This window comes from Suncus etruscus, chromosome 9, assembly GCF_024139225.1.
Source record: "Suncus etruscus isolate mSunEtr1 chromosome 9, mSunEtr1.pri.cur, whole genome shotgun sequence".
In the NCBI taxonomy this organism is placed as follows: domain Eukaryota; kingdom Metazoa; phylum Chordata; class Mammalia; order Eulipotyphla; family Soricidae; genus Suncus; species Suncus etruscus.
This window is the reverse complement of record NC_064856.1, coordinates 11,728,147-11,795,853: the sequence shown is the minus strand read 5'-3', so window position 1 is coordinate 11,795,853 and position 67,707 is coordinate 11,728,147. Positions and strand designations below refer to the sequence as shown.

Sequence of the window (67,707 nt, the reverse complement as noted above, 5' to 3'; positions counted from 1 at the left end):
GTTCTGAAAGGCTATATCTGGCAGTGCTCAGGGCTACTTTAAATTTGTACTCAGGGGGTTTCTCCCATTGGTGGTCAGAGGAACAGGCGATGTCGGAATCAAACCAGGACTTCTGCATGCAAAGCTGAACCTCCGGTCCATTGAGACATCTTCCCCCAGCCTAGGTCCTCTCTTCTATGTTTTTATTTGATTGATTGGGTTTTGGGCACACCAGCAATGCTCAGGGGTTACTCCTGGCTCTGCACTGAGAAATCACCCTGGCAGGCTGGGTGATCATATGGGATGCTGGGAATCGAACCACCGTCCATCCTGGTATGGCTGCATGCAAGGCAAATGCCCTACCGCTATGCTATCTCTCCAGCCCCCAGGTTCTCTCTTCTAAAAATAATGACCCTTTGGGAAAAGGAAGCCTTAGTCAAGTTCTCTTCTCTTCCCAGGTCTCAGTTCCCTACTCTATAAAGTGGAACAGAATGTCAAGCCAACAGGATTTTTGTTTTTGCTTTTGTTTTTGGGTCACACATAGCATGGTTAATCCTGGCTCTGCCCTCACAAATCATTCCAGGTGGTGCTCAGGGACCATATGGGATGCAGGAGATCAAAACCAGGTTGGCTACATGCAAGGCAAACATCCTACCCACTGTGCTTTCACTCAACCCCCCAACAGGATTTTTGTAATGGAAGTAGAGAAACACCAGTGAATTGGGATTTATTGCAGGACATTGTCAGGAAATAGTAGTGGCTGTTGTGTAGTAGCTGAAGACATTCAAGTGCAATTCTTGCAAGTCTTGGAAACATCTCCCCAGGGACGAATTGAGGTGACATAGCTTGAGACATAAGCTGCTCTGAAATTGAGCACAATGCCCCCATGTGATGCTTAGTTTCCTGCAAAGCATCGGTCTCCCTGGAGTGTCTCTCCTATGACCTCATAAGCATTCCAGGTTTCTTTGCCTCAACCATGATTCTGGGATGAGTTCCATAGACAGACAGGCAGGAATAGGCAGGTAACTGAGCCTTTGATGAACTAAAAAGCTGCCAAGGTGGAAGCACCATGGTCTCTCTCTCTCTCTCTCTCTCTCTCTCTCTCTCTCTCTCTCTCTCTCTCTCTCTCTCTCTCTCTCTCTCTCTCTCTCTCTCATATGTTTGTTTGCTTGGTTGGTTGACTGGTTGCATGCTTACTTGCTTGCTTTGGGTTCACATCCAGCATTACTCAAGGCTTTTTCTTGACTGTGCTCAGGGACCATTCCTGGTGGTGATAGGGTGGCCATATGTGTGTGGTGATGGGGATTTGAATTGGGATCACCACATGACCTTCTGTATATCTTAGCCTCTTAGTACTCTGATGTCCAGAGGGAATCAAGTTGGGTCATACTTAACAACACACACTCTCTAGACAGACATCCACAGACTCCCTCAAAAACACACTTTGGGGGCCCGAAGAGATAGCACAGGGGCGTTTGCCTTGCAAGCAGCCGATCCAGGACCAAAGGTGGTTGGTTCGAATCCCGGTGTCCCATAGGGTCCCCCGTGCCTGCCAGGAGCTATTTCTGAGCAGACAGCCAGGAGTAACCCCTGAGCAACGCCGGGTGTGGCCCAAAAACCAAAAACAAAAAAACAAAAAAACAAAAAAAACACACACTTTGGAGAGATAGTAAAGGGGTTAAGGCACTTGATTTGATTGTGGCTGACCCCAGTAGTTGATCCCTGGCACCATATATGGTCCCCCAAAACAAAGCTGGGGATAAATCTCCTGAGCACTGCCAGTTGTGGCCCCAAAACAAAATAATCAAAAGGCAACCAAAGAGAGTACAGCAATAGGGCACTTGCTTTGCACAAGGCTGACCCAGATTGGATCCCCAGTGTTAACCTTCCCCCAATACCATATGCTAATCTCACCTGGACAGTGTGACCCACCCATAGCTAGGAGGGGTCTTTGGTTGATAATTAAGGGCTTGCCTGGGGGAGGGGAGAGAGAGCAGATAGAGGAAGGGTGCTTACAGGGCAGCTGATGGAGGCTGCTAAAAAAGCAGCCATGTGAGAAATATGAACATGGTGATTAGGGCCTTGTAATAAAGCTGGAAGTCTCCAGAAACTTTATCTGACTGCTTTGTGAACTCCTTCTTCGTTCCCTGCTACTTACAGGCCCCAGCCTCTCCTTCCAGAACACTAAGCCTTGATATTTAATAAATAACACAACACCCCAGCATCCCATGTGGTCCCCCAGTACCACAAGAAGTGATTTCTGAGTGCAGAGCTAGGACTAATCCCTGAGTTTTGCTAGGTGTGGCCTCAAAAACAAAAACAAAGCAAAAACAAGAAACAAATACTGGGGACCAGGGAAACAGCTCAAAGGGCTGAAGCCTGCCTTGCGTGTGCCCATTCCTGCATTCCCTCCTAGCACTGTGGGTATAGTCTTGGTGGTCCCAAGTACCACTATATCTGCAGAGCCATGAGTATCACTTGCCGTGTGCCCCTCCCATCCCAGCACAGCTTGGGGAGGGAGGGAAGAAAGGAGGGAGGGAGGGAGGAAGGAAGGAAGGAAGGAAGGAAGGAAGGAAGGAAGGAAGGAAGGAAGGAAGGAAGGAAGGAAGGAAGGAAGGAAGGAAGGAAGGAAGGAAGGAAGGAAGGAAGGAGGGAAGGAGGGAAGGAGGGAAGGAGGGAGGGAGGGAGGGAGGAAAGAAGGAAGGAAGGAGGGAGGGTGGTGTTGTGGTGGTCTGGGAGAGAACTCAAGTATGCCTAGATGTGCCAGGCTTTGAGTTGAGTCAGGACCCCCCCCCCCCCAGACTGGGTATGGTCCCTATTTAAAAACACTGGAAGCCAAGCATGGAGACAGAACCGGCACCTAGTGATGCACCCACCTTCTATCACAAGCCCCAGCTCCCTAGTATACACAGAGCTATCCTGGCATATGTGCCCCAAATGAAACAGAGCAGCAAGGCAAGCACACCTCACAGTGGGTCTCAGGTTCCCCACCTGAAGGGTCAGCACAAAAGAGAGCCCCGGAGAAGTTAAGGGAAAGGGAAGGAGTCTGAGCCCCAGAAAGGGAGCATCTCAGCCTTGGTGTCCGATGGCTCAACAATTCTCTGCAGGAGTGAAACACGTGTATCCTGCTTTAAGCAAGCTTGTACCACTGTGCCCCATCCATCCCACACCCTGCACTCCAGATACCCCAACCCCCGGAGACGCTTCCACATTTACACAGCCCTGAGACTCCGACGGCTTACACACACTTACCCACCACCCCTCTCCTGGGCAAGAACCCTCACAGGTCCCTGTGCTCTCTGGCCTGGGCACAGCTGCCATGCCCTGAGGGTGCACACTGCTCCCCAGCCTTGCTAGGGCTGCCCCTAGGGCTGCAGAGTAGCGTCCCCTACACTCAGCAGAAATACTTGGCCCAAGATGCCCCCGTGCCTGAAACTTTGTGCATATGTCTCAGTGTGTGAATGAGCGAGAGTGTGTGTGTGTGTGTGTGTGTGTGTGTGTGAGAGAGAGAGAGAGAGAGAGAGAGAGAGAGAGAGAGAGAGAGAGAGAGAGAGAGAGAGAGAGAGAGAGAGAGAGAGAGAGAGAGAGAGAGAAGGGAAGAGAAATAGGAGAGGGGAGAGGAGAAAAGAGAAGAGAGGGGGAGAGAGGAGAGAGGAGAGGGGGAGAGATAAAGAGGGGAGAGGGAGAGGGGAGAGAAAGAGGAGAGAGAAGGGGAGAGAGAAAGAGAGTGTCAGGTCAGTTTATATATTCAAGTTAAGAGAGAAAGGAGAGAAAGAGAGAGGAGAGAGAAAGGGGAGAGGAGACAGAAGGAAAGAAAAAGACAAAGGAAAGAGAAAGGGAGAGAGAAAAAGAAAGAGGGGAGAGAGAGAGAGGAGAGAGAGAGAAGAGAGAGAGAGAGAGAAGAGAGAGAGAGAGAGAGAGAGAGAGAGAGAGAGAGAGAGAGAGAGAGAGAGAGAGAGAGAGAGAGAGAGAGAGCCGAAACCAACGGCTCCGTCCCCCCATCCGCGTCCACTCCGGGGGTCCCAGCGCCCTACCTTGCCCGAGAGGTCCCGACTCCGCACCGCAAGTGCTCCGGCCGACGGGACGCGGGACGTAGCTCCAGCCGGGCGCCCCAAAGCCTGGCGTCCGCGTGCCCTCGGAGCGTCTGGTGGGGCCGGGCCGGGCCGGGTGATGCAAACCTGAGCTAATCTGCGGCGCCCGCTGCCCCGGGCCGGGGATTGCACCAGCCGCGCCCCGCCCTGCGCCCCGCCCTCGCCGGCCCTCCCGGGGGAGCCCGCCGGCCCCGGCCCCGCTCCCCGCGCCTCGGGAAACGCCGGCGGCTGCTCTGCACCTGCGAACTCGCAATCCCGGCCTTCCCTTCCTTTTCCCGGCTGGACAGAGGGGCCAGGACAAGAGGGGGCCCCGCGAACCGCCCTGGGTTCCCATCCAGCCCAAACACGAAGTGGTGGACAGGCTCGGCTCTCCCCACGCCAGGCTGGGGGTGTCTTAAGCCCAGGAGCCTCTGAGCACGGAAAACCCCAGATCCAAGCACTATCTGGGACTCAAGGTGCCAGAGGGAGGAATCCCAAATGGGGAGCCCAAGGCTTTGCCTACTAGCTGGTCAGGGGCGGGAGAGACAGCACAAAAGGGAGGGGGTTTGCCTTACTAGGCCCACCCGGGTTCAAGTCTCCACCAAAGCATATGGGGCCGAGTGATCCCTAAGTGCAGAGTCCGGGGTAACCCCTGAGCACCGCTGGCTTTGGCCACTCCCCATAACAAAGCAAAGCAAAGCAAAACAAAACAAATAATGCCGACAACAAGTCCTACTTGAAGCTTGCCCATGCCATTCTGCCTCAGCTTCCTGGAGCCTCTGGAGGAAAACACTAAAATTCTTTAGGGCAGAAGTAGAACAGAAGTTTGTGCTTGCCTTGCAGGAAGCCAACCTTCCCTTTGATCCCAGGCACTGCATACGTATGTTCCCCCCCCCCCCCCAACAACTCCAGGCCTAATCCCTAAACACAGAGCCGTGAGCACCACTGGATTGGGGCCCCAACCCCTAAGAAACAAAACCCACACAAACAGAAAAACTCTGCTTTGCCAGGAGGGCTCAAGAAGGCTTGCAAGAAAGAGGCCAAGATTCCATTCTGGGCACTGCTTGGTCTCCCTGGGCACCACCACGAGAGACCTGCCCCACCAACGAGGCAGTAGCCCCTGAGCACTGCTGAGTGTGAGCCCCAAACCGGGAAGAATAAAGAAAAACCCAAACCGCCTAACATTCGTTGCTTCCCAAATGCTTTAAGCCAGGGGTCTCAAACTCGCGGCCCTCCGTACAACATTTGTGGCCCTTGGCTGGCCTTCAAATATCGCAGTATTCGCGATTATTCGCTTACCGAATAATCGCAATAAAAATCGCATTAGTAAGAAAAATATTTTATTAAATATTCGCATACCCCAAGCAGTTCCATTTGGGGTATGCAAATGTTTAATGCGATTTTTTTCTTACTAATGCGATTTTTTTTTTGTTTTGTTTTTGGGCCACACCCAGTGACGCTCAGGGGTTACTCCTGGCTATGCGCTCAGAAGTCGCTCCTGGCTTGGGGGACCATATGGGACGCCGGGGGAATCGAACCGCGGTCTGTCCAAGGCTAGCGCAGGCAAGGCAGGCACCTTACCTCTAGCGCCACCGCCCGGCCCCCACTAATGCGATTTTTTATTGCGAATATTCGGTAAGCTAAATCCCTTATGCAGCCCTGCCTCACCCCGACTTTGCCTCCTGCGGCCCCCAGGTAAATTGAGTTTGAGATCCCTGCTTTAAGCAATGTGTGATGCATCCTGGAGGTACAGGAACAGTGACAACAGTGCTGGCTGGAAGAGAGGCAGAAGCCTGCCACAAGGAGGCCCTGGACCCTGACTGTCTGTTGAAATTTCCCAAGGTAGCCCCAAGGGAGTTCCACACCTTCCTCAGGAAGCCCTATTGGGTCTGTGTGTCTGCATTTACCAGTGTCCAAAAATAACGCCTTGAGGCAGAGGCTGGATGGATGTAGCTAGAGAAGCCTTTGTTTTTCCTGGTTCCAGCACCCTGGGGACTGGATCACCTGTGTCTCAGAGCCTGCTGAGCACACTGGGGACTTCTGGGATCTCATTTAACCCCACAGTCAACAATCTAGGAGCTTTCTTTTTTTCTCATTGAGACCCTAGACTCAGGTGCAACTCTAGATTCAGTTGTAGAAGGCAAAGGCAGCACAGGTTGGTTGTCTTCTGAGCCCTTCAAGAAAGCTGGTCCTATGCTAGGTTGTTGGCTCATACTATTCCTGACCTTTTTTCTTTTTTGGATTTTTTGGGCCACATCAGTGACACTCAGGGGTTACTCCTGGCTATGTGCTCAGAAATCACTCCTGGCTTGGGGGACCATATGGAACGTCAGGGATCGAACCACGGTCCGTCCTGGGTCAGCCGTGTGCAAGGCAAACGACCTACTGCTGCACCATTGCTCCTGCTCTGTATTCCTGACCATTTCATGCTGTGTCCCACCCTGTTCTAAATGCTGAGGATTCAATGGTGATAAGACTCTCTTATTTCTAGCCTTCTAAGCTATTATAAATCATTATCAAGAAAACAAAATCGGGCCCGGAGAGATAGCACAGCGGCGTTTGCCTTGCAAGCAGCCGATCCAGGACCAAAGGTGGTTGGTTCGAATCCCGGTGTCCCATATGGTCCCCCGTGCCTGCCAGGAGCTATTTCTGAGCAGACAGCCAGGAGTAACCCCTGAGCACCGCTGGGTGTGGCCCAAAAACCAAAAAAAAAAAAAAAAAAAAAAAAAAAAAAAAAAAAAAGAAAACAAAATCAAGATATTCTGGGAATTCCTACCAAACATAGTTTAGGAAGACAAGGCCAATACACTCATGTCCAGTTATCTGATGCCAATAGGATCCGATAGTGCTGGGAATGACCAGAACTACATCCCAAGATGACTGGGAGAGGGAATAATGTCTCAAGGATTGAACTCAGGGTCTCCTGCATGCAAGGCATATATTCCAGCTCTTTGAGCTGTCACACCCTCATGATCATTTACACTAAAATTCAGAACAATAGTACATCAATAGTACATCAGGTTGTTTGCATTGTATGTGGCCAGCCTGGGTTCAAATGTAGCACCCTATTTGCTCCCCAATACCCACCAGGAGTGATTCCTGAGCATAGAGCCAGGAGTAAACCCTGAGCACTTCTGACTGTGTCCCCCCAAATAGACAAACAAATAAATAAAATAGAATTTAAAGTGGATTGAAGACTTCAAGATTTGGGACTGGACAGACAATATAAAAGGTAGGGCATGCAGACAACCTGGATTTGATTCCTGGGACTACACATGGTTCCCAAGAGCCATCCCAGAAGTAATCTTTGAGGAGAGTAGTACTGAGCATAGCCAGCTGTGGAAAAATAAAACAAACACAGATGAGATTAGACCAGAATCTATAAAATACATAAAAGAAAAAATAAGCAGAACTCTCTAGGATATGGACCTGAGAGGTATCTTCAATTATCAGGCTCCATTGGCAAATATAATAAAAACAAAAATAAATAAATAAGACAACAACAAAAAATTTGGGTGGGGGTTTTGGGTCACACCCGGCAGTGCTCAGGGATTCCTCCTGGCTCTCCGCTCAGAAATCTCTCCTGGGGGGCTCAGGGGACCATATGGGATGCTGGGATTTGAACCAACATCCTTCTGCATGCAAGGCAAATGCCTTAACTCCATGCTATCTCTCTGGCCCCGAGACAACAAACATTTTTACATGGCAAAAGAAACTTAGGCGGGGCCGGGCAGTGGCGCTGGAGGTAAGGTGCCTGCCTTGCCTGCGCTAGCCTAGGACGGACCGCGGTTCGATCCCCCGGCATCCCATATGGTCCCCCAAGAAGCCAGGAGCAACTTCTGAGTGCATAGCCAGGAGTAACCCCTGAGCGTCACAGGGTGTGGCCCAAAAAACCCAAAAAAAAAAAAAAAGAAACTTAGGCTATAACAAGAAAGCATCCTATTGATTGAGAGGTTTGCATACCATGTGTCAGACAAAAGGGTTAATCTATAAACACTCACAAAACAACAGCAGTGAGGAGTAAACAACAGCATCATCATTAAATAGAGAGAGAATAAAAAGACAGATACATGAAAAAGTGTTCATTGTCACATATTATCAGGGAAATGCAAATCGAGACAACAGTAAGACATCTTTCACCAGTGAGGATGAAATATATTTAAAAGATTGGAATTGACCACTGTGGGTAAGAATGTAAAAAAGAAAATTTTTGGTGCGAATGTTCCATTTCTGTGGAAAACAAAAATGTCTCCAAAAAAATTAAATATCACTCCAAGCCAAAAGAATGAGCAGGACACTTGCTTTGTGTACAGCTGATTTAGGTTCAGTCCCAGCACCATAGGGTCCCCTAAATTCCATGAGGAGTGATCCCTAAGGGCATAACCAGGATTAAGACCTAAATATCACTGGGAGTAGTACAAAACAAAAAGACCACAAAGCAATAATGCTTCCAAGGAATTGCTTCCAAGCAATTACAAATCTGGGGCATATATCCCCCAAACACACAAACATTAAATAAAACAAAAATATATGCATATATATATATATGTTCATTGTGATGCTTTCATAGCCAGATATGAAAACAACCCAAATGTTTAATGACAGATGAATGGATCAATAACTTTGTTGTATACAACAGAAATGATGCAGCTATAAGAAAGATAAAATCTTACAATTCACTACAACTTGAATGGAACTTGATAGTATCATATTAAGAAAAATTAGTCAGTCATACTTACCTGACAGGGGAGATACCATGATCACGAGGGTGGTTTTCCCAGGGCGAGGCTCACCCATTGCACTCCAGGTGTGCTGACTCCTGCGATTTCCCCAAATGTGGGAAACTCAACTGCATAATTTGTGGTAGTGGGGGACTGCATTCACGCTCTCCCCTGAAAAAAAAGAAAAAAAAATTAGTCAGGGATCAGAGTGATAGTATAGCAATAGGACATTTGCCTTGCATGCAGCAGACCCAGGGCAGGCCTGGTTTGATCCTCAGCATCCCCTAATGTCCCTCAAGCCTACCAGGAGCAATTTCTGAGCCAGGAGTAACCCCTGAGAGCTGATGGGTGTGGCCCAAAAAAGAACAAACATACAAAAAAAGAAAAAAGAAGTCATTGGGCCTCAAAAGATGGACATCAACTGTCCAACCCTGAACTCTGGATCCCAACCTTAGAACTGGTACAGCTTTCTGCTCCAGCACCTGGAATCAAACTCCCTCTGGGGAGACCCTGATGCCCCTCTGGCTCCAACTTACACTGAGTCAGGTTCATTTGACACCCTGACGATGAGGAAACAGCAACAACTTGATCTAAGGGCAGATTTCTCTACCTTGCCACCTAATGGTGAAATGAAATCAGAAGACTCTCCATGACACCCTGACTTAGTCCTAGGATCTATGCAAAAACCAAGATCTCTAATTACAGAAGACTAAGTATGACAACTGCAACTGAGTAGAACTTTTCCTAGGACCATAAAGAAAACCCTTGGGGTTGGACAACTAATATGCCCAGAGCCTGTAGTCAGTCTTATGACAGTATGTTTCATGGGTAGAGACACCTTGTATCTCTTAGGCCAAGAGAATTTCCCCCAACATTTACTGCACCTATGCAAAAACAAACAAAAAAGAACATTTGCCACATCTGCCCCCATTTTATAAAATTTCATTTATATCTCCTATATAGGGGCTTCCAACTTTTTCATAGAATCTTAGAATATGGGGCTGGAAAGATAGCACAGTGGTAGGGCATTTGCCTTAGATGCAGAAGGACTGTGGTTCAAATCCCGCATCCCATATGGCCCCCTGAGCTTTCCAGGAGCGATTTTTGAGCATAGAGCTAGGAGTAACCCCTGAGCGCTGCCAGGTGTGACCCCCCCCCTAAAAAAAAAAAAAAGAATCTTAAAATATATTTTGCCACATATTTCCATGTCTTGCTACAAATTGAGAAAAAAAAAAAAAAGTGGATGGGACCCAGGAGCCAAGTGGTTTCAGATGCTTTCAGTGGGGAAAATGGTCATAACTAAATACCCAAGCCAAAGTCAATGACAATAGAATCAAGAGACCTAAACTATAAAAACTAAATACAAAATGGACCTATTACACTGGTAGACCAGGGGGCTAAGAGTGGTGGTATTCTAGGAATTCTTGTGGAAGGAGATAAACACTGATGGTGGGAATGGGCCTAATTCATTGTCACTATATGCCTGAAATACAACTGTGAAAGACTTGTAATTCACAATGGTCTCAATAAAAATTAAAAAAAAAAAAGTCAAAGTCAGAAAGACAAATACCATATTATCTCACTCATCTGTGGTGTACAGAATAACAATACAAGGGAATAGACAGTATGAAATGATGACAAACCCTTAACTTGGATTACAAAGCTGAGTTGATAAAGCAGTAGGGCAAGGAGGGAAAGGAGGAAGAAGAGAAATAAAAATAACACAAGGATAGTCATGGAGGGTCTTGGACAATGGTGGTCATGACAGTGCAATAAGTGTACATCAAAAACATAAATGTCACGTTTTGTCTTGCCTTAAACTTATTCTAGATCAATCTCAGACACTACATATGATCCCTAGAGTACTACCAGGAGTGATTTCAGAGCCTAAAGCCAAGTGTAAGCCCTAAGCACCATTAGGTGTGGCCCTAAAACTAAAACAATAAACGAAACGAACTCATAAATATTAACACTAGGGGCCGGGTAGGTGGCGCTGGAGGTAAGGTGTCTGCCTTGCAAGCGCTAGCCAAGGAAGGACCGCGGTTCAATCCCCCGGCGTCCCATATGGTCCCCCCATGCCAGGGGTGATTTCTGAGCACATAGCCAGGAGTAACCCCTGAGCGTCAAACGGGTGTGGCCCAAAAACCAAAAAAAAAAAAAAAAAAAATATTAACACTATTGCAATCATGTTACCTAAATTACCCTAAAATAAAATAAACTATGTACTATGTATTTTCTTGAATAAACTGGGATAGAGTTGTTCGCTATTAGATATGACTGGAGGTAGATATTTTCAGAATGGTGCTGTCTAAATTTAGCTCTTTTGATACAGCAGGTAGGGCATTTGCATTACACACAGCCAACCCGAATTTTATCTCAGTCATCCCATATAATCCCACCAGAAGTAATTCCTGAGAGCAGAGCCAGGAGTAACCCCTGACCACTGCAGAGTGTGGCTTAAAAACAAAAAGAAAGTGAGTGAGTGTGGAGAAAGATGGGGGGGGGGGGGAGAGAGAGTGAGAGAGAGAGAGAGAGAGAGAGAGAGAGAGAGAGAGAGAGAGAGAGAGAGAGAGCAGAAGACATTGATGCAAAGGCCCTGAGTCACGCAAGATTTCCTGGGAGGAGCTACTCTTTCCATTCTATAAACAGCCATGTGAGAGGCTTATCCAAGGCCACCCAACTTGCTGTAATGAAGCATGAAGCAGATTTGAGATTTGAACCTGGGCCAGTTGACTCTAGCACTCACTCACAGTCACATGGGCATAATCACCAGAAGTGCATTCTGGACACAGGCTTAGGTCTGGGAGCCCTTTTGACAGCTAGAATGATGGCAAATCTCGATTCTCTAGCCCCTTGCCTCCTCAACTGAGGGTCATAACCTCATACAGGATAGCATAACATTTTAGAAATTGTTTTACTATTGATTTATTTATGTTGTATTATCAGTAAATGGTTGGTATACCTATTTTATTTATGTACCTATGTACTTAGGGTTGAAAATGTTTTCTTTTGCAGTGTTTTTTCTCTTTTTGGGGGGCCATAGTCAACAGTACTTGGTTCTGCACTCACTCCTGACAGTGCTCAGGAACTATATGATGATGGGGATTAAACCCAGGTTTACTGTGTACATGGTAAGTGCTCTACCCATTACATTATCTCTATGGCCAGTTTTAAGGATTTAATATATTGAACTGTCTTGTATGATAGTCAAACCACATGTCTTAGACTCAATTCTGTTTCCCAATGGTGGAATTTTAGATAAAATTGGAGTGGGGGTTGGAGCCATACCCAGTAGCACTCAGGGTTTACTCTTGGCTCTGTGTTCAGAAATTGTTCCTGGGGGCCGGAGAGATAGCACAGCGGTAGAGCATTTGCCTTGCATGCAGAAGAACGGTGGTTTGAATCCCGCCATCCCATATGGTCCCCCATGCCTGCCAGGAGCAATTTCTGAACGCAGAACCAGGAGTAGCCCCTGAGCGCTGCTGAATGTGACCCCCCCAAACAAAAACAAAACAAAACAAAACAAACAAATTGCTCCTGGTAGGCTCAAGGGACTGTACTGGATACTGGGGATCAAACCTGGGTTGTCCCGGGCTCGTCCCGGGTTAGCTCCATGCAAGGCAAACTCCATTCCTGCTGTGTGAGCTCCAGCCCAGAATTTTGGATGTTATTTAAATTCTCTGTGTGCCTTAGTTATCTCACCTAGTACATGAGAATAATAATAATAATAATAATATTACCTACTGCACTGATTTATTATGAGAATAAAATTGCTTAATAATTGTGAATAAATTCCATATAGGGACTAGAGAGATAATACAGTATTAAGACACTCATCTTGAACAAGGCTGACTGGGACTACATCACTAGAACCCTAAAAAGCCCCCTGTCAGGTGTGACCCTTGAGCAAAGCTAGATGTGGCATACACACACCCTAAATAAGTTACATATACTTTTGTTTAAAAGTGAGAAAATAGAAAACTGAAATTTTTGGAGCACCTGTTTTTCATACAGTGGATCTGGGTTTAATCGCAGGCACTAGCTGGTACCTAGAGCACCATCTGAACACCACCATGTGCTAGCAGAAGTCAAGGGACTCTACTCCAAGCAGGGTGGGTCCTGGATTGCTAAAACAGAAGTCACAGCTCCTCCTCTCCATCACCTTGTATCTTAATATCCACAATAAAGCCTTGCCAACCTTCCCCTTTATTAGTTCTGTCCACTGCCTTTAAATGATGCCTGAAGAGGTGTTTTGTGGCAAAAGCCCTGGCCTGTAAGATCGTGATCAAGGGACTAGAGTGATAGCACAACAGATAGGGCATTTGCCTTCTATGCTGCCAACCTGGGACAGACCCAGATTTGATTCCCAGCATCCCATAAGGCCCCTTGAGCCTGCCAGGGGCGATTTCTGAGCATAGAAGCAGGAATAACCCATGAGCACTGCTGGGTGTGACCCAGAAACCCAAAAAATAAAAATAGTCATCAAGCTACCTCCCTTTTCAGGCCCTTAGTTTTTCCTATCTGTAAAGTAAGAAGAAAGGGTTGGATGAACTCAGTGTTTGCAAAAGAGAATACGTACAGCAATGATGGGTTTCCAGATGGTCTTAGGGTCTTGACCATTCATTAACTTTAAATCATGTTGTGAGACATGTATTCCTCTTGACTGCTTTCCTGTTCTTCCAACTCATTTAACTACCATGAACATCTCACTTGTTCAGGAAGGGAGAGACTCAGAGGTTCAGAGCCTTCAACAACATGAATTTTAGCTGGAATTTAAGACCTTTTTTGCTTTTCCTTCCTTTATATTGGTTTCCCATTTGAAATCAATGATTTAACATTTCCACTTAGAGGCCGGAGCAATATAACACAACAGGTAGGGTAGTTGCCTTGCACACAGCCAACCTGGGTTTGTTCCCAGCATCCCATATGGTCCCCTGAGCCTTCCAGGAGTAATTTCTGAGTATAAAGCCAGGACTAACCCCTGAGACTCACCAAGTGTGGCCTCAAAACTAAATAAATAGATAGATAGATTAAATAGTTAATTAAGTAATTTAATTAAGTTGTCCTAAGTTTTGAAGAAAAAAAAAAAGAGAGTTGATTGGGTCCAGAGAGATTGTACAATGGATAGGGTGCTTGCTTTATATGTGTGGTACCCCATGTGCTACTGAAACATCACCAGGAGTGCTCCCTTGAGTACAAAGCCAGCAGTAAGCCTTGAAAACTGCCACATGGGACCCCAAAAACAAATAAAACAAAACAAAAAGGGTTGATTGTCAGGAAAACATAATTGATAACCCGGGCAGGCATGAGTGAATGGTTATGGGTTAATAGATTTTGGTGACGCAAGAGCTGCAGATCTTAGCTCTGGCCTCTGAGGGAGCCAGGAAGAACATAAATACTTTCCTTTCACTGGGGCCTCCCAGGAGCTTTGTAAAAATCCTTCATCATTCGAATCTGATTTGCATTGGGTCTGGGGGAAGGCAAGGAGACCTGTGCCTGGGCACAACACCTGCCTGGTTCCTGGTGATCCCCTGGCAGTCATGGCTCTGATGGCCAAGGAGGGTCAGCTCAGAGGGCCGGGGTTTTCCCTCCAAAGAATGTGCTGTTTGTGCCTGGGATGGAGCCTGCACACATGATGCTTCCTTTACATTATATCTCCCCTCCTCAAGCCTCCACCGCAGTCACTTGTTTTCTTAGTCGCTAGAGAGGGTTGAGGAAACCAAGTCTCATCCCTGGCCTTAGGCATGAATAGCTGGGGTAGGGGAACGGCTCCTAGTGTAGATGGTCTTTCCTTGGCTGGTCTGTCACTTAGCTACTCTGAGTCTCGGGCCCTAGGCTGCAAAGTGAAATCCATCCTGCTGGTGAGGTAACGCTTCTTGTTACCAGGAAACAAACTATGTGATCAAAGGGAGACTCAAATGAGTTAGTACGTAGTGTGCAACATCATATTTTATTTCCAGGGACTAAAGCTGCTGCTTGGCGCGCGCGCACACACATACACACACACACACACACACACACACACACACACACACACACACACACACACACACATTCCCCCTGAGAGTTGAGGTAAGTGGAGAAGCAAGACACTCCTACATCATCCTGCGACATCTGGGCTGTCTCCCACCTGCTTTCTCAGGTAACCTCTAACTTTAATTTGACAGGTGAGAAAATAAGCTGTCAGAGAGGGGTGGACACTGTGCAGAGACCACCCTGAGACTCACAGTCTGTGGGCTACCTAAGCCCATGCAATACCCATTCTGTGGAGGAACTTCAAGGAGATGGGTTGAAGATCCCCAGGGAAGTCCCAGCCTCCCTCAGCATGAAGTTCTCTCCCCAGCTGTGGTGGGGCAGTGTTAGCTGGTGTCTGCCTCAGAGGCCTCCTCACCCAGGGAAGGCCACCTGTCCTGCCAGGTCTCAAACTCACATCCATGGGGTGTCTGGGAGGAGCTTGATTCACTCCTGAACTTCCAGCTAAGGGGAAGAACCACCCCAGATCCTGCCTTCTACCTACAGCTGCTGAGTTGCTGAGCCTTTGCTCGCCCAGGAAAAAAGAAAGTGATTCTGTGTTCCTGTTGGATCCTTTCCTTGTGAGGCAGGCTGGTGGGAGCAGTAAGGAGGGGAGGGCACAGGGTTTCACCTGCAGCTGGTTGCATCAGCAAGTCTTGCGCAAGGCGCCCTGTCCTCTGCAGAACCCATCCCCTTCTGGTGCTCTGGGTGCCAGGTGGATTGTCCCTCCTCTGAGGGACACAGATGATCTACCCCTTGGGATCGAAGTGGGAAGGATGAAGAGATGAGAGGTGGTTTGGGACGGGTGATGGAACTTGAGTCGGGAAGGTGCAAGCCCAGATTCCTGGTCTGGAGGGAGGCACTAAGAGCCAGACCCTGGACTTGGACTGACTGATCTTTACTCTTAGCCATAGACTGAGCCCTAATTCTGCCTTCAGACTCTACCTGAGCTCTGGTTTGAAACCTTGGCTCTATCCTGAACCCTGATTACTGCCCACAGTCCTAACCCAAGCCTTTCAGGCTCACCTGGCCACAAACTGGGAACCTACATTTTCTCATCTGCTTTCTGGCCCCAGTTCCAATTCTTGCTCCTCACTGATTTACAATCCTACAGACAAATATAGTTTGTTGGTTTGTTTGCTTTGATTTTGGGCCACACCAGGCAGTGCAGTGTCCGGATTCAACCCACATCCAAGACAAGAACCCTATTCACTGTACTATCTCCCCAACTCCCCTACAGACAAATTTAACTTGAATATATTAGCCATCAGTCCTGTTGCCAGAAGGATGCACACACACACACACACACACACACACACACACACACACACACACACACACACCAGCACTGCCTGCCCAGCCTGTTCTCTAGAAGCCGAGTTCACTGGGCTAAGGCACAGACTGACCATCTACTGGCCTCTGTGGTCAACTTCCCTGCTGCCAAATTGAAGATGAGCATCAGACAGTACTGAACTGGGGATCCCTCATGCTATCCTGGTCCCTCACTGACCCAAGACTGACTCAAGGAGGAATTAGGCAGGACCATGGGGATGGATCCAGCAGAGGTACAAGCAGAGACAGCACAAAGTCTTTGAAGTCGAGGATGGCAGGGTGGGAGTGATGTGAGGAGTCCCTGGTGGGAAATGGACTGAAAAGGAAACAGCTTGTGGTCACTTCAACAGCACATATACTAAAATTGGAATGATACAGAGAACATTAGCATGGCCCCTGCGCAAGGCTGACATGCAAATTCATGAAAAGGAAGCAGCCTGTCCCTTGAGGTAAGGTGACTGGTCTGAGTCCTCTCCATTCCCATCTTTCTACTTATTGCCCACTTTCTGTTCACTCAACCCTCAACCATAATTTCTTTTTCTATCTTTCTTTCTTTCTTTCTTTCTTTCTTTCTTTCTTTCTTTCTTTCTTTCTTTCTTTCTTTCTTTCTTTCTTTCTTTCTTTCTTTCTTTCTTTCTTTCTTTCTTTCTTTCTCTCTTTCTTTCTTCTTCCTTCCTTCCTTCCTTTCTCTTCTTTCTCTTCTTTTTCTTTTTCTTCTTTCTTCTTTCTCTTTTTCTTTTTTCTTCCTTTCATTCATTCTTTCTTTCTTCTTTTTCTTTTTTCTTTCTTCTTTCTCTTTTTCTTTTTCTCTTTCTTTCCTTTTTTCTTTCTTTCTGTCTTTCTTTGAGCATGAATTATGTTTCTGCACGACATATTAAAATTTGTAATATATATGGAATGTATCCTACATATGTACACCATATATAACATATATAGATATATGTGTATATGTATATACATATAACATACCATATATAATATATATACCATATATGTTAACTGTATCTAAAGCATTTGGAATACATATGTGTGTGTATTTCATATCTGTCTTTCCCAGTATTCTGTAAGATCTCGTGAGCAGGTTCCTGCTCATTTGACTCATAGTTGTGTCTCTAGCAATTCGAATACCACTTGGCACACAGAGAGTCTCAATAGGGATGAAATCTTTGAACTCAATAAAAACAACAGTTCTTGGCCTGAGCTATAGCACAGCAGTAGGGCATTTGTCCTACCCCAAAGTAAAAACAAAACAAAGCAAAACAAAGAAACAGCAGTTCCGGCAGGCACGCTTGATGAGGCAAAAAGCTACCTGATCACATGTGTTTACCATCAGCCTGGTTTGGATTTGTTTGTTTGTTTGGGTCACACCCAGCAGTGCTCAGGGACCACTCCTGGCTCCATACTCAGAAATTGCTCCTGGCAGGCTCAGGAGACCATGTGGGATGTCGGACTTTGAACCACTGTCCTTCTGCATGCAAGGCAAATGCCCTACCTCCGTGCTATCTCTCCGGCCCCTGGTTTGGATTATTTCATGCTTTGGCCTGTTACTCTAAACCTGTTTTCCTCTGGATGAAAATATGGCATTTGGTGCCTCACAAGTAAACATCTACTGAGGTGATCAACATGTCTTAGGGAAAACCAGAACTTGACTCTTTCTTTTTCTTTTGGTTTTTGGTTTTTGGGTCATACCCAGCAGCGCTCAGGGGTTCCTCCTGGCTCTAAACTCAGAAATCGCTCCTGGCAGGCTCTGGGGACCATATGGGATGCCGGGATTCGAACCACCGACCTTCTGCATGAAAGGCAAATGCTTTACCTCCATGCTATCTCTCCGCCCCCCCCCCCTTTCTTTTTTGGGTCACACCCAGTGATGCTCAGGGGTTACTCCTGGCTATAAGCTCATAAATCACTCCTGGCTTGGGGGACCAAATAGGACACCAAGGGATCTAACTGAGGTCCATCCTAGGCTAGCGCAGGCAAGGCAGAAGCGTTACCCCTTGCACCACCGCTCTGGTCCCTGACTCTAGTTTTATTGTATCTTAGATGTCTTTTAGACATCCAAGAGGAGATATCAAGTAGTAATTGGATGTTGAGGGGCTAGAGCAATAGAGGATGCTTGCCTGGCACAAGGCCCTCCCAGATTCAATCCTTGGCATTCCGTATGGATCCCTAAACCCTGTCATGAGTGATTCCTGAGTTCAGGGCCAGGAGGAAGCCCCTGAGCACAGCTGGGTGTGGCCCCAAAACAAAATGAGTTATTGGCTGTTGATGCTGAAGTTCAGTTGAGAGGTCTGGGCTGAAGAGACAGATCTAGACATGAAATGGTTAAGGGACTAAGTGCTGAATCATCCAACAGGAAGGATTGAGGCAGAAGCAAAGCAGTGGTCCAAGATCAGGAAGGGGGAGAGTATGGAGGTGGATGTCCCAACTGTGGTCCTAGATGTTGAGGGGTCTAGAAGATGAAAATGGACTTTGTATTAGGAAACATAATGATATTGATAAGAACAGCGTTAAAGATGCTAGCAGGTCAAAGCATGATTGGACTGGATTTAAGAGAGAACAGGTTCTGTGCTGAGAAATCACACTTGGAAGGACTCAGGGGACCCAAAGTGATGCTGGGCATTGAACCTTGGTTAGCCATGCAAGGCTCAAACCCCAGTGCTGGGCACTCCCACTTTTAATGGAAATTTCTGGGTGGTTCCCCCATGGAAACTGTGCCTATATACCTCTACCTGATGGCAAAGTATGCTCTTGTTCCCCCCAAAATTCCATTATAGTGTGATCATGAAGTCTTTGATCTTTACCAATCTGGTTGTGAAATAAACCTATGTGTCTTTGCACAGTTTATGTGTATTCCTAGTTCCAATGGGTGCAACCTTTCACAGCCACATTAGCGAAAAGGGAGGAGGAAATGCCCAATCAGTCTTGTAGGCAGTGAGTACATGTCTTCCAGAGCTGAGTTAGCAGAGTAGAGGCAAGCAGGACCAGCTACTAAGAATGCTGCTCCCCTCTGCTTCTCCCTCTGCTCCCCTGTGCTCCTCCCTCTGCTCCTCTAGGTCCTTCCTTAGTTCCTTCTTGTTCCTCCATCTACTCCTCTTAACTCCTGCCTTTGTTCCCCTGTGCCCCTCTCTGCTCCTCTGTGCTCTGCTTCTAGCCCACATGTCTCTAGCATCTCCTCCATCCCTGCATCCCCACAGGTATCTCACAGTTTTCATCCCTTCCTTGGGAAACCCTTTGCCTCCTCCTCCTATTTAATCTTTCCTTGGTGAGAGTTTCTGGAATGCTGCACTCAGGTGATATCCAACGCTCCTATGTGACCCCACAAGACTCTGAGGAAAATGTAAGACTTTTTATTTGGGGGATTGGTTCATACCAGACAATGCTGAGGGCTTACTCCTGACTCTGAGCTTAGAACTCTCCCCTAAAAGGTTTTCTGGAAAATGTAAGATTCTAGCTCTCTCAGCTGGTCTGGTACTGGGTACACTCAGGGTGTGGGAGGGAATGATTGGATATTGCCTGTGCACATGCAAACAGGTGCTTACGTGGAGTGGATAGATAGGTGTGAGTCTGGGCAGATAAGGAAACAATACCTAGACAGTCCCAGGCTTGAGCACAGCCCCTTACTGGAATGTGATGTTGTCCATTGGGAACACGAACTTTCTTGTCTATAAAGCTGGAATGATAGAGGAATGGGTGTTGCCAGCCTTGCTGGGACTGTTCTTCCTCTGCCTTCTTCACCCTACCCTTCCTTCCTTCACCCCACTTCCTTCACCTCCTTCACGCTGTCCTCCACACCAGCCCCTTCCTAATAGTCATGGACCAACCAAACCTTCCTGCCCAGGGGGCTGGAGTGACAGTACAGCAGGTAGGGCTCTTGCCTTGCATATGGTCAACCTGGGTTTGATCTCCCCATATAGTCCCATAGCCCTCCAGGAGTGACCCCTGAGGAATAAGCCCTGAGTACATCCAGGAGTACCTTCCCCCACCCCAACCCCCAAAAAAAGATCCTGGTGCTGCCTAGGACCTTTGTCTTTGCCAAACCATATGCTGAGCTTGTCCTTGTGCTATGCCTTCCAGGCTCCTCTTCCTTAGTTCTCTGGTTGAACATCGCCTGTGCAGAGAGGTTCCCTGGAGACCCCTGTAAAGTGGTGTGCTATGCCCAGGTCCCACCTCTGTCATGCATCACACATAACTGGATCTTGTGTTTAATTAACAGGGTTTAAAATCATCTCATCTATGGATAAAAATTGCTCATTTTCTGCCTCTCTGGCTGCCACTCGTAAGCAAGATTCTAGAGTCTCTCACCTAAAGTAAGTTCAACTGATCATTGTTGAAGTTTTTCTCATTGTGATAAGACTTTCCACTCTTTCAACAACTTTGTAATATACCATAGAATACTTTTTATTGTTTTTGTTTTGGGGTCACACCCAGCAGCACTCAGGGGTTACTCCTGACTCTGCACTCAGAAATCGCTCCTGGCAGGCCTGGGTCCACCACATGCAAGGCAACTGGCCTTCTACTATGCTATTGCTCTGGCCCCAGAATACATATATTCGTGTGTGTGTGTGTGTGTGTGTGTGCGCGCGCGCGCGCGTTTGTTTTTGGTTGAGGGAGGCCACATTCAACAGAGCCAAATTACACTCTACTCGGTGTTTTGGATAGCACCCCGTGGTGCTCAGGGGATCAAACCCAGAACTCCTGAACATAAATCTTGCACTCCCTCACAACATAGTGTATTATAATTTTTTTTTGCTTGTTTTGTTCTTGGACCACACCCAGAGATGCTCAAGGGTTACTCCTGGCTCTGCAGTCATGAATCATTCCTGGTGGTGCTCAGAGGACTAGAAGGGATCCTGGAGATTGATCCTGGGCTGGCTGTGTGCAAGGCAAACATCTTACCCACTGTACTAGCTTACATTCTTTTCCCAGGACTAACTTATTCTGTTTTATCCTCTACCCCACTTATTACTTCCCCTTACGTCCTTCTCAAGTAACTTTCTGTTCATTTTTTTGTTTGGGAGCCACACCCAGCATTGTTCAAGTGCTACTCCTGGCTCTGCATTCAGGAGTCATTCCTAGTGGTGCTGGAGAACCATATGGGATGCAGAGGGTCGAACCCAGGTCGGCCGATGCCCTATCGCTGTGCTATCACTCCAGCTCCATTCTCAAGAAACTTTCATTCAACCAGCAGTGTTTATAGGTTTGCGTCTTTATTTTGTTTTGTTCATCAGTCTTTATATCCTTATACTATACACAATGATAGAATAATCCAATACTTATCTGACTAATTTAGTTTTGCATCATTTTCCTCAAGCTTCTTCCTTTTTGTTGCAAATAGAGACATTTCATCTTCTCAATAGCTGAAGAGTATTCCATGGGATAATGCCACCACCTCATTTTGGGGGGTTATTTTTGAGCCACACCAAGTGACTCTCAGGGATTACTCCTGGCTATGTGCTCAGAAATCGCTCCTGGCTTGGGGGACCATATGGGATACCGGGGGATAGAACCGTGGTCCCTCCTGGGTCAGCTGCGTGCAAGGCAGATGCCCTACCACTGTGCCATCACTCTGGCCCCATCCCTCACCTCTTTATTAATCATCCACCCACAGGCACTTTCGTTGCTCCATATATTTGTCATTTATTTTGGGGCCACACCTGGTAGTACTCAGTGGCTACTCCAGCTTGGTGTTCAGGACTCACTCTCAACAATATTGGGGATCAAACCAAGCCTTCCTTATGTAAAACATGTGCTCCAATCCATTGAGCCCTTTCTTCAGCCTTGGTTGTTCTATAGTCTAGCTCTTGTAAATAACATTGAAGTAAACCTTGGGGTGGATATAACTTTTTCTGGATGGAAGGGGCTACACCTTTCTGTGCTCAGGACTTAAAATTAGTGCTGTACCCACAAATCACTTCTAGTAGATCTTGAGTAACCATAGACAGCTAGAAATCAAACCCAGTTTGGCTGCAAATGGTTCTGAAAGATCAGATCATAGACAGCTAGAGATCAAATCCAGATTGGCTGCATGGCCCCCACTATCTCTTACCTCCTTACCCCTCCCCTCTCTCTCTCTTTCTCTCTCTCTTTCTGGTGCTCAGGGATTACTTCTGGATTTGCATGCAGGAGTCACTCCTGGTGGGCTTGAGGAACCATAAATGGGTGTGGGGATCAAACCCGTGTCATTTATGTGCAAGGCAAAGCAAAATAGAACTATATGCAAGGCAAGACCAAACTACATGCAAGCCACTTGTGTGCAACCCACACACTGGCCCTACCCCTACACGCTATCTCTTTAGCCCTAGACACCAACTCTGAGTAGCTCTTCTTCTGCCAAGCCTAGCCGTGGACTCTGCCCAGTGCACATCCCGGAGCACATCCTGTTTTCCTCTCTCCTCCTTCCTGCCCTGCCCACATGTGCTGGGCCAGTTGCTTATGAAATCCTGTACGTTCTTCCATCACCAGGCTCCTGTTGGCTTAAAGCCCAGGATATGACTTTGAATCATGTGCACAGAGGTTGTTGATTAAAGCAGGACAGGAAGCTCACAGTCTTCAGGGATAACAAACCAAGCTGCCACACAGGGTAATGCCAGAGTCACTGTTCCATCACTACTCATGTCCACAGAGCACACCTGCGAAGACTTCTGAAGATCTGACTGTGGCCAGAGGGCATGTCAGTGTGGGAACAGCTGTGGCATTTATGCCTACTCTGGAAAACACAGCAGAGCAGAAACACATGTACCTGAGATTACACAACTAGCTTTGAATCTCATCTATGTCCTACCTGCCTTTTCACTTCTCAGAGTCTTTCCTAATCTTTCTTAGTATTTCCCATTGTAGCAGATGTAGCTGCTAAAAGTATCAAGAGCAGACTGGGAGCAGACAACTTGAACATGTCAGTTTTCCTAAAGACATGTCACCATCATTTAAACACCTGTTGGCAGTATTCCCCTGCCTAGAACACATATCTGTTCTAGTGAGTCTGATGGACTCACTAGCTGACACAAGAACTCACAGAGCTTTCTAAGTATTTGGTTGATTTGGGAAGCAGGTGCTCCCAAATCTTGCTGGGGGCCCAGGAGTCACACCAGCGATTATAGACCATTAGTGCAACGCAGGGGCCCAAAGGTGTAATGCTGCTTGAACCCTGCAGTTCCAGGAGATCTGGGTCACTCCAGTAGTGCTATGACCCCTGCATTGAGCTATGGTCAGGGGACCATTTGATGTTGGGAAGTGCATGCTGGGCATTTTGCCTTAACCACTATACTCTCTTTCCAAGCCTCTTAGCTGATCTTTTTATCATTTTGCTTTGTTTGGGGCACACACAGCAATATTCAGGGAATACTTCTAGGTCTATAATCAGGAATTACTTCTGGCAATGCTTGGGAGACCATATGAGATGCTGGGGATCAAACCCAGGTCAGCTTCTTTTCTTTCTTTCTTTCTTTCTTTCTTTTCTTTCTTTCTTTCTTTCTTTCTTTCTTTCTTTCTTTCTTTCTTTCTTTCTTTCTTTCTTTCTTTCTTTCTTTCTTTCTTTCTTTCTTTCTTTCTTTCTTTCTTTCTTTCCTTCCTTCCTTCCTTCCTTCCTTCCTTCCTTCCTTTCTTTCTTTCTTTCTTTCTTTCTTTCTTTCTTTCTTTCTTTCTTTCTTTCTTTCTTTCTTTCTTTCTTTCTTTCTTTCTTTCTTTCTTTCTTTCTTTCTTTCTTTTTCTTCTTTCTTTCTTTCTTTTCTTTCTTTTTCTTCTTTCTTTCTTTCTTTCTTTCTTTTCTTTCTTTCTTTTGTTTTGGGCCACATCCAGTGGCCCCTGATGCTCAGGGGTTTCTCCTAGCTATGTGCTCAGAAATCACTCCTGGCTTGGGGGACCATATGGGATGCCAGGGGATCCAACCTCGGTCCGTCCTCGGCTAGCGTGGGCAAGGCAGCCATCTTACCAGTTGCACCACTGCTCTAGCCCCTCAGGTCAGCTTCTATACTCTCCCTCCACCCTCTAGCTGATCATTTTTTTCCCCTAATCATTCTCAAAGTGCTTTCCCAGAGGATTTTTTGTGCACTTATCATGAGCAGGAATTGGTGATCTGAGAAGACAGGGTCTGTGGCATGTGAGGAATCTAGACACAATCAAGGGATTATGACGACAACCCCATCCTTTATCAGAGTAGCTCGTTGGTAGAATCTGGAGCCTCATGGTCATCTGCTCCCACATCTGTGAAAGGTCTCACCATCCTGGATTCAGATTGTTAGAGTTAACCTATAAAACCCTGGGGAAATGCTTCTACAGTCTTCCTGGCTTCCCTTCTGGGGGTCAGAGATAGTGGCACCCATCCCATGGCACGCTGACTAAGCATCAATTAGGACCAAAAGAGTTAGTATAGACAGTGCTGAGACCAGCATTTGCTATACACAGACCCCAAGTGCACTGCTCTCTAACTATGCGGCCTGTTTCTGTGAGTTCCTTGGCTGAGAGTCCCTGGAGGCAGGCTCATGTCTGAGACATCCATAATTATAATCCAAGCACTGCCTGCTTCCCGTCAGCCAGTGTTGCCACTTCCTCAAATAGGAAGCATTGTGTGTCCCTAGGTGCCAAGCACTGCAACTGCATGCTCATTAGGTCATCAGAGGATCTTAAGAAATAATTTCCTTGTTTGCTTTTTTTGTTTGTTTGTTCTTTGGTGGCGAGCACACTCAGGATGTGCAGGCTTACTCCTGGCTCTGTGCTCAGAGATCATTCCTAGCAAGGTTCAGAGGACTCTCTGGGTGCCAGGGATCAACATGGGTCAGCCATGTGCAAAGGCAAGCTCCTACCCACTTGTACTATTTCTTGGGTCCCATCTTGTTTGCATTTTGGAGACAATGTAACTGGGGCTTAGAGAAGCTAAGAAATTGTCCATGTTCACACAGCAACTTAAGATCTGTGAATTGGCCGGTTCTCAACCCAGCTAGGCTAATGATTTGGGATGAAGAGTTTGAGGCATAAATGTCGCAATCTTCACCTCTTGAACTCTCAGGACTCCCAGAAACACTCTGAAACATGAACCTCCCTTTCTCTTCTCACCTTTGATATCGACTCTATGACCTGGCCCAGTGCCCCAAGGGCTTCCGCATCCCTGGCAGTGGACCCCATCACCTTTCCTTTGGCCCAGTTGGGCATAAGGTGAAGCTGGGTTTGGGAAATAATTGCAGTCTCCTGGTCAGTGCATTGGGGAACGGGTCACACAGGATTTAGCAGAAGGGAGATACAACCTTTGGGAGGTAGGGGGTTAAGTGGAGATGAAAGTTGCTGAAGGGGCATGTGAAGGAGCACAAAGGGCTGAGAGCAGCTTTGCTTGTGGGGGTCCAGGGTTGCACATACCCACACCCACACACATACATCCCAGCACCACAGGGTGTGGCCACAGAACAACAACAAAAAACTAAAAGCAGTGGATGTACCAGGAATTTGCATCTCCTGGGCCCCATTTTCCTCCCTCTTCTTCCCATCTTTCCCACATACCTCCACATACCCAGAGAAAAAGGAATAAAGGGAAGAGGTTAGAATGATAGGACAGTGGGAGAGCACTTACCTTGCATGCAGCCCACAAGTCTCAATCTCCAACACCCCCTATTGTCCCCCATGCCCACCAGGAGTGAGCCCTGGTCACTACTGGGTGTGACCCCAAAACAAAACAAAAACAGAATAAGAGGGGAAAAATAGGGGTGGTTATCAAACTACTGATTGTCAGTCTTTCCAGAGACTCCAGGGACACCAGAGGGCACCCCAGACCACTGTGGTTTCTACCCACAGGCCACCGGGACAGGTAATCCCAGACAGGTAATCCCACCAGTGGTGGTGCTGGTGGTTGGGCTCTGTGCACCTCCAGGCCCCCAGGCTCCTGAAGTGTTGGTACTGCTTCCCGCTTTGTTGAGCAACATTGAAGTCTGCGTGTCTGCCTGGAAAGGTTCTGCGAAGTGAGCAGGGCAATCCCCTCTCACTTTTCTTCTACATTTGTATCCTGTCTGTTCCTCTAGAAAGATAACCTAATTCCTGTTAGTTCCGGGACCAAAGCAATGGTACTGTTCTGTTTGTACTTAAAATTATAGATTTATTGAAAAGTTGCAAATATAGTCAGAGATCCTGCAAAGCCTAAGCTATGCTTCTTTTTACCCCCACCTCCCACTTCTTAGCCTTTCATGGCCTTAACATCAGTAGAGTTATTTGCCTAGTCCTTATGTTTTCTAGGTTAAATGTTGAGTAATTATTTCTCTTTCCTTCCTTCCTTCCTTCCTTCCTTCCTTCCTTCCTTCCTTCCTTCCTTCCTTCCTTCCTTCCTTCCTTCCTTCCTTCCTTCCTGCCTGCCTTCCTTCCTTCCTTCCTTCCTTCCTGCCTCCCTCCCTCCCTCCCTCTCTCTCTTCCCCCCTCCTTCCTTCCTTCCTTCCTTCCTTTTTTTTTTTTTTTTTTTTTTTTTTTTTGGTTTTTCGGGTCACACCCGTTTGATGCTTAGGGGTTACTCCTGGCTAAGTGCTCAAAAATTGCCCCTGGCTTGGGGGGACCATATGGGACGACAGGGGATCGAAGACAGGGGATCGAACCGTGGTCTCGATCTTTCCTTGGCTAGTGCTTGCAAGGCAGATACCTTATCTCAAGCGCCACCTCGCCGGCCCCTTCCTTTTTTTTTTTTTTTCCCTTGATTTTGGGCCACACCTGATGGCACTCAGGGGCCACTCCTGGCTATGCGCTCAGAAATCACTCCTGGCTTGGGGGTCACATAAGATGCTCCATGCTCATAAAATTACCCCTGGCAGGTACGGGGAACCATATGGGATGCCGGGGTTCGAACCACTGTCCTTCTGCATGAAAGACAAATGCTTTACCTCCATGCTGTCTCTCCGGCCCTTCTTTCTTTCTCTTTCTCTTTCTTTCTTTCTTTCTTTCTTTCTTTCTTTCTTTCTTTCTTTCTTTCTTTCTTTCTTTCTTTCTTTCTTTCTTTCTTTCTTTCTTTCTTTCTTTCTTCCTTTCTTTCTTCCTTTCTTCCTTCCTTCCTTCCTTCCTTCCTTCCTTCCTTCCTTTCTTCCTTCCTTCCTTCCTTCCTTCCTTCCTTCCTTCCTTCCTTCCTTCCTTCCTTTCTTTCTTTCTTTCTTTCTTTCTTTCTTTCTTTCTTTCTTTCTTTCTTTCTTTCTTTCTTTCTTTCTTTCTTTCTTCCTTTCTTTCTTTCTTTTTTTTTTTTTTTTTTGGTTTTTGGGCCACACCCCTTTGATGCTCAGGGGTTACTCCTGGCTATGTGCTCAGAAATCGCCCCTGGCTTGGGGGGACCATATGGGACGCCGGGGGATCGAACCGCGGTCCTTCCTTGGCTAGCGCTTGCAAGGCAGACACCTTACCTCCAGCGCCACCTACCCGGCCCCTCTTTCTTTCTTTTGTTCTTTCTTTCTTCTTTCTTTCCTTCTTTCTTTTTCTTTCTCTTTCTCTCTTCTTTCTTTTTCTTTCTCTTTCTTTCTCTCTTCTTTCTCTTTCTTTCTTTCTCTCTTTCTTTCCTTCTCTCTTTTTCTTTTTCTTTCTCTCTTCTTTCTTTCTTTCTTTCTTTCTCTTTTTCTTTCTCTCTCTTTCTTTCTCTCTCTTTCTTTCTTTCTTTCTTTCTTTCTTTCTTTCTTTCTTTCTTTCTTTCTTTCTTTCTTTCTTTCTTTCTTTCTTTCTTTCTTTCTTTCTTTCTTTCTTTCTTTCTTTCTTTCTTTCTTTCTTTCTTTCTTTCTTTCTTTCTTTCTTTCTTTCTTTCTTTCCTCTCTTTCTTGTTTGGAATCACACCTAGCTGTGCTCACGATTTATTCCTGGCTCTATGCTCAGGCATTACTCCTGGTGGAGCTCAGGAGTGATACAACATCCAGTTATATGTGGTGCTAGGATGGAACTCTGTACTTCACCTTTTGCATTATCTCTCCAATGCTAGAATGTTCTTTATGAACATTATGAACATTCCTGTGATGAGACTGAAGTCACAGATTTAGGGAGGAAGAACACCTCAGAGATAATGAACACTTCTCATGTCCTCAGTTCAATTTGCATGAGACCCACAAGACTGGTCACTATTGCTGCTGACCTTGTTCCTTTCGCCAAGGCAGTGCCTGCACAGCTTCCTTACTCTGAAGGTTCTGTTTTTACCTCTTCTTTGCTGCTTAGAAGCAGGTTTCTGAGCACTGCCCACACTCAAGAGAAAGGGACCAAAGCATCATTTAACACCTGCGGAATAGTGCACCAGAGAACTTGTAGGCACTTGCCAACCCCCCCCCCAGAAAGTTCTTGGCTCTTGGGCATTATTCTATGATAGTGCAAGCATCCTCTTTGTTTTGTTTTTGTTTGAGGGTTATGTCCTGTGATGCTCAGGGATAACTCCTCATTCTACACTCAGAAATTACTCCTGGCAATGCTCATAGGAGTTGCTGGAGATCAAATCTGAGTCAGCTGCCTGCAGGGCAAGCACCCTACTGTATTATCTCTTGGACTCTTGCAAGTACCCTCATTTTGCCTTCAAGTTATACCCACTTGCCTCAGTAGAGGTGAACCTTGTCCAAAATAACAATTTTTTTTTTGGTTCTTGAGTCACACCTGGCAGTGCTCAGGGGTTACTCCTGGCTCTACACTCAGAAATTGCTCCTGGCAGGCTCGGGGAACCATATGGGATGCCGGGATTCGAACCACCGACCTTCTGCATGCAAGGCAAATGCCTTACCTCCATGCTATCTATTCGGCCCCCAAAATTACAATTTCTGAGGAATGCAAAAAGTAATTTTTTTTAGTTCTGTCAATTTTCCTGTCATTTATTAATTGAAATTCTACTACAGGGGACTGAGTGATTGTACAGTAGGTAAGACTCTTGCTCTGCAGGCAGCCAAACTAGGTTTGAACTCTGGCAATACATTTAGTTCCCCAGGACCACTTAGGTGATTCCTAAGCACAGAGCCATGAGTAGGCCCTGAGTACTGGCTGAGTATGACTACCCCAAATAATAATAATTTTACCTCCCCATATTTATTATATTCAGTCAATTCCGAAATAAATAATTTTTGTTACTTTTTTGACATATAAAATGATAAATTAATGAGGGCTGAAGAGGTAGCACAGCAGTAGGGCATTTGCATTGCAGGAAGAAGGATGGTGATTTGAATCTTGGCATCCCATGTGGTCCCCCGAGCCTGCCGGGGGTGATTTCTAAGCATAGAGCCAGAAGTAGTCCCTGAGTGCTGCTGGGTGTGACCCCACAAAAAATGATAATTTAATGAAAATGAGCAGTCACATGAGTGAAAAGTTATCATTCAAAATATTAGGCATGAGGCCGGAGAGATAGCATAGAGGTAAGGCGTTTGCCTTTCATGCAGAAGGTCATTGGTTCGAATCCCGGCATCCCATATGGTCCCCCGAGCCTGCCAGGAGCCATTTCTGAGCATGGAGCCAGGAGTGACCCCTGAGCACTGCTGGGGTGTGACCCAAAAAACACAAAAAAATTAGGCAAAAGCAGAGCAATAGCATAATAAATAGGGCATTTGCTTTGCATATAGCCAACCCAGATTGGATCCCCAACATCCCCTATGCTTCTCCAAGCACTGCCAGTAGTTATTTCCTGAGTACAGATCCAGTAGTAACCCCTAAGCATCACTGGGTGTGGTTCGAAACAAACAAGAAATATTAGGCAGAGGGCCAAAGACATAGTATAGGGTCTAAGATACTGAAACAATGCCAATCCCAGTTTAATCCTGATACTATCTATGGTGTTATGAACATCACCAGAAGTGCTGAGGACATAGTTCAAAGGGCTGAGTTCACTCTTTGCATGCTGGAGGCCTCAGTTTGATCCCTGGCACTGCCTGGTACCCTCAGGTCCTTTGCAAGTGACCACCAAGCTTTGAATTAGAAGTGACTCCTGAGTTCCACCAAGTGTGACAAAAAAGAAAAAAGAAAGAACATGTAGTATAAGTCTTCCTTCTTCTAGCCCATTCTCAGGTTCCCAATTCTCAAAGACAATGGAGGTTTTGAGGAAGGGTGTTTGGGTCACACCTGGTTGTGCTCAGAGCTGGCTTTGTGCTTAGGGATCACTCTTTTGGGGCTCAGAGGATCATCTGGGGTGCAACCAAGGTTTGAACCCTGGTAGTCATGTGCAAGGCAGGCCCCGCACCCACTGTGCTATTGCTCAGGCTCCACAATGGAGATTGTATGCAAATGCAAACTATATCCACAAATCTCCTTTTTACACAAACAGTTGAAAGGTTTTCATAGAGCCATTACCAGTATAGTTTGAAGATTAGGCCAGATGTGTACATAAAGAGCTTTCTCATTCTTTTAATAGTGTTACAGGTGCATACATGCTGTCATTTATTAACTAATCCTCCGCCAATGAACTTTGAGGTCCTTTCCAAATGCTTTCTGCTATAGCAATGCTGCAATGTTTCAACATGGGTGATTCAAATCAGATACAACTGCCCTAGATACAGGGATCAAAGGACATATATATTTTCTGGCTTTATTCGCCAAACAATTTCTCACACTGGTTACACCAGTTTCCTCACTGTCCAAAGCAGTGGTACAAAGAGCACAAGATAGGTGATTTAAAACAGCCAAAATGGGGTCATGGTACAGCAGATAGAGTGTTTGCTTTGCTTGTGGCCAACCCAGATTTGATTCCTGGCACCACATATAATCTCCTGAGCACCGTCAGGAGAAATTTCTAGAAGCAGAGCCAGGAGTAGTAAGCCCTGAGTACTGTGGAGTGTGACCCAAAAATAAGAGAGAGAGAGAGAGAGAGAGAGAGAGACAGAGAGAGAGAGAGAGAGAGAAAGAAAGAGAGAGAGAGAAGATGAGTCCAAAGATAAAAGAAGATGAGCCCAAAGATGTTTCTTAGCTTGTAGCTACATCTATCCAGCATCTGCCCCACTGTCACTTGGCAATGGGTCAGCTACGTGCAAGGCAAACACCCTACCCACTATGCTATTGCTACCCCACCCACCCACCCACCCTCACTGACCTCCCCACCTCGTGTACCTTTTTTTTTTTAATTTTTATTGTGACCAAAGTGCATTATAAATCTTTCACTGCATCATTTATGGTACATAGTGACAATGAATAAGGGGCATTCCCACCACCAGTGCTGTCCTCCCTCCGCCCCTATTCCCAGTATGCATCCCATATCTCCCTCCTCTGCCCCCCAGTATGCTAGTGCAACTGGTCTCCACTTTATAGCTTGTTGTAGATTGAGCATCCATTCCACCGCCATTGGAGATAAAAAGGATAAGAAAAAGGGAAGAGGGCCCGAGAGACAGCGGCGTTTGCCTTGCAAGCAGCCGATCCAGCACCAAAGGTGGTTGGTTTGAATCTCGGTGTCCCATATGGCTCCCCCCGTGCCTGCCAGGAGCTATTTTTGAGCAGACAGCCAGGAGTAACCCCTGAGCACCACCGGGTGTGGCCCAAAAACAAACAAACAAAACAAAACAAAACAAAACAAAAAAAGGACGATAGCTCTTTTGATTTCCATTTAGTGTTAGGTGATGTGATAGGACAGCCTGGTCTTAGGTCAAGTTTTCCTTTCCTCATTGTCATATCAAAACTGGCACAAGTTAAAATAAAATAATAAAAAAAAAACTGGCACAAGTTGGTGCCAGAGTAGTGTTATAAATCTCCCAATGGAGCTTAGTTCCTGGTGGTGTTGCCCGGAGCTGTATCATTTATACGTCGGGGATCTGGGGTTTCGGATTGGACTAACACTGTCCAATCTCCTGGGGACTGGTTACATCCACATGACACATGTTCAGGATGGGAGGCACCCTTCTGCTATAAAAAGTGAGTTCTTATCCCTAGAAGATAAGATCTTGTTTCTGTGTCTATGGTTTCCCAATTTTTACTGTGCCCATACAAAAATGTATGGTGTAATACTGTGTTGCTGGTGCTATTCTGGGTAAGGATGACAGGCTGCACACACAGTCTCTGTCGTCTGGTTTTGTTCTGAGCTTTTATCCCAGTCAAGGCTTTTTGTACCAAACAGCACCAAAAATGGTAAGGATAGAGAAAAATGTATATATTAAAATAGAACAAATAAATAAAACTGAGTTAAAAAGAAAAGGTATTCGAATAAAACAAGTGGTGGAGGAGGCTACTTGTATATTTAGGAATACATATCTTAAGATGTATTGTTATACAGGTATTAAGCTTCCATAGGCAATATAAGGCACCCAATTAAGTCTTTTGATATATTCTTGTGGGGAGTAAAAGCCAAGGTACTTTTCGATTCACAGGCCTTGGAATTGAGTTTGAGAGATGCTTTGCTGCATTACGTGACCATATAATGTCTTTGAGCTGAGAGTTTTGCTGAGGCCAATTCCTGTATTGTGCAACAGTCCACACCTCGTGTATCTTATCCAACTTTCCCTCTTCCTACAGATGCAATAACTGGAATAGAGTAGAGACAACTCCACTATGATCCTATCTTACTTTTTTGTTTCTTTTTGTTTTGGCGTCACATCCAGCAGTGCTCAGGGGTTACTCCTGACTCTGCGCTCAGAAATTGCCCCTGGCAGGCACGGGGGACCATATGGGATGCCGGGATTTGAACCACCGACCTTCTGCATACAAGGCCAACACCTTACCTCCATGCTATCTCTCTGGACCCCTATCTTACTTTTTATACATCTACAAAGACCCTGTTTCTAAGGAAAAGCATATTCACAGGTTTCTGATAGAGTGAGCTTTGGGGAAACATTTCACCATGTAAATATTCCCACTAGCAACTCTGAATATATGGAGGTAGGCGCCAGAAAGGGCAGAGGTCAAGGTGCTTGCTAACTGTAGTTCAACTCTAGTCTTCTGAGAACTGCCAGTAGTGACCCCTGAGCATTGCAAGACATGGGCCAAAAGCAAAAGTTGTCTACTGATCCTCCTTTAATAGCCTTTGAGAATTCATCTGACAGATGGAAGGATTGAGAATTGGATGATCAAATTCTGTTTCTTTAATAATCTCGCTGGCAACTGGACTATGTGGGTGCCTGTATTTTATTTTATTTATTTTGGGGTTTGGGCCACACCTGAAGATGCTCAGAGTTTACTCCTAGCTCTGCACTCAAGGATCACTCCTGGTGGGCTCAGTGGATCATATGCAGCATGGATCTCAAATCAACTGATTGAACTACAAGTACTTTGCCCTTTGACTATCCATCCAGCCCTGCCTATATTTTATTAGGGCTTCAGACAAGGGTTATCTTTTCATCCATGAATATGTCTGTGCACATGTGTGAGTGTAGAAGGGAACTGGAGGGGAGAAGAGACTGGTACAGGAATAGAGATGAGGGGTAGCTGTGACTCAGGCAGGGAGGATGGTCAGAGAAGCATCTGGAAAAGGATGCATATTGCCAGGCTCAAAATGATGAGATTTGCCAATGGAATGGATCCAGGGTATGAGGCAAGAAGAGTCAACGTAGGACTACAGAGATAGCCCAGGCAGGTTCAATCCCCAGAACTACCTATTGTTCCCCCTCCCCTCCCCACCCCCGGAACAATAGCCTCTGAGCCCAACTCTCTGCTCTTGGTGACCCTCATTCAGACAGCCCACATCCTCCCAACTGTGAACCCTCTGACAACCCCAAGATACCATCATTGTTACCCATAGATGCTTGGGATTTTGTTTTGTTTTGTTTTGTTTTGGGGACACACCCAGCAGCGCTCAGGGGTTCCTCCTGACTTTACACTCAGAAATCGCTCCTGGCAGGCTCGGGGGGGGGGGGGGCATATGGGAAGCCAGAATTCGAACCACTGACCTTCTGCATGCAAGGCAAACTCCTTACCTCCATGCTATCTCTCAAGCCCTGATGCTTGGGATTTTGAGGTGACTTCTACCAGGCTGCCAAGTCTTCCAGCAAGCTGCCCTGTGCCCATAGTGCCTGTGACTAGTGGGGCCCAACACAAGTGATCAGGAGCTTCAAAGGCTGCCTGTCACCCTGCCAGACTTTATCGTGTTTGTGACAGACCAGCTGTGAGAAACTATGAGATGTGAGTGCTGTGCTCTCTGAGGGGGTGGGTGGGGATGGGAGCTATCATTGTTGCAGGACAGGCAGTGGCTGTGCACGTAGAGCCTGGGTCACTGTCACACTTACTGAGCCATGGGTGATAAGCACCTGCCCCCCAATAGCTGTGGGCCTGAAGGAAACATCCCCAAGGAGCAGGGAGAAGCACGTTTGACCTAAGACCCTTTGTGGAAGAGCTGATCACCTTCATCAATGGAAATAGGAGTTCACCTCGCTTTACCTTCTGGTTCTACTGGCAGAGTTGTGCTGCAGGGTCCACCATGGATCAAGAGCTGATGATGATCAAGGTCATCCCCACATGATTCCAGAACTTTCTGGAGATGTCGAGGCAAGGGGGCATGTCCTTGCTCAATAGGGTGGAGCTGCACATCTCCGGCGGCTAGCTGCTGGCCTTGATGTAGAGCCTTGTTCTCCTACCCTAGGGCTCACTTGCAGGACCTGATGGAGGGCATGGAGTATTAGGGGAGCCTGCCTAGATCCCAGCTGGCCAACTGGGGATTTTCATTAAATGGTGTTTTTTGCCGCGAAAGTGACCCAGGAGTGATCTCTGAGTGCAGAGGTAGGAGTAGCCCCTGATCATGAGTGGTTGTGGGATCTCTCAAGTCAAAGCAAATATATAAGAGAAGCAGAGTATATGGTTGGGGTGGAGGCATGAGTCCCTGAGGTGTGGACATAGCAGCCAGAGGGTCTGGAGGGGTAAGGATAATAATGGTTCAGAAGCGCTGAACTGAGGTTCATGGCACAGTAAATGCAGATGAAATATGGGTCTGCAATCTAGGAACCGGCTTTGGAAAAGATCTCCTCCTCCCAGGTTACCATGAAGGATATAACTTTGTGTCTAGAAAGTACCAGAATTAAGCCTGGCCCCTGAAAAGTTTCTTCTTATTTTGGAATAGATCCCACCTTTGTCTTCAGATCCTTTTCCGAGGCCTGGACTTCACATTTCTCTCATGGGGGCAGGTATGTTGTCAAAGATTCCAGAAGTTCCTCTCCCATTAGGATAGCTTTTAAACCCACCAAGGAAATTCTGGGGAAGAGGCTTCTCTTCTCCAACCATCAGTTATTGCACCTGTAAAGTGAAAAGAATAATCCCCTCCCTTTCTCCAAGGACTTTCATGCAGGAAAAACAAATGAGAAATAATAGATTTCTTTTTTCTTTATGTTTTTTGGGTCATACCCGGCAGCACTCAGGGATTAATTCTGACTCTACAATCAGAAATAGCACCTGGCAGGCTCGGTGGACCCTATGGGATGCTGAGATTCGAACCACTGTCTGCATGCAAGGCAAACACCCTACCTCCATACTATCTCTCTGGCCCCAGAAATAATGGATTTCTGTGTACATCAGTGTCCATAACTTACTGTCTCTTAGGTTCTCTGGATCCCCCACAATGAGGGAGTAAAGAAGCAAAATCATCACCCACCCTAGCTGTTTATTGACAGGGAGTGGGAAGAAAGGGGATGCAGCATGAGAAAAAGGCAGCAGGGACAGCAGAAAGGAGACAGACGCAGCAGGGAGGGACAGGCCGTGGGTTGTCCTGGAGCTACCCCTGGTGGTAGCAAGTGGAGCCGACGCATATGGCGACCGAGCCTGAGGGTTCATTTACCCCAGAGCGTTAAGTCCCCCAGGGTTAAGCACAGGACTGTGGATTTGGGTTTTGAAGTAGATGCACTCTGAGGGTCAAAGCAACCAAGCTCTCTGCCTCTCTGAATCTTGAACGTGGCCTCATATGCACGTCCAAATTATCTCCTGAGCCACCTGGAAATCTCCAAGTCTATTCCCACAGCCCAACCAGTCTCCCAGCCCTTGACAGGTCTCCTGGGACCCTGAAAAAATGCTCTAAAATAGGAGCTGTCGGGATCATGTGAAGCAGGACTGGATGAGAAGTTTGGGGAGAATTTGGGGGAAGGCCCACGTCTCGGATGCCTGGAGCCCTAGTCCCCTGGAGAAGGGGCACGGGGATTTGAACTCCATACTCTGTGACTGGGAATCATTAAGAGGGAGAGGTTGAGGGAAAAGAGAAAGTGGGGTGAGTGGGGGAGGAAGGGCCCAGGCTATGGATCTGGCTCCTTCTCTGGCCCTATGAGCGGCTCACGACTCCTGCTGCCTCCGTCTTCTTCGTCGTCTTCGTCTCCGCCTCCGAGGCTGGACGTTCTGTACAGAGGATTGTCCAAAATGTCTGATGGAGAGTGAGAACCAAGATTGCTCACTGTCATCATCGTCATCATTGCCATTGTCATCGTCGTCGACTTGGTAGATTGGGGAGACGTGCTGTTGTGTCTCATGGTCATCTTCCTCCTCCTCCACCTCCTCGTCGTCGTCGTCGTCCTCCTCCTCCTCCTCCTCCTCCTCGTCCTCCTCCTCCTCCTCCTCCTCCATATTACTTTCACTCTCAGTTTCAGCATACAGAAGTTCAGCCTCGGGGTCATAGCCCACCCAGTCCATGATGGTCCAGAACAGACAGACCACCAGCAAGACCCCGGCCACTGTGCAGAGCACGATCCCCAGCAGGCGGTAGGTGCCAAGGACACCATTGTAGTGGCGTTGCCCTCGCTCCAGGATCAGGAACTCTCCCTCGCTGATGCTCACAAGCTTGGAGGGCACAGCGAAAGCGGTGACAATGGCTGCAAAACCCAGCAGTAGAAGAAGGGTTCCTATGGACAGAGTGATCTGGGGAGAGGGAAAGGCGCAGGCAGGCGGTCAGGGAGAGCCTTGGAGCCCACCCCCTCGTCCAACTCAGAGATGGACTCATGGAATATACCTGTAGGAAAGTACACTTTATGTCCTAAGACCACAGTTTTTCCTGTCCTGCTTAGTTTTGGGTTTTGGAGCCACACCGAGGGTGCTCAGGGCTCACTCCTAGTGGGGCTCAGGGGACCCCGGGGATTGAACCCTGGTCAGCTGCATTGCAAGGCAAGCACTCTCTCTGCTGTGTTATCTATGTCTCCAGCCCTCTTTCCTATTTGGCTGAGATTTCTTTCTTTTTTTTTTTTAATTTTCTTTTTTTTTTTGGCTAAGATTTTATGCTTGATTCCTTCCCTTCCCCGATCCCACTACAGTGCATTCCTTCTGCCCACTTTGAATCCGCTGTCAGTATTTGGGTTCCATCTACCCTCTATCTCTCAGTCTGATGAACACTGATATATTACATTAGACTTCATCTTCTCAGGGAAGCCTTCCTGAATACCTCAGACTACGTTGGGTCTGGTACTCCTCACACGACCTGGGTGCCCATTTGAACGTGTACTGGTTATTCTGCACATGATATATACCTGTCTCTGGTCCCCAACCAACAAAGACCAGAGAGCCTTAAAAACAGAGACGGGGGCCTGGAAAGATAGCACAGCAGTAGGGCGTTTGCCTTGCATGTGGCCAACCTGAGAGGGACCTAGTTCAATTCCCAGCATCCCATATGGTCCCCCTGCCTGCCAGGGGCAATTTCTGAGTGCAGATACAGAGGTAACCCCTGAGTGCCACTGGGTGTGGCCCAAAAACCAATCAATAAATCAATCAATAAATAAAGTTCTTTTCTTAAAAAATGAAGAACAGAGACTGTTTGCCAGTTATCTTCCAAGCCCAGTACTGGTCAAGAGGAGCAACTGAATGTGTGTTGCAGGACAACTAAGCAAACCCCACCTAGAAATTTGTTGAGGACCACACACCCATTATTGTCTCAGCTTGCTGCTGCCCTCCAGAACCCCACTTCTCCCCCAGCCCTTGCTGTACCTGCCCCCTGGCTGTCATGATCATTGATTTCTCATGTCTTCCACTGCCTTTGTCACTGCACCCCGATATTTCATAAATATAAGTGGGCTGAACCCTATGTTTTGCTTATCAGCTTATAGCTATAGCTTTTTCTAGCTATAGCAATTAGTTCTAGGTTGGAAAAATAAACCCAAATAAGGTGCTTGCTAAACTTCTGGGAAGGAAAAGCATTGGGTTGGCTTCTTGTTGTTGTTGTAGTTGTTGCTTTTTGGGCCACATCTAGCGGCATTCTCTGCACTCAGAAATTATTCCTGGCAGGCTCAGAAGAACAGGTGAGATATCAGGAATCAAATCCAGGTCCACTGCATGCAAGGCAAATGTGATAATGTGATATCACTTATCACTTGGGCCCTACATAGGGTTAGCTTTTTATTTTTCTGGTTTTTTGTTTTGTTTTGTTTTCTTTTCTTTTTTTTTTTTTTTTTTTTTTTTGTTTTTGGGTCACACCTGGCACTGCTCAGGGGTTACTCCTGGCTTCATGCTCAGAAATTGCTCCTGGCAGGCTCAAGGGACCATATGGGATGCCGGGATTCAAACCACCGACCTTCTGCATGTGAGGCAAACACCTTATCTCCATGCTATCTCTCCGGCCCCTATTTTTCTGTTTTGTTTTGTTTTTGTTTTTGGGCCACACCTGGCAGTGCTCAGGGGTTACTCCTGGCTGTCTGCTCAGAAATAGCTCCTGGCAGGCACGGGGGACCATATGGGACACCGGGATTCGAACCAACCACCTTTGGTCCTGGATTGGCTGCTTGCAAGGCAAACGCCGCTGTGCTATCCTTCCGGGCCCTGTTTTTTTTTTTTTTTTTTTTTTTTTTTCAGAACAAATTTCTAGGAAGAATTCTGCATTTTGCATTTTGATGCAGGTTGAAGACAAAGGGTCAATATAGGACCCAGGTATGGTTTCACACAGGGATTCTGAAAACTGAGACTTTGAGTCCTCAGTGTGATGATTTAAATAAACTGCTGGATAGAGAGACTGGAGAGTGGGTACAGGAGGAAAGATACTTGCCTTCCATGCTGCTATATCAATTACAATCTAGACTTGAATCCCAGCACCACACACAGTCCCTGAGCACTGCCTGGTGTGCCTCAGAAAACACCCTCCCACTCCAAACATTTTTTTTGTTTTGTTTTTGTTTTGTTTTTTGGGCCACACCCGGTGACACTCAGGGGTTACTCCTGGCTATGCGCTCAGAAGTCACTCCTGGCTTGGGGACCATATGGGACGCCGGGGGATCGAACCGAGGTTCGTCCTAGGCTAGCGCTGGCAAGGCAGACACCTTACCTCTAGCGCCACCATGCCGCTCCCCCCCACTCCAAACATTTTAAAATAAACTTCTGGTTAGAACTTTGCCTGAAATTCTAACTTCAAGTCTCCTCTATAAATAAAAAAGCAACAATTCCCTTTTATTAGAGCTGGGGTGGGCTTTCTATTACATGAACAGACTTCTGCACTCTTCCTTTTCTTTCTATCCACTGACTCTGCCTCTTCCCTAAAGCCACAGGGAATCCCCAGTTGGCCTCCTCCAGCCTTACCTTCCAGCACAGTGAAACCCATGGTTGACGGGGGCACAGCGAGAGAGATTCATGGCTGAGGCCAGTCTTAGAGCAGCCATTGTTGAAGAAGTGCAGATAGGAGCAGATCCCCTTCCACTTGCTGTCTTCCACATTAGGGCCACGACTACAGTTGCAGGCGTGGCCGCAGTCTGGCATCGTTGATCCCTGGGGGAGGCAAGTCAGTGTCAGGGAGAACTGTCCAAGATAGACCTCCCAAGCCCCCAGAGTCTTTTACCTTACTCATTTGTTCTCTGGTTTGACATACTCTATATTCATACATAGCCTGGCCTTCTGGAAACTCAGCCTCCCAGGCCCTATATGAACCAAGGTGATGAATGTCTAGCAAAGGGCCTGGAAATTGTCAATGTGAAATAGAGACAGTCTGGAGATCACACAGTGGTGGGCCGTGCAGGTTCTGAAGTCTAATAGCTTGGGTTAGAATCCCAGATCCAGCACTTCCAACCTGTATGAACACAGGAAGATGTCTTGTTTTCCTCACTTGTCTTGTTTTCCTCATTTATAGACCAACCTATGTCATACTTGTTTCATACAGTGACTGTGACTGCTGCTGAGAAGTAATAGTTTGTTTTGATTATTGTAACTGTAATTTCTCCAGGGTTGCAATGTTTGTTTTTGTTTTGGGGCCACACTCAAAGGCGCTCAGGGTTTACTCCAGGCTCAGCATTTAGAAATTACTTCTTGCAGGCTCAGGGAACCATATGGGATGCCAGGCATCAGACCCAGGTCGGCTATCTAAAAGGTAAACTCCTACTCTTTGTGCTATCACTCCAGCTTCAGGATTACTATTTTAAATAAGAACTATACTAGGGGACCAGAGAGATAGCATAACGGTAGGGCATTTGCTTTGCATGCAGCCAACCCCGGACGGACACAGGTTCGATTCCCGGCATCCCATATGGTCCCCCGAGCCTGCCAGGAGGGACTTCTGAGTGCCACTGGGTGTGACCCAAAAACTAAAAAAAAAAGAAAAAAAGAAAAAGCAAAGCAAAGAAAAGAAAATTTCTAAGGAAAAGAGAGTGAGAGAGAGGAAAAATGTCTGCCATAGAGGCAGGCTAGGGGATGGAGGGAAATGAGAGGGAAATTGGTGGCAGGAAAGGAATTGGAACATTGTATGACTGAAACTCAACCATGGACAACTTTTAAACTCTACCTCATGGTGATTCAATAAAATTATATTTTTGTTTATAATAATTATTATATATACATATATATATGTCTAGCCCCTCTCCATTCTAACAACAATACACACAGAGAGAGAAAGCACAGGAAAAGTAAACACACATATCTTCGTACACTACACGGCAGGTACCAACACAAACACATCAACCACACAAAGAGAAACACTCACACACAGGAGTCCCACCGTGTGCTGGGTGGTCTCATTCTTGAAGTTCCCACCAAATTCTCCCAAGCCACAGAGGTCTGTCCTGAAAGCAAATCTAGGAGTGGAGCATAGCGGGTAGGTTCCTTGCCTTGGCTTTAACCCACCCGGGTTTGTTCCCAGACATCCCATAAGGTTCCACCCACCCACCCACCCAGTACCACCTAGAAGAATTCCTGAGTGCATAACCAGGAATAATAATTCCTGCGCATTACCTTGTGTGGCCCGAAAGCAAACAGACAAGCAAAATAGCCTGAAAGCAGGTCTATAAATCTCAGCTTTCTGCAGAGCCTTCAACCCCACAATTTGAGGGAGAGGGGGAGAGAAAACAGGAAAAGAGCAGCATGCATGTAACTAGAATGTCGATGCATGTAAGCGCGGATGTATAGTGAATGCATATATGCATCCAGGCATGCTTGTGTGTGTGCGTAGAAGAGAAGGAAGGAAGGCAGAGCATGAAGACAGGGAGGGAGGAGCTGGCGGGACAGGAGATGGGAGGACCAATGGAGCTTGAGGGGCGCCCTGTCAATCACCGGGCTGAGAGCATCAATTAAACGCGGGGGGTCCGTCTGACTTCACCCCACAGTCCTCCTCCTCCCGTCGGTCCCCTTCCCCCTGCGTCCGGGGAAGCGACCAAGACGCGGCTACAGTGGGCCTGACCCCTTCCAGGGCCCTGCTCGGGGCTACTGGGCAGGAGAAGGCGCCCAGGAGGTGGGGCTCCGGGGCACCCCGGAATCAGCGTTGCCATGGGAACCGCGTGGCGTGTTCCAGGGGTGAGGAGGGGACCCCGGGGTCTGCGACGGATTGCAGCCTTGGCGCGGGGCGTCATGACACAGGGCCCGCCCCACCGCTGCACCCCGAAAATGCGTGCGGCCTCTGCCCGTGCAAGGCCCCCTGCACGCGCCCTCCTGCACCCCAAGGCCACCTAACCTAGGGCACCTGGCGATCGCGGCCCAGGCCGGGAGAAGGGCTCCCCGCTGGGATACGGCCGGGAGAATCAGACCTGGAGCCCCGATCCCCACTTTCTGCATACCTGGGTCGGGAGTGATCGTGTCTGTGACCCCGAGGGACACTGAGGCAGAGAGGGGAGGGCTTGTTTGGTTGGGGGGTCCTTGAAAACCTCCACCCCATTGCTAAGCTTAAGCTGTCTCGAGGTGACCTCAGCCCCTGCTGCCAGCCTGGGACCCCAATTCCCTCCGCAGCAAGTCCCCTAGGGAACGGGGAGGCTGGGGCGTCTCCGGGCCCGGGGAGGGAGAGCAGAGCTCACCTCTCGCCTGTCGTCTCCGCCGAGCAAAAGCGGGTCCTCTCGGCGCCTGCGCCACAGTGGGGGTGGGGGTGAAGGTGGGGGGGATGCCAGAGTGGGAGGGGGCCGCCTCCCCGCCCGCCCCAGCTCCAGGCTCTGCAGCTTGAGGTCTCTTGCTGGAAGGCGGCCTGAGTCTTCCTTGCCAGAGTTTACCTTCTCTCCTTCAATCCCAGATTCCTCAGGGAGACCCCACAATCTCCTGGACACCCCTCCCTGCAGCCCCTGTATTGCTCCTCAACCCTGCCTCCCATTGCTCGCTGTCTCACACCCCTCCAGTGGATGACTTCCCTCTAGACCTGCCTTTCCTCTTTGCACGCTCAGTGCCTATCACCCTCTTCATGCTCACTCTGGCCCCCTTCTCTTTCGCTCTCACTGGGTTCCCTACCCAAGGCCCCTCCTGTTGCAGCAAGAGCCATTTGTCTATGATGCTTCTCCCTGGAGAGTCAGCCCATTCCTTCATTCCTTGCCTGTGCCTACCTCTTTGGTTTTCCCCACCCTTGCTGTGTGGTCTTGGGAAAATTCCTCCAGCTCTCTGAGCTTTACCGGTCAGCATTCCACAGCATGGCTTCAGGCCTGGAACATCAGTTTCATCTCCTTGTACTGGAGGCTGAGGACATAGCATGAATGAGCTCTGCAAGCCGGGGACATGTCAGTTTTGTTCATTGTTGCATTCATAAAATAGTCCTTGGCACTGACAAGGCAGTTCAGTGAGTGTTTACTGAACACAGACTGTTAATAATAGCAAACATATGGTGCTCATTATGTGCACAGGGCTTGCCCAGTTGTTTTACAGGTACATTGAACTCATATGTGCATGTGTGTGAGAGAAAGGGGAGAGTGAGGAGTGACAGGAGGAAATCCTGAAGCTCAAAACAGAAGAGCTGGAGCAGCAGGTCTGTGGGAGATCCGCAGGCAAAAATTTTCCATGTAGCCCAAGGGGAGTGGAGAGTCCTAGAAGAGTTGTAAAAGGGGAGGGCTGGAATCAGGTTCCCACACAGGAAAGCTCACTAGCTACTGCTCCCTCAGGATGGGTACAGAGCTCAAAAGTAGCAGCAGAGAGATCAGTGAGAAAGCTCAGAGCATTTCCAAATGCTAAGCGGTTTGCAAACTTGGTGTAAACATTTGGAATGCGGCCATTGCCACTGCAGAACTAAATTCTAAGTTTTGTTTAATATTGGTTACTTTACTTTTGTTGATTTGGGGGCCATCCCCAGGGAAGTGCAGTGCTCCCGTAGTTTCCTGAGCCCCCCTGAGCCTCACAAGATGTGGACTTGGACCCACCCCCCCAAAAAACCCAAACCAAAGAAAAAAGACATGGTTCCCTGAACACCCATCCCCTTCCAATTAGGAGCATGGATCTGTGCAATGACCCTTTTGGGGTCCCAAAGAAGCCCATCTGCGAATGCCACATGTAAGTACTCCAGTTGAGAACCCAGATCAAACTTCCAACTCAGACTCCCAGGAGATGGACTGAATTACCCAGAATGAACGTGTGCTGCCTGATTATTCTGCCCACATTGTTTGGCCCATCATATGAGCAGAAGAACTGGCCAACTATGCCCACAGACCTCCAGAAACTCGAGAAAGAACAAAATGGAAGCTACAGAGTTCTAAGATGGTTCTTCACATGATATTGTGGCCTGTTGAGTTGTAGGTGAAATATTGTCCCTTTGCATAACCTCACTTCCCTCCTTGAGCTCTTCTACCATCTACTCACTCTCAGCATTTCAATCACATCAGCCTCCTGCCTAAACTTTAAGTGAGCCAAGTTGAGTGGTCCTCTACTATCTCAAGGTTTCAGAGTCTTGGCACTTATCTGTTCTCTAACTTTATTGGTTTTTTTTCTCCAGATAGTTATATAGGTCATATGTTGGTTTTACAAAGAGGTTGTTACTAAAGCACTGAGGTGAGGACATCGAAGGCTTACCAATTTTCCATAGTTTTCCTATGGCTCTAACTTCCTTGAAAGTTAGACAAAGTCATGTGAGTAGTCATAACCAATGAGCTATGGGTGGAATGATTTGTGTCACTTCCAGCCCAGGGCATTTGTTCTGGTTTCTCCTTTTGCATAATATAGCAATTCAAAACTTAGCAAGTTAAAACAATAGTTATTATTTTTGCTCACGGATCTACCATTTGAGCAGGCCTCTGCAAGAAAGCTCAAATCTGAACCAGTGTCCCTACAGCCTGGTGACCGGATCTCAAGAATATTGCAAAAAAGAAGAGGTACAGGCAGGAGAGATAGTATAGGATCTAAGGTGCTTATCTTGCATGTAGCCCACCCAGTTCAACCCTTAGCACAGCATATGGTGACCTGAGTTCTGTCAGAAATGAGCCCTGAGCACAGAGACAGGAGTAGCTGAAGTACAACACCTCCCCTTCAAAAGAGAGGAGGTGAAAACTGTAGTTTCTCAAAGCACACACAGACCTGAATTTGATTCTGGCTTCGCATATGGTCTCCCAAGCACTGCCAGGAGTAATTCCTGAGTTTAGAGCCATGAGTAAAACAAGTAATGCTGGGTGTGACCAAAATAAAAAAACTTTATTGTGCCAATATGCTGGTACTTCAGAATTAATTTGTTACCATGTCATAATCCAGCCTATGTCTACTGATAAAATGGAACCAGAAATAAGAAACAAGTGGAATTTAAATCAAGTTATGTGATAGTATCTTAGTATTGGGTCAGTAGACAGAAAAGTTGGTGATCCTTTTTAAGCAGAAACAAAATATATTTTTTAATATATTTTTTATTTAAGTAACATGATTATAGTTGGGTTACAGTCATAACCAGAACACTCCCCTTCACCAGTGTAACATTGCCCTCTCCCCCCTTTCCATCCCCTGCCTGTATTCGAGACAGGCATTCTACTAGTTATTTGTTTTTAAGTTCAGTAAGTTGTGTTTTTTTTTTTCTTAAAGGATAAGAGTAAAAAAATATAATAAAGGTGTGATAGTGGCAATCACCATTGTTTGCACAGGTCCAGAAAAATGGGGAAAATGGAAAAAAATCCTTGACCTGATTGCAAAAAGGCCTCACCTCAGAAGTTTATTGGCATAAGACTGACTCTGGGTTCCAGGCATACCAGTCCATCCAACTCCAGTCATTCTCAAGGTCCCAGTGAAACTTTTTCACACTTTAGCTATTGTTGGTATCAGATTCTTATATTTAAAGACTCTGGGTTCTGTGCATTTCTTTCATCGATGTCAGGCTGATGTGGAGCATCCTCTAGTTTCAGCATACCATTCAATGCAGAGTGATCTGCCCTGCATGCAGACTGTTGCTGAGTCGTCTGGGTGTTGGGAGCACTCTTTGAAATAAGTCAATGCCAAAGCAGTGGTAGGTCTTCCCTGGTAGAGGCTTGGATCCTGGTAATGTTATAGACAATTGTGGTTGTTTCCATAGATGGTATCCATTGTTCAGGTGTGTGTGGGCGATGCCCATTCTTCTGAGGCCTGAGCCAAATCATTATGCCAATGTTCAGGGTAAAGGCCTAATTACATTACCAAATAGAAACAAAATATTTGATAAAACTGTACTTTGAGGGTTGGAGTGATAGCATAGTGGGTAGGGCATGTGCCTTGTATGCACTTCGACCCGGGTTAGATCTCCAGCATCCCATATGGTCCCCAGAGCCTGCCAGGAGTGATTTCTAAGTGCAGAACTAGGAGTGATCCCTGAGGGCCACCAGGTGTGGCCTCAAAACAAACACACACGCAAAAATTTTTTTTTACTTTAGGCAGATAGTACAAAGATATAGTACAAGGATAGTACAAAAAGATAGTACAAAGGTTAAGACATTTGCCTAACATGCAGCTGTGATTACTACAATCCTGGTTTGAATCCAGGCCAGCACCCCATATGGTTCCCCTGAACCCCTCCCCAAGAGTACCTCTGAACACAGAGCTAGGTATAGCCCCTGAGCAATACCAGGTGTGGCCCCCAAACAAAAACCTTTTATTATAAAAACTTGGGAACAAGAAAATAAAGGTACCTTTGGCTGTATCTGTATTATGTCAAAAGACATACAGGAAAAAATTTGTTCTGCTTGGAAGCTGGCGAGGTGGTGCTAGAGTTAAGGTGTCTGCTTTGCAAGCACTGGCCAAGGAAGAACCTCAATTCGATCCCCCCGCGTCCCATATGGTCCCCCCAAGCCAGGGGCGATTTCTGAGCACTTAGCCAGGAGTAACCCCTGAGCAGGTTACAAACAGGTGTGGCCCGAAAAACCAAAAGGAAACAGCCTGGACATTCTGAGTAAAGGTCTTGAGAACTGGAAAGTTTAATGCTTGTAACCTCCCAAATAGACACAACTAACTTTTAAAAAAAATGCTGAGTCTGTAAAATCTACTAAGTCATTAAGTTGTCTTGGGGCAAAGATTAGATTGATGGTATAGCCTTCACACCAATTTTAAAAACGTTCTCTTTTTTTTTTTAATAATATCTTTATTTAAGCACCATGATTACAAACATGTTTGTAGTTGGGTTTCAGTCATAAAAAGAATGAACACCTCCCTTCACCAGTGTAACATTCCCACCATCAGTGCCCTCATCTCCCTCCTCCCCTGCCCCCTGCCTGTATTCAAGACAGGCATTCTACTTCTCTCACTCATTAACATTATCATGATAGCTGTTAGTGTAGTTATTTCTCCGACTGCACTCACAACTCTTTATGGTAAACTTCATATTGTGAGCTGGTTCTTCCACCCCTCACCTGTTACCCCCCCACCCCCATAAGGAAACACGCACCAGACGTGGCTTTTGCCTTCCTGGTGCAGTGTCTAATTTTCCTCTCAAGAATTATCTGCCAGGCTCAGAGAGATAGCACAGCAGTGTTTGCCTTACAAGCAGCCGATCCAGGACCAAAGGTGGTTGGTTCGAATCCCGCTGTCCCATATGGTCCCCCGTGCCTGCCAGGAGCTATTTCTGAGCAGACAGCCAGGAGTAACCCCTGAGCACTGCCGGGTGTGGCCCAAAAACCAAAAAAAAAAAAAAAAAAAAAAAAAAGAATTATCTGCCAAAAGGCCCGTTCAGAGAAGTCAATTATTGACCCTTTGCGTGGATTATTGGCTATAATTCTAACTCGGCTGTGACATTACATTTTCTCTTTACTATTATTTATTTGAATTTTGTCTCTTTTGCCACTACAGAAATTCAGCCTTAGCTATCTTGCAGTCATTAAAAGAATTTCAGTACCAAAGCAAGCTGCTAAAAGTTCCCTGCTGGCTTAGCATATTTGCAACTTAAAGTTCAGCCAGCTCTCTCTTTCTGTCAGCCTTCTCACTTCCGAAGGCCAAGTCAAAACATAACATCTTCAAGACAATGGTCTTCTCTCCCTGCTTTTGAGCTTCAAAGCAGAATGATTTCTGTCTTGGGAACTCTCCCTGTCACTGTGAATACCTTCTTGCAAACAGGTTTGGTCAGTGTAGAATTAGATTATTTCACTAGATATAACTATTGTATCCCTTTCTTTAGTGTTATTCTCTTTCTATTACCAGATCATAGGAAGTGGGTTTTAGCCCCTAGCTAGAATACTATTTCCCTCAGGTTAAGAATATTTGTCAAAAAAAAAAAAAAAAAAAAAAAAAAGAAAAAGGGCCGGAGAGATGGCATGGAGGGTAAGGCATTTGCCTTTCATGCAGAAGGTCATCGGTTCGAATCCCGGCGTCCCATATGGTCCCCCGAGCTGGCCAGGAGCGATTTCTGAGCATGAAGCCAGGAGTAACCCCTGACTGCTGCTGGGTGTGACCCAAAAACCAAAAAAAAAAAAAAAAAAAAGAATATTTGTTATCAGGAGTAAACCAGGATTCCTGCTATCCCTTAATTTACATCAGCAATAACACCTAGGGCCAGGAACTTCTTTTATATGTAAGAATTTTGTCTTCCTTTTATCCACTAACTGAAACCTATTCTATTCTAGGTTACTAAACACCCTAAGCTATGTGTATTTGTTCTGAAATCAAACAATGTACATTGCATTCTTTTCATGTTATGATTGCCTCTCTTTTCCCTTTAAATACTCCATTGCCTGTAGATTAAAACTTGTCACACTCTTGCCAGAGATGTGTTGACCCCACACATACTGCGTGTGGTATCATTATTTCATATTTCATATTCATCCGCTTCGTGTTCTCGCTTATTCCCAGTGAGAGTCTAACTGACCCACTAAGGTTTTGCCTGTGGATGCAACACGTCTGCGGCACTCACCTCTATTGTCTCTGGGTATTATTACAATAATGTCTTTTATTTTTCTTAAATCCCATCGATGAGTGAGTCTATTCTATGTCGATTTCTCTCCCTCTGACTTATTTCATTCAGCATAATAGTTTCCATGTCCATCACGTATAGACAAATTTTATGACTTAATCTCTTGATGGCTACATAGTATTTCATTGTGTATATGTATCTAAGGGGCTAATATCTAAGATATACAAGGTACTGACAGAATTTAACAAAAAAAAAAATCTAACCACATCAAAAAGTGGGGAGAAGAAATGAACAGACACTTCCTTAAAGAAGAAATACAGGCCTGAGAGATAGCATGGAGGTAAAGCGTTTGCCTTGCATGCAGAAGGACAGTGGTTTAAATCTCAGTATCCCATATGGTCCCCCGAGCCTGGCAGGGGCAATTTCTGAGCATAGAGCCAGGAGTAACCCCTGAGCACTGTCGGGTGTGACCCAAAAACTAAAAAAAAAAAAAAAAAGAAGAAGAAGAAGAAGAAATACAAATGGCCAAAAGGCACATGAAAAAATGCTCCACATCACTAATCATCAGGGAGATGCAAATCAAAACAACTATGAGGTACCATCTCACGCCACAGATACTGGCACATACTGGCACACATCACAAAGAACAATAACAATCAGTGTTGGAGAGGATGTGGAGAGAAAGAAACTGTCATTCACTGCTGGTGGGAATGCCATCTAGTCCAGCCCTTATGGAAAACAATATGGAGATTCCTCAAAAAACTGGAAATTAAATACCAGCACAGTACGCCATAGAGTCCTAGAAAAAAAAAAAACAAAAAAAAAAAACAACAACAAAACCCCTGGAAATTGAGCTCCCATATGATCCAGATATACTAGTCTTAGGGAAATACCCTAGAAACACAAAAACACAATACAAAAATGCCTTTTGCACACCTAGATTCATTGCAGCGCTGTTTACAATAGCCAGAATCTGGGAATAACCAATATGCCCTTCAACAGAAAACATTCTTTTTGATTAAAAATGTCTCAAGCCAAATTTGATACAATTAAGAGATGTAGTTTAAATGGCTTTGAATGAAAAATGCTTGGTAATGGAGCTGAAACAATAGCACAACAGTTAGGGCATTTGCCTTGCACATGGCCAACCTGGTTTTGATCCCAGCATCTCATATGGTCCCCTGAGCCCACCAGGATTAATTTCAAAGCACAGAGCCAGGAGTAATCCCTAAGTGCTGCCAGGTGTGACACCACCCCCCCAAATAAATAAAAATAAAAAATAAAGCTCTGCAAAACTTCAAAGAAATATATAATTCAGGACCTGAGAGATAATAGCAAGAGTAATAGCAATAAATAATGGACACAATAATAGAACAATGAGAGGATGTTTTGTCTTGTACGCAGTAGATCTGGGTTTGATCCCCAGCACCCTACATATATGCTCCCCTGAGTCAGCTGCAGCCTTGATCTCAAAACAAAACAAAACAAAAATTAAAGAAGGTAAGGTGCTTGTTTTGCATGCAGCAAACTGATTAAATCCCTAGCCCTGCAAATGAACCTCTAAGCACAGAGCCAGGAGTCAGCTATGTGTACCACCCAGTGTAGCCCCCCCCCAAATTAAAAATAACAGCAAAACCTTATTGTCAATCCCCTCCACCTAGTTGGCCTGGATAGATAGTACAGAGGTTAAGACATTTACCTAGCACGACACCCCAGTTCAATCTTTAGCACTGCACATGATTCCCAAACATCACCTGTGCACAGAGCGAGGAAGAACTCCTGACATCCCGACTTGGGGAGTCACTAGCGTGAAGCAGTGGCAGTCATTTGTATGATCACAAACAGAGATGGTATTTCAAGTAACTAACCAGTCTGTAGTGAAGAAATCATTTGCAAATGTCTCCAACCTCTGCTGAGAATTTCCCAGTGGCTACCCATTACCCTGCAAGGCTTCTTGCAGTTGACTTTTTTACTATTTCAGGGACTCTTTTCAGCTACCAGCTCTACTTTCCAACTGCTTTAACTATGTCAGGATAGACCATGTCCCCTTTGTCTTTGCTCTTGCTGAGAAATTGGAGAAACTTTGGGCTAGTCATCTTGCCTTCCAAGGCTTGGTTTCTCCATTTGCAGGTCAGGTCAATGCACTAGATGACTATCAAAGTATATCCAGTCTAACAGAGAAAGTCTATGCAAAGGTGAGAGAAAGGTGCATGTAGTCAAACCTGTCTGCCTAGCTTCTTCCAGATTGTCTGGCAATGCCTGCCAACCCTCTCCCCCATCCTTGGAGGTTTCTTAGCAACCCAATTCTTCACCCTCAATTATTACCAGGACTTCCTGTTAACAAAATGAATTTCAAGTTCTGGTTTTTCTCCTTTCCCCCTAAAAATCTAGTTCCAAGGATTTCTTTGGAGACCTGGTTATAACCAAGTGGAAAGAGGCTGATTTAAGGTCAGTGAAGTTTGCTATGTGCTTCCAAAAAGTTGCTAGCTGGGTCGGGAGATAGCACAGTGGCATTTGCCTTGCAAGCAGCTGATCCAGGACCAAAGGTGGTTGGTTCAAATCCCGCTGTCCCATATGGTCCCCTGTGCCTGCCAGGAGCTATTTCTGAGCAGACAGCCACGAGTAACCCCTGAGCACCGCCGGGTGTGGCCCCCCCCCCCAAAAAAGACAAAAAGTTGCTAGCTTTGATTTGTATCACAGATTACAAATGTTTGAGATGCTCCTTATGGTCTTTCCACTTCTTGTTTTTATGTATGTCTTGTCGATTTATTCCCTTCTCCCCCCAACACATTTATTTTTGGGCCACACCCAGCGGTGCTCAGGGGTTATTTATTCCTGGCTCTCTGCTCAGAAATAGCGCCTGGCAGGCACAGGGGACCATATGGGACGCCGGGATTCGAACCAACCACCTTAGGTCCTGGATCGGCTGCTTGCAAGGCAAAAGCTGTTGTGCTATCTCTCCGCCCCCCCGACACATTTTTAAGCACCTATTATGTACCAAGCACTGGCTCAAGAATTAGAAATTGGTCTATGGGGCCAGGAAGGTGGCACTAGAGGTAAGGTGTCTGTCTGCCTTGCAAGCGCTAGTGTAGGACAGACTGTGGTTCGATCCCCTGGCATCCCATATGGTCCCCCCCCAAGCCAGGAGCGATTTCTGAGCACAAAGCCAGGAGTAACCCCTGAGCGTCAAACGGGTGTGGCCCAAAAACAAAAACAAAAAAAGAAAAAAGAAAGAAATTGATCTATGTGCAACACAGCTACAGTCCCTGCCTTCATGGAGGTTTCTTGGAGTGGATGGAAACTCAGAGTCAACAGAGATAAATGTATACAATGATGTCATGTGTTGAAAGTGATAACATCTGAGGAAGACCTTAAATGTATTTTTATTTTCTAATTTTGGACCACATTTGATTATGCTTAGGGCTTCTGGCTCTGCACTCAGGGAACACTCCTGACAGTATCTGGGAGACCATATGCAGTGCAGGGATTTACTAGGAGTTCTCTGCACAAAAAAACAAATACCTTATCTCCTATATCTTTACTCTGGCCCAGGATCTTTATTTTAGATGAGGAGTTTGCAAGAGCAGAATAGTTGGGGAAGCAGAGGAGAGTGCCTTTTATCTGAAGCCAAGCTCTTTGGGTAACTGTGAGTAGACTTACCTCAGCAGGAGACCAGTTGACCAGGCAGGCTGAGAAATGTAGCCTCTGGGGATCTAATCTGCAGAGCAGGAAAGAGTAAGTAAGGGATTGGAAGGCAAGAAGACCAGACTTGCTGCTAGATCTCTGGTAAGAATTTTTTTTTCCTGCCAATAAACTGCTAAGGATCCTAGGATCTTTTATCTTTTTTTTTTTTTTTTTTTTTTTTGGTTTTGGGGTCACACCCAGCAGCGCTCAGGGGTTACTCTTGGCTCTACACTCAGAAATCACTCCTGGCAGGCTCGGGGAACCACACGGGATGCGAACCACTGTCCTTCTGAAAGCAAGGCAAATGGCCTACCTCCATGCTATCTCTCCAGTCCCCCCCTTTTTTTTAATGTATTTTTTAAGAAACATTTTTGATACTTAAAAAATGTGGACCAAAGGGGCTGGAGAGATAGCATGGAGGTAAGGCATTTGCTTGGCATGCAGAAGGATGGTGGTTCGAATCCAGGCATCCCATATGGTCTATGGTCCCCCGAGCCTGCCAGGAGCAATTTCTGAGTGTAGAGTCAGGAGTAACCCCTGATTGCTGCCGGGTGTGACCCAAAAACCAAAAACAAAAACAAAAAAAAATGTGGACTACACTCAGCAGTGCTCAGGGCTTACTCCGATCAATTTGTTCAGTAATCACTCCTTGTGGGGCTAGAGGTACAAGATAGATTACTGGGGATTGAACCCAGATAGACTATGTACCCTACCTGTTGTACTATCTCTTCAGCTCCCCCCACATACACACACACTCCAAACTTTTTTTTTTTTTTTTTTTTTTGGTTTTTGGGCCACACCCGGTGGTGCTCAAGGGTTACTCCTGTCTGTCTGCTCAGAAATAGCTCCTGGCAGGCACGGGGGACCATATGGGACACCGGGATTCGAACCAACCACCTTTGGTCCTGGATCGGCTGCCTGCAAGGCAAACTCCGCTGTGCCATCTCTCCGGGCCCAAGGTTTCTCTCTTGTATGCAGATGACCCAGGCTGAATTCCCAGCACCAGATATGGTCTCCCTCAAGCACCACCAGGAGTGATCCCAGAGCATAAACAGTTATAGCTCAAAATCTACATATATAAATTAGTAAACAATAATACTAACTCCTAGACTTGGTGAAAACTATGCTGGTAGGGTGATAGCTCAAAAGGCTGGAGAAGATGCTTTCTAACTTGGAACCCTGGTTTGGTCCCTGATACAGGGAACTACCAGCACAACCAGATATGATCCCAAAACAAAACAAATTTAGACAGATTTTCAGAGGGGGGTTTGATCTAATATGCTAAGACCTTTAAAAGAACCTTCCTAGGGCTGGAGGGATAGTACAGCAGGTAAGGTACTTGCCTTGAAATGACTAATCTGGGTTCAGCCCCCAGCCCTCATATGGTCCCCCAAGCACTACAAGGTGTTCATTACTCTGCACAGGGCAAGGAGTAAGCCTTTATCACCACCAGGTGTGACCTAACCATCCCCCAATAACAAAAACGTTTTTGTAAACAGAAACAGAAAAGATAGTGCAGCAGATAAGATGCTTGCCTTGCACAGGCCAACCTGGGTTCAATTCTCAGCATCCCATATGGTCCCCCAAGCACAACCAGGCATAATTCCTGAGTGCAGAGCCTTAAGTATCCCCTGAGCACCACTGTGTGTAGCTCCAAACCGCCCCCCAAATTGATTTAAAGTAATTTTTTTTGTTTGTTTGTTTTTAGGTCACACCCGGCAGTGCTCAGGGGTTTCTCCAAGGCTCCATGCTCAGAAAATTGACCCTGGCAGGTACAGGGAACCATATGGGATGCCGGAATTCGAACCACTGTTCTTCTGCATGAAAGGCAAATGCCCTACCTCCATGCTATCTCTCTGGCCCCAGATAAAAGTTTTTCTCCAGTAAGAAAGCTTCCGGATTCTCCAGAGGCAAAAGTGATACTAAAGCAGGTAGGTTGTTTAACTTGCACACAGGTTTAATCCCCAACATCCCATATGGTTCCCCTGAGCCTACCAGGAGTGGTTCCTGAGCATCAGCTAGGAGGACCACCACATGTGGCCCCCCAAAAACAACAAAACAAGGAGGATTCTCCATTGACCCATGGCCTGTCTGTGAAATAACTAAATAGCATGTAAGATTCACAGCAGCACTAGCTCACAGATTGAAAACGAGAGACCCCATCCTTCAGACACAGCACTTTGCAGTTCACACACTACTATGCGAACTTGTCAGATGCTGAATTCTAGAAAAGAATCAGACTAGGGGCCGGAGAGATAGCATGGAGGTAAGGCGTTTGCCTTGCACGTAGAAGGTCAGTGGTTCGAATCCTGGCATCCCATATGGTTCCCTGAGCTTGCCTGGAGCGTAGTAACCTGAGAGCTGCTGGGTGTGACCCAAAAACCAAAAAGAAAGAAGAGGAAGGAGGAGAAGGAGAAGGAGGAGGAGGAGGAGGAGGAGGAGGAGGAGGAGAAGAAGAAGAAGAAGAAGAAGAAGAAAGAAGAAGAAGAAGAAGAAGAAGAAGAAGAAGAAGAAGAAGAAGAAGAAGAAGAAGAAGAAGAAGAAGAAGGAGAAAGAGAAGGAGAAGGAGAAGAAGAAGGAGAAAGAGAAGGAGAAGGAGAAGGAGAAGGAGAAGGAGGAGAGTGGGGCAGAGAAATAGCACAGCGGCATTTGCCTTGCAAGCAGCCGATCCAGGACCAAAAGTGGTTGGTTCGAATCCCGGTGTCCCATATGGTCCCCCGTGCCTGCCAGGAGCTATTTCTGAGCAGACAGCCAGGAGTAACCCCTGAGCAACGCTGAGTGTGGCCCAAAAACAAAAAAAAAGAAGAAGGAGGAGGAGGAAGGAAGGAAGGAAGGAAGGGAGGGAGGGAGGGAGGGAGGGGGAGGGAGGGAGAGAGAGAGAAAAGAAAGGAAAGAAAGAAAGAGAGAGAGAAAGAAAGAAAGAAAGAAAGAAAGAAAGAAAGAAAGAAAGAAAGAAAGAAAGAAAGAAAGAAAGAAAGAAAGAAAGAAAGAAAGAAAGAAAGAAAGAATGAAAGAAAAGAAAGAATTAGACTAGCTCAGTGGTCGGCAACCTGCGGCTCGCGAGCCACATGTGGCTCTTTACACTTTTAATTTGGCTCTTCTGTGTGCTGGGCGGCAGCTCCAGGAGTCAGGACTCTGCTCCTAGCCTCTGTCAGTGCGCGCCCTGTGTGGCTCTCAAAACAAATTTCAATCGTGGTTTTGGCGAGATTTGGCTCAGTTGAAAAAAAAGGGTGCCAACCACTGGACTAGCTACTGCCTTGTGGAACTCAGCTTGGGCAAGCCTGTCTGGGCCCTCAGACTATCATTGTGTCAACTAATAGAACCATGTTGCTTCAAGCTGCCAAATAGCCGTTTGTCATGACCAATGTTAGATCATAAATACACTTGCCTATCAGTGCTTCCAAGGCCTTGGAACCAGAGGGGGACCAGACCCTGAGTCCATATCTTCAGGAAAGATCAATGGGACCACACCCAAGCCCTCGCCAACTGCCTCCTTTTCCTTTCAGCCACTAGGTGTCCCCAGAGCCCAAGAGCAGCATCTCTCCCCACCTTTCAGGTCAGAATAGATTCCCTTCCAAAACGGAAGGCAGGAACCCAAATAACTAACGGTCCCTATTGTCTATGCCCTTTTCCCACACTTTTCACCATAAGGTCTGCTAAGAGACATGTAGCTAAGCATCCAACGGTGCTCTGCCCTCCTTCCACCAGGTCAATGTAAAGAGAAATCTCTAATCCCTCTACCCCATCTCCTCAAGCTTTGTGTGTGTTGGTGAAGTCTGGGGTGCAGGTGTGAGCCGGGGTTTCCAGCAGGGTCCATGCACCAGTTGGGCTGACCTTACTGGTGAAGAAGATCTGAGCACCCAGGCGCTTGGCTGCAGTCATCTACCTCATGACCCTCTTCCCTTTTGTCCAGCCCCTGGCACCCTCCCTTGCAGACTGGGTTCCTCCAGAAGCAGACACAGAGACTGAATTTGGGGTGAAAGTAATTTATTAGGAGGAACACCTGTGAAGAGAGCGGAAGCAGGGCTGGGTACAGAGTGCTAAGTGGCAGGCCTGAAGAGACTTGTTGGCTCTGCTGTAAGGATGGCCACCCCTGGTGAGGACAGGGTGGGGGAGTGTAATGTGGGAACAGAAGTGCCTGTAAGTTTGACCAACTCAGACCCAGGCTGTCCTGGTCCCCAGCGGCTCTGGTGGCTGCCCACTGCCCACACTTCCTCTGGTCATTGCAGAGTCCTTCCTTGGAAGGGACCCTGTGTGGCCCATGTCATCTCCTATATCTCAACTCTTTCCTATGGGTTCTTTCCAACCCTCTTGCTCCCAAAGACTGAAGAGGGAAAACAGTTTCTACTGTTCCTGTACCCCTCAACCTTCACATCCCATCCCACTTTCTGTTGTGTGCTGACCCCTCTAAACCTGCAATAGTTCTTTTGTTTGTTTGGTTTTTGGTCCATATCCGATGGTGCTCAGTGTTTACCCGTGATTGTGCAAATCAATTACTCCTGGGCCGGAGTGGTAACACAGCGGTAGGGTGTTTACAAGTGGCTGATCCAGATTGGACGCGGGTCCGATCCCAGGCATTCCATATGCCGCCGGGTGTGTCCCCCCCCCAAAAAAAAGAATAATTACTCCTAGTGGGCTGATATTGGGAATGCTAGGACAAGTCAGCTGTGTGCAGGGTAAGAGCCCAACCCACTGTACTATCACGTTAGGTCCCTCTTTTATATAAGCTGAGCCACATCACTCTTTAACAGACTCTTTACTATGCAGTATCCAAAAACCTCTGAAATAGGTCTTTTTGGCCTTCAATGTTATAGGGAAGATTTCTCATTGAATTTTGTCTGCACTTAGAAATTGACATGTTATAGGAAGAAGTCAGGGGAAGAATATCAGGGAGACCAGCCTTTTGAAAAGCCCTGATCTGTTTCCAAAACACACGGGAAAATTGCAAAAAGAATCCATGTGACTTCTTATTCTTTGATCATTCAGCGTCTCTACACTGCACATCAACCAACCCCTGTACTGCCATCCTGGAACACTACACAGTAAAGAAAGCACTGCAAAACTTACTGGGACTCAAAGTCAAAACCTGGGCTCGACCCTTGACCCTGACTACTTGACAGCCCTCCCACATAGCTTCACTTATGGCCATGTTTCCTCCTCTGAATAATGGACAATTTACTGGTGCACCATTTTCTTTTTGGGGGGCCACACCTGGTAGTGCTCAGGGGTTACTCCTAGCTCTGCACTCAGAAACCACTCCTGGCAGGCTCAGGGGAACCATATAGGATTCCGGAGCTGAAACACGGGTTGGCTGCATGCAAGGCAAATGCCCTACCGCTGTGCTAGCTACCGCTCCAGCTCCCAAGGGAGCACCAAACTTTTGTCCTCCCCAAATGTGCTGAAAACCAACAGGGCTCCACCCCATGCTTTGGGAGCCGGTGATACTTGTGATCAAACCCAAGGTCCTACATACCAGCCGTTAACTCCATACTAGCCGTTAACTCCAGTCCCTTTAGCTATCTCCTAGGCACCATTGTATTTTACTGGTGAGATACCAGGAATACATTTTACCCTTGAGCAACATCTCCCTGATCCTGAAACATTCTTACCTCAAACTTCATTTCACCTGGTGAAGTAGAAACTTATCCTCAACCTCCTCCGATACAGATACAAAAGCTGGAGTGAAGCTACTTTGCTGAAAGTCACACAAGTGCTGGAGAGATTAGCATGGAGGTAAGGAGTTTGCCTTGCAGACAGGACGGTGGTTCAAATCCCGTTATCCCATATGGTTCCCCGAGCCTGCCAGGAACAATTTCTGAGCATAGAGCCTGGAGTAACCCCTGAGTACTGCCAGGTGTGATCCAAAAACAAAAAAACAAAAGTCACACAAATGTTCAGGGATGCAGAGCCGGGCCTTCAGTGTAGCCCAAATCTGTTTCTTAAACCTCATTAGGGGGCAGGGGCTTGGAACAGGGGTGCATGCTTAACTGCATAAGGATTTTTCAATTGAATCAGTCATTCTGAAACTGAGATGAGCAACAGCAATCTCTAGTTATACCCCTTCTCTGGAAATGTTTAGTCAGCTGGCATTGTGGACCACATTCCTGTAGGGGCACCATCAGGTGAGAGTGGGTTACTTGCTACAGCAAATCACTGAACCAGAGCCAGTGTCTATGCACTCTCCCTGACTACCTTCCTGCCTCAGTGTATCATGCTTTTACAACAAAGACCAAGGGAGTCCTGAATCAGAGGGATGGAGATGGGGGGCTTTGCCCTGGGACCTCCAATTCTTCCTGCTTGTTGTTAAGTCACGTGGACTTGAATCTGGAAACTGTTTGAGGAGGGTTGAGGAAAGACTGTAGAATCACAGGACGAGGTTGGGGCAAATACACTTTATTCAATCCTGGCATCAGACTAGCGGAAGTCCTGCTGTGGGTGCCAGTGCCCCGGACTGGAGGGTCCCCTCCCTTAGCTACAAGACTAGTTCTCCAAGACCACAGACAGTGACACCGCTTCACGCACATGACGGTTTTCTGGTTTGCTTTCCATTGTCTTTGTTGTTGTTGTTGTTGTTGTTGTTTTTCTTTAAAAAAAAAGTAGAGAGAGAAAAAGAGAAGAGAGAAAGAGAGAGCGCGCGCGAGAAAGGCCCAGAGCCGGAGCACCAAGCTTAGAGGAGGCAGCTGGTGGCTTGTCAGCGATGGGGGAACGCGTGGGGCAGAGGCCTGCGGAGACCCTGGGCCGGGGTCCCGGAGGACCCTGGGACCGTTATGTTCCTGAGATTTGTGTGTGTGTGAATGAGTATGTGTGGACACCCAAGAGGATGACCACACGCCCGGTGAGATACAGGTAGTGAGGGCAAAGGACAGTGTGGGATGGGAGGCCGGAGAGGCGGGCAGTCGGGGTCAGAGGGTAAGAGCATCTGGGACGGGGATCCCCGAGGGCACGAAGGGACGGACAAGGATTTCTCTAACAGCAGCGCTTCTTCATTTTGCCACGACAGGAGTATGGGTACAAAAGGCCCCCTCCCACCCCCTCCACCCCCCTAACTCTCCCTTCACACTCACTGAGCACTCTGGCTCACTCGGACTGTTTTAAAGGGGGGCTTTCCCTGCCACCCCAGCCGCTATGGAGTCTCAATCCTCCTCCGTGCCAACGTGCCTCCAGATCGGATCTCCCACTGGGCAACTGGGCACGAAATTGGGGTTTGGGCAAGAAGGAGCAAAGGGGCCCGAGGAAAGGGCCCAGGCTGGGAAGGTGCCACGGTGTTGGGCGACTGGTCCGGAGGAGGGTGTGTGCAGCAGGGGGACCCTGTCCCCAAACAGATGGGGAGATAGATGCCTTGGGTCTCAGCTGTCTTGGGCAGCACCGTCCTCACGTGGTGGATGGGAGAGAAAGAACCTCAATCCAGGTGGGGGGAAGAAAGGGATGGTCCTGAAGAGGTTGTAGAGGCAAAACGGTCTTGGGGGGTTAGGGGGGGCCAGGGCAGGGGTGCACCTGGGTCTGGGCGATCCCCTAAGCCTTAGGAAAGGGGTGTGTGAAACCACTGGGGAGCGTGCCAAGACCCAAAGGGTCCGCCTCTAGTCCCTCTCCCCTCTCTCCGTGCTCCTCCCATTAAGGCAGTGGCGCCCCAGCAGGTTGGAAGGAAGCTGCGGGCTCCGGATCATCATCGTAGGATTTCTTTTCTCGGGGTTCTCTCTGGACCCTCCCATGTTCTTCCCGTGCGCTTCCATTGGGGGCCAGCCCCCTCCTCCCAAGAAGCAGTAAGCATGCGCCAGGCGAGCAGAGGGCGGGTCCCAGCTCTCCCGAGTAGCAGGAGCCGGGGGTCCCCTCCTCCTCTACCCCGGGAAGAGGAGGGGTGCGTTGCGGTGCGGTGCAAGCCCACCGCAGCGTCTCCCCAACAGCAGGAGGCGTGCTGTCGGGGCGAGGGACTCCGGAGCAAGGGCCGGGACCACGAGGAGGGGCTCTGGGGGGATGTCGGGGTGCAACGGGGCAGGGGGTAGATAGGCTTGCTGGTGGCTGTGCGGGAGGGAGGGGGGAGGAGCTGATGGGGTGCGGTGGGGCGGGGTGGGGCTGCCTCGGGGTGTGTCTGCTGGGGGGGAAGAGGGGGCAGGGCACGTCTGGACTGGGGGTGGTGGTGGTGGAGTAGTGGGGTGGGCACATCCAGGAGGGGAGGAGGCTGCGCAGCGGAGAGTGGGGTGCCAGCCTGGGCGCCTCCTCCTCCTAGTGGGGGCCCCAATACCTGATTCCAGTATGTAAACAGCTGGTTTGGGGGGCGTGCGTGCGCGCCCCCGCTGACGGGTGGTGGGCTCAGTAGGTGAAAACCAGGTCGGCGATGCTCGACGGGCGCCAGTCCCCGGCGATCATCTCGGTCACTTCGGGGGTGCAGTAGTCCGGGAACTCGAAGTGCGACGGCCCCGAGGCGGGGGGCAGGTCGGGGTCGGGGTCGCGGTCCAGGGCGCCGCAGTCCAGGCCGGCGGCGGCGGCGGGGACCACGGGGGGCAGCCTGGGCAGCAGGCCCAGGGGCTCCTCGCGCGTCGCGGCCTTGTCCTCCTCCTCGTCCTGGTCCTCGGGCTCCTCGTCGTCGTCGTCGTCGTCCTCCTCCTCCGACGGGGCCGGGGATGCAGCGCCGACGGCCACCCCGTCGTCGTCACCCGCCAGGGCCCGGGCGCGCTCCGCGGCCCCCCGGGCAGCAGCAGCAGCAGCGCGCCCCGCCGGGACCATGCGCCACAGCTCCCGCCCGGGGGTCTCCAGCAGGCGCACTTCCAGCAGCTCCTCGTCCTCGTCGTCGTCCTCGTCGTCCTCGTCGTCCTCGGGCGCGGCCACCACCACCGCCGCCGAGCCGCCCCCCGCGGCACGCCGGCCCCCGCGGCCCGGCAGCTGCGGCCCGGCGGCCTTGAGCCGGCTGCCCGCGCCTCCTCCTCCGCCGCCGCCGCCGCCGCCGGCTCCACCGCCGCCCCCGGCGCCCGGGGGCCGGGTCCGCGCCTTGGCGGGCGCCCCCTTGCTCTTCTTGCGCGGCCGGTACTTGTAGTCCGGGTAGTCGGCCATGTGCTTGAGGCGCAGCCGCTCGGCCTCGCGCACGAACGGGATCTTCTCCGAGTCCTGCAGCAGCTGCCAGCGCCGGCCCAGGCGCTTGGAGATCTCGGCGTTGTGCATGTCGGGCCACTGGTCCATGATCTTGCGCCGCTCGTGCTGCGACCACACCATGAAGGCGTTCATGGGCCGCTTGATGTGGCCGCTCGGCGTCTTGCACCAGCCGGGCTCGCGCGCCCCGGCCCCGGCCGAGCCCGGACCCTGGGGCGGCGGCGGCGGCGGCGGCGGCGCGCCGTCCCGCTTGGCCCTCGCGCCCCGCTGCTGCACCATCGCGCGCGCCTGGCCGGGCCCGGGGGCTTCTAGGCGCCGCCGCGGGCCGCTCGCATCGTCCGCAGACTCGGCTCAGCTCAGCCCGGCCCGGCCCCACGGACGGCGGGGAAGGTCAGCGGCGGGGCTCCGAGGCGCGCCCGGCCGCCGCACGCCGCCGCACATGGCTCTCGCGAAGAGGGGGACTCGACTCCCGGCGGATCGCGCCCGCCCGCCCGCCCGCGGCCTCCCGCTCCCTCCTGCCCGCCTGCCAGTGTCTTTCTCCCCGCGCGGTCCCGGCCGCCGGCGCGCGCGCCCCGCCTCGCCTCCCTCCCCGCCCTCCCCTCCCCACCGCCGTCTGCGGGCCGCTGCGGCGCGCGCCGCGCCGGGCCGCCCGCCCCGGGTAAACACCGAGGTGCCCGCCCGGCCACGCCCTCGCACGGCGCGCGCGCGTCACCCGTTGCCGGGCAGAGCAGCGCCGCGCGCATTTGCATCGCCCAATCGCGAGCCGCGGTCGGGGAGATGGGGCGTGGCTTGCGCGAAGGGGCGGGGCGGGGCCGGGCGAGCGGCCCGCTTGGGGCAGTGGGAGGAGGAGGCCAAAGGGAGGCTGCTTGGGTGAAGGTTTCCTAGGCGCTTCCCTGCCTCATTCTCTCTCTCTCTATTGGGCCACTTTATTTTTTATTTTTATTTTTTATTTCAGCCTCTACCTGCCACCAGGTAGAACCAGGTGGAGGCCTCCCCCCGACGCTTCTGAGGGCGTCTTTTTGTTGGGAGGGCGGCCAAAAGGAAAGGTGGAAAGGAGATGAGGGAAGCGCCAGAAGGGGAGGATGGAGGCAGCCCCTGTCTGGGCATCGAATCATCTCCTGGGGCTCACTATTCGGAGTTTTATGTTTTTTTTTAATAGAGATATAAAATTATGTTGGGGGGCCGAAGAGTTGGCATGGACGTAGTAGGCGCATGCAGAAGGCCAAGGCCGGTGGTTCGAATCCCGGCCTCCCATAGGGTCCCCCACCTTGAGCCTGCCAGGGGTGATTTCTGAGCGTAGAGCCTGGAGGAACACCTGAGCGTTGCTGGATGTGACCCCCAAAACAAAAACAAACAAAAAAGAAATCTCTCCTAGCAGGCTCAGGGACCAGATGGGATGCCAGGGATGGAACCTGGGCCAGTCCCAGCCAGCCAGGTGCAAGGCAAACGTCCTATGGCTGTGCTCTCTCTGGCCCCCCAATGAGTGTAATACGAAGATGGGGGGCCGGAGAGCTAGCATGGAGCTAGGGCGTTTGCCTTGCATGCAGAAAGACGATAGTTAGAATCCCATAAGGCCCCCCTAGAGCCTGGCAGGAGTGATTTCTCAGAGTAGAGCCAGAAGGAACCCCTGAGCAAAGCCGGGAGTGACTCAAAAACCAAAAAAGGAATAAAATAATATTATGTTTGGAAACGCCACATAAATGCGGAGAAGGAATCACTTCTTTTGGGAGAGGGCAACACCACTTTGCACCCAGACTTTGGGCCTGGACGCTGGCGGTTCTTGTGGCGCACACGGTAGGTCCGGGATACCAGGTCGCCGGCCCAGATCTTCGCAGTCCCAGAAGTGTTGAGGGGTGCGCGGACGCCCCATCCCCAAGACTCGCCGGCGGCAGCTCCGCCCGGGCCCAGAGAAGCGCGCGCGGGCGCGGGCGGAGCCACCGGGGGCGTGTCCGGGGCGCACGCTCGGGGCGCGTGGCTGGGCGGGGCTGCGCGCTCCCCGCTCCCCACGTGTGTGCCCGCCCGGGCCCCGCGGGACCAGTGTCACCCCCGGGGGAGGTCACCTTCACGGCTGCAGCGGGTCTCGGCCTTGGGAGGGGCGTTGAGGCCTCGGCCCCCTGCAAGCCTGCTTTTGCGTTAGGCACGGTTCGGAACCGGGGTTCGGAATCTGGTGGCTAGGGGTCATCCACTGGTGACAGCCCGAGATGGAAGGGGGCTGGAGAAAGGCCCGAAGAGAGGCAGATAGATACCTGGGGAGTTGGGGGGTGCCTTGGGTGCCCCGGAGGGAAATAGGATCTTCATGAGGAGGGGGCGCCTCTTAAAGGTACCTTTAAGGCTCTCGGAAGGAGAAAGACCTTCTGCCCATAAGATGGTTCTTTCTCCAGCTTACAGGACCCTGAGATCTGGAAATCGCCTTACGCAATGGAACCTGCTGTCCTTGGAATCATAATACCTGGATTCATACATAGCTCTGCTTCTTCGTTTGCTTCACCTGAAAGGAAGATATAATTTCTCTCATAGGCTTTTTTATTTACGTATTTATTTTTGGAGGGACCATACCCGACAATGCTCTGGGTTTATTGCTCCTGATTCTAGTAAACGCCCAGTGAATAACCAGGAATTTGGAATTTAGGGCACCAACAATAATGTAGTGATACAAACATAACATGGGGGAAAATCAGCCTAGTTGGACTTAACATTTCAAAAATGTATCAACATGAGAAAACTAAGATTTTTTAATTTTTAAACACTTTTAATTTTCTCTTTTAATACTGGTTTTAAGTCTTAAGTGATAGGCAATATCATTTTTTTTTCAGCACCAAGGGACTCCCAACGGTCTTATTCTAGCTTCTGTTACTATTATTACTATTTCCTTTACTATTAATAGTAGAATTTCAACTGCTTGTCTCCTGGATGTCCCTCAGACAGATGACTTGACCCCATCCCTGGGCTGGGTAGAACCTGATTCATTCTCTTCACTCCCCACCTACCATTTTCTACCCATTTCATTCTAGCCTCAGCTCAGGAGAACACTTGGAGACAACTGTGCTGGCCATTCTCTGCTGTTGTCTACCCATCGCTCCTCTTCTCTATATTATGTTCTCATTTGGGTGCCACACACAGCTGCGCTCAGGGGCTGCTCCTAGCAGTCATTCTCTGGTGTTTGGGATACCAAATGAGCTGCCAGGGACCTGCTAGGGGCAAGGCAAGTGCCTAACCTGCTATCTCATTCTTTTCCTATATTTTGGTCTATTTTGTGGGGGAGAGACCCACACCCTGTGGTGCTCAGGCCTTGCCTTTGTCTTTCCAGGAGGTGCTCAGAATCATAAGCTGTACACAGGATTCATAACAGTGGTCTGTAAGGTAAGTGCTTTAACCCCTACCCTTGCTCCATAGCCCCTAGAACAAAATCTTTATCACTGTCTTCAGTTGGCTCATGTTCTGTTTCTATGTATTTATTTATACATAAGATAATAAAACCAGTGAAACCCACAACCCAACAGGGAATAACCGAAGGAACTAGAACATTGATAATAACCTTCCTTCCCCTCTGAACTCCTTATTCATCCATTCTACCTTCTCTGAGCTGATGTAATGTCAATCCTCAATGTCTTTTCATTTTCCATTTATTTATTTATTTATTTTAAAAATTGGTTTTGGGCCAATTTTTTGGCCAATTTGGGCCAATACCCAATGATGATATATGCTCGGGTTATTCCTGACCCTACTCAAAAATCATTCTTGACGGTGCTGAGGGAACCATATGGGGAGCCTTGGATCCAACTTGAGTTTGTCGTGTGCAAGACAAGCAATTTTTACCCACTGTCCTTTCGCTCTGGTCCCTGTTAAAAAATTTTTTTAAGGGGAGGCCAAAGAGATAGCACAGTGGTAAGGCATTTGCTTTGCATATGTCACCAACCATGGACGGACCCTTGTTCGATTCCTGGCATCCAATATGGTCCCTGAGCCTGCCAGGAGTGATTTCTGAGCACAGAGCCAGGAGTAAACTCTGTGCGCCGCTGCCGAGAGTGACTCAACCCACCCTACACACACACACACACACACACACATACACACACACACACACACACACACACACTTTTTTTTTTTAAGGGGAATAAAGTAATACAGTGGGTAAGGTGCTTGCTTTGCGTATGGTCAACCCTTGTTCAAACCTTAGCACCCCAATGATTTCCGGGCCTACCAAAGCTATTCCTGAGCACAGCCAGGAATGGTCCAAAACTCAAACAAACAAACAAACAAAAAAGCTGCTTAATTGAGAAATACTACACAGATCATATTATTCACTCACTTAAAATGTTTTCAGAGTTGTACAACCATATCTGCAGTTTGAGAATATTTGTATCATTTACCTAAAGGACTCCCATTATAACTTCTCACTGAGGTTACACTTAGCCAAGGCTTTTGGAAATCGACTTTAAGCAAAACAACATTGCAGGTCCTGAAATAATGGCATGTCATTTAACATTGCAATTACTAGATTTTTTCTTCTCACTATTAAAAATGAAATGACATTGAACACAAAGATATTACTCTCTGTGCTGTACTTACTACCTATGTCTACTTCTATGTCAATCCTCCGCGTCCTTGCCCCATATAACCCCTAATCAACTTTCTGTTTCTATGTATTCACAGCACCGTTTTACATCTTTACCCACTGTGTTGGTGTTGGGGTTACAATATTGTGGGGTTTTCTTTGGCTTTTGGGTCACACCCGGCGACACTCAGGGGTTACCTGGCTCTGCGCTCAGAAATAGCTCCTGGCAGGCACGGGGACCATATGGGATGCCAGGATTCAAGCTATTGTCTGTCTTGGATTGGCTGCATGCAAGGCAAACGCCCTACCACTGTGCTGTCTCTCCGACCCCTATTGTGGGGTTGTTTATTAATATTATTATTAATAATATTTCATTCTTCTGAACTGTGCTGCTGCTATCCTGGGTGTATCCTTGCTATTCAAATGCAGAAAGGTCTTGAGCATAGCATGGAAAGTATGATGGTTCTATCCAGGGAAATTTACTTTTACAAGAGAATGCCAAACTTTCGAGTTGTACCAATTTAGTTTTTTGCCAGCAGCGTAGAAGAGGTTATGCACTAGGCCATGAGTCTGATTCAGAGCACTATATGGCCCCTGGGTATAGTCCTGTGGTCCCAGCAGTACCACATTGCTGGCTGTAGCAGTGAACTGTCAGGCCTACGTAGCCAGCCCAAAATCTTTGGGAATGACTCTTCATGGTCTCCTGAGGACTGCTGGGGAGCCCCTTCAAAAAACAAAACAAAAAAAAACCAAGAGATCCTTTTTTATTGATATTCTGTCCAATGTTTAATATTATCAGAAGTTTTTATTTTCACTTGCATTATTCTCTCATCATCCTTTCTACTTTTGTCATAGCACTAAAAACCACATTCTGAAGTATTTTTGAGGGGCTGGATCGAGATAGTACAGTGAATAATCCATTTGCCATATGATTCCCTGAGATTGTCAGGAGTGATCCCTGAGCACAGCTAAGTGTGACCAAAAAAATCAGAAAGTTGCCAAACCACACCCACCACCAAAATGACCAAATTGTTCAGTTCTCTCTATGGAACCTCCACCACTGTTTCACTGTGGAAAATTTTAAACACAAAAGCTTTGTATGGGAATTAGAATGTCAGAACCTACCTCTGGTTCTATTTTTTTCAGTTTCATAATTACTGCACTATCATTGTTTATTCAGAATCGATTATTTAAACATAGCTATGTGTTGTAGCAAAGAGATTGGAGACACAAATGGTCAGGAAACAAGCCTGAAGGATTCCAGACTGTCAGGAGCCCATTCTCAAAATGGATGTGTATAGCCGCACTGGACTTGGTGTGTGTTGGAGGCTAATTGTTATAACTGGGCTTGCTTTGAATTAACTTCCTTATTTGAGTATCATGTTCATCCAAGTATAAATTATTAGACTGATTGAAGCTAAAAACCATATTATTCAGACTACAAGTAGACCACTTACTTTTTAGAAGAAATCTTTTATTGTGGACATGGTCTAGAATTAAGGAAACAGCATAATAAAAAAGACTGATTTTTAATTCATTTTAGCATTGCTTTAGAATTGCTGACACTTCACCTCACTGTTGCCTTGAAACACAGCTTGGGACAACTTGCAGAGCTGAAGCTCCAGGAATTCAGGGGATCTACCTGGCTTCCACTCTCATCATTGTATTCTCAGCACTGAAAAGAGTTTGGGGCAGTATAATCTTGCAGTATCTGAGCAGTGAAGAAAGAAGTCGGTTCTGGTGTGCTCTTGGCTTTCATCATGCAACACCCCCTCCCCCACCTGCCCCAAGTATCTCCCATCAAACATTAGTCTGCAGATTGGACTGGTCTTCAAAGACGCATGTCGTTAGGAGTGAGAGCAATAAGAACAAGGAAGGGGGTGCTGGAGAGATAGCACAGCTTGCCTTGCACGAGGCTGACCCAGGACAGACTTGGGTTTGATTCCCTGAATCCCATATGATTTCCCCGCCCCCCTGCCATTTCTGAGCGTAGAGCCAGGAATTGAGAGTGCC

At 47.8% G+C, this 67,707-nt stretch overlaps 3 protein-coding genes and 2 non-coding genes across 5 annotated transcripts in view; 2 read left to right on the top strand and 3 right to left on the bottom strand.

Annotated features, from left to right (window-relative positions):
* TRIB3 (tribbles pseudokinase 3) overlaps positions 1-4,054 on the bottom strand; it is an 11,367-nt gene extending 7,313 nt beyond the window's left edge. Inside the window, exon 1 of the mRNA XM_049779312.1 lies at positions 4,014-4,054. The gene's annotated coding sequence lies outside the window, so the exon portion shown is untranslated. The remainder of the gene's footprint in view (positions 1-4,013) is intronic.
* A 4,726-nt stretch (positions 4,055-8,780) lies between these two features.
* Positions 8,781-8,944, top strand: LOC126019920 (U1 spliceosomal RNA). Its single transcript, XR_007499527.1, has one exon. It is a non-coding gene; the product is annotated as a U1 spliceosomal RNA (small nuclear RNA).
* Positions 8,945-16,448: 7,504 nt separating this feature from the next.
* On the top strand, positions 16,449-16,555 carry LOC126019911 (U6 spliceosomal RNA). Its single transcript, XR_007499520.1, has one exon. It is a non-coding gene; the product is annotated as a U6 spliceosomal RNA (small nuclear RNA).
* Positions 16,556-35,785: 19,230 nt separating this feature from the next.
* On the bottom strand, positions 35,786-42,172 carry NRSN2 (neurensin 2). Its single transcript, XM_049779351.1, has 3 exons — positions 42,136-42,172; positions 39,446-39,631; positions 35,786-36,811 (listed from the first exon to the last, which is right to left on the bottom strand). Exons 2-3 carry the CDS (start codon positions 39,620-39,622, stop codon positions 36,233-36,235), a joined length of 756 nt encoding a protein of 251 aa, XP_049635308.1. The 5' UTR covers positions 39,623-39,631; positions 42,136-42,172; the 3' UTR covers positions 35,786-36,232.
* Positions 42,173-60,187: 18,015 nt separating this feature from the next.
* Positions 60,188-61,418, bottom strand: SOX12 (SRY-box transcription factor 12). Its single transcript, XM_049779313.1, has one exon. The coding sequence runs from the start codon at positions 61,416-61,418 to the stop codon at positions 60,366-60,368; it is 1,053 nt and encodes a 350-aa protein (XP_049635270.1). The 3' UTR covers positions 60,188-60,365.
* Positions 61,419-67,707: the final 6,289 nt, after the last annotated feature.

Excerpts from the sequence above, each read along its gene's own strand:
- NRSN2 (XM_049779351.1), bottom strand. The coding sequence starts at position 39,622 with ATGCCAGACTGCGGCCACGCCTGCAACTGTAGTCGTGGCCCTAATGTG. Across the intron at positions 36,812-39,445 it reads GGGTTTCACTGTGCTGGAAG|ATCACTCTGTCCATAGGAAC; the intron begins GTAAGGCTGGAG and ends CCCTCTCCCCAG.
- SOX12 (XM_049779313.1), bottom strand. The coding sequence starts at position 61,418 with ATGGTGCAGCAGCGGGGCGCGAGGGCCAAGCGGGACGGCGCGCCGCCG.